The following is a 61,678-nucleotide window of genomic DNA, read 5'->3' as shown; positions in this document are numbered from 1 at the left end:
CCCTATTTACATTATGTTAAAGGAGTTTTCAAGTCAATGGGCAGTTACCAAGTCAATTTAATGGTCTTTTCGTCCACAGAAATAGTTGTACCTCCATTCACACTCGTCCAAGGCAAATATTGTATCTGTCTGTTTAGAGAGAGAGAGAGAGAGATGGGGGAGGCTGCGTTGGGGTTCCTGTTGGAGATAGTGAAGGATGTGATATCCGGAGCAGAAAACGAGTTCCAGCAGCTCAACAACGAACTCAAACAACTCAAGGGTTTCCTCAGCGAAGGAGCCAAGAAGTACTCCAAGGAGGATGGCCTCTTCAAGGAGCTGGAGAGGCAGATAAGAGACGCGGTCTACGAGATCGAAGATGCCATCGATACTTGCTTCACTAAAGCCATCGAAGCCGAAGTCAAAGCCAAAGCCAAAGCCAAAGCCAAAGCCAAAGCCAAAGCCAAAGCCAGACCCAAAAAAATCCCCAAGTTTACGAGCTCAACGGGTTTCAGCCTTGCCAAAGAGATCAGTTCGCTTAGAGTTGATAAAGTCAAGCCCTTGCTTGATGGAGCCAAGCACAAGTTTGGTACCATGCAGAATACCGATCGATCCCCACCCCTCCAAGATCAACGGACTATATTGAAAAGGGTAAGGGTAATATCTTCGTAAAACCTTTTGTTTACTGATTAAGAAAGATGCATGTGCATATTCTTGTTGCTTACGTTCAAGTATTCCTATTTTTCTGTGTAAACGTACTAGCAAATTTAGCATTTAAAAAAAAAACTTCTATAAGGAAATTACAAATAAACTCACTTCATACAATAATGTCTAAGCTCGCTCTAGACTACTAGCAAATTTAGCTTATACTATAAACTACTGAGAAAACGTTCTTATACTTTGGCAAAATAGGATAAGCCGATCAGGGAACACAGAGCAATAGGTTTCGATGAGGAGGAGGCAAGTATTATTGGGTATCTCAGGGAAGAAAAGCAGAGCCTTGAAGTGATCCCAATCATAGGCATACCTGGTCAGGGAAAGACAACGTTGGCATGGAAGGTTTATCAGAACGAGGCCGTACGTTACGATTTCCCAATTCGAATTTGGGTTAACATCTCTCAGAAGTTCAACAGCAGGGATGTGTTCCTCCACATCCTCAAAACATTCGCCCCCAGTACAGACACATCTAAAATGGAGTACGATGATTTAGTTCAAGCAGTTCGATCTTGTCTGGAGAAAGACAAGTTCTTCCTCGTCCTTGATGATGTTTGGAGCGTCGTCGCATGGGAAGAGATCAAAGGAGCTTTGCCACTTAACAACGGGAAGGGCAAAGTCCTCATCACCAGTCGAGAAGACAAAGTGGGCTTTCGTTCTGCTATTGTTAAACCGCACAAGCTCAAGTTTCTAGACAAGGCTGAAAGCTGGATGCTGCTTCAGTTGGAGGTATATGGAAATAAGGAAGAATGCCCCGACGATTTTAGGGGCATAGGCCAGCATATAGCCGACAAATGTGATGGAGTGCCACTGAAACTAATTGTCATCGGAGGTGTTCTGGTCGACCAACTCGCATCCAACAATGGTGGCGAGAAAGAAATGGGAGACAATGGCTGATAACTTGAGCAACGCCTTGGAGAATGAGAAGCAGATAACAAATGTTGTGGCGTTGAGTTACGAGAGGTTGTCGAATGACCTGAGAGACTGTTTTGTTTGTATAGGTGTGTTTCCTGAAGATTATGAGATTCCAGTTAAATTGTTGTCAGGGCTGTTGATAGGGACCCCGAGATAGCAGACATGCAGACCAACGAACCATTGCCGAGCCATGCTGCGAATGACGTAGAAGACAAGGGACGTAAGAGCAGAGGAAGGACGCGCGAAACGGCAAGGAAGGAGAGGCCACAAAGAGTGAGGTCCAGACCCGCGAAATTCAGAGATTTCATATCTCTGTGAAGATGGGAGTGAATCTTTTATTTTAGTCATTTAGTTACGTTTTTTCCATATTATAACATTCTATTGTTTAGAGTTATTTTATGTAATCTTTTCGGGTTTTCTTCTTGATTCTTTCCCGAATCGTAGAGTCGAATCAAGCAGGGTTGCGATCCTATATATTATAGGATCCATTAGAGAGTCAAAATCATCATTGAGAATAAGAAATAAAAACTCTTTTCTCGTGAGAAAAAACCTACTTCTTCCGCAGCTTTCATCCCATTCAATACTTTCATTCTCAAAACAGGTGCTCGAGCGTTTAAGATAGGATTCGAAGCCTATCATCTGGTGCTTCATTGAGCTCTCTTCCTCCACCAACCCTCGCCCATCACCATCATGCCGGAGATCGCCGCAGAGACGTCGGGCGAGACCGAATCCCCCACAACCGTGTACTCCAACGCGGAACTGACTCAATTGCTCTTTGATTTGAAGATTCATTATGCGGGGTACGATAAGAAGTTACATCACAACCAGTTCAACCTCGAGTCGTTCACACGCCGACAAGAAGTAACGAACAAGAAACTCGAGGAGGGTATAGCTCTCTTGCTGGACGCCAACCACCGGCACAAACCGGTTGTGCCCGACGACCTGGGGCCTGGTCCACCGAGATGGAAACTCCCTCCGTCAATTCTTGCTCCCCCGGAAGGAATGCAAGCAGAGCAACTCCCTAGAGTTAAACCAGAGGCACCCCGGTTCGACGGCACCAACGCCTCGGAATGGATCCGAAAAATTCAGCGGTACTACAATCATTATTACACTCCGTTAGGTGATCGGGTTTATCTGACATCCTATTTGTTTGACCACCCGGCATCTAGTTGGTTAACCTTCTGGGAGGACAACTGCAGCCACAAATCTTGGGATCAGTTTTTGATTGCAGTTAAGAACCGATTCGATCCCGAATTATATGTTGATCATGTGGGATGCCTTGCTGCACTTCATCAGACCACCACCGTCGAGGCTTACCAATCAGAGTTCGAAGAGGTGATGCAGAAAACGGCGAACGTAGGCGAGGAAAACCTTATTTCCTTGTTTATCGCCGGGCTGCAGGAACCTATGAAGCATGAATTATTGACTCGTCGTCCCCCCACGCTCGCAGACACATTTATCTTGGCTCAGAGATCAGCAGCTTGCCACAAGCTCACCATGGCTGCGAAACCGACTACACGTCCACCATGGACTGGTCGCGACAACCGTCCTCGGCCATCATCCTCTCCTATTTCACAGGCAGCGACAGGTCCGCCTGTGTCGGGTTCACAGCAGCGGCAGCCTACACATGGGCAACCCCGAGAGGGCGTGCCTCTTCTTCGTATATCTAAAGCAGAACGTGATGAACGGACCCGCAGGGGGTTATGTTGGCATTGCCCAGAGAAGTATACGCGTGAGCATGTGTGTACTACGAAATACTATGCCCTCTTTGCAGACGAGGATGTGGATGACATATTGGACGAGGAGGATCTGAATGCCTCACCCGAAGCTGAAACATTGGTGATTTCGGGCGATGTCTCCAGCATACATGTTATTGGACCACGCCTTAAGCCTCGCTCACTTCGCTTGACAGGATTGATCAATGGTTCCGAGGTAGCAGTACTGATTGATGGTGGCAGTACACACAACTTCATCAAGCCAACCATCGCTGAACAGCTAAGTCTCCCTGTGCATTCTGTTAATCCGTTTCGGGTTTTTGTCGGTAACGGCGCTTCATTACGTTGTGATTACGTCTGCCTGCACACACCTATTTCTCTGCACGCCACTATCTTCTACATTGATCTCTTCATATTACAGGTTGAGGGACCAGATATCATCCTCGGTGTTCAATGGCTGCAGGATCTTGGGGATGTTACCCAAAATTTTCGTAACAGGACGATGAAGTTCGACTGGGCTGATCAGACAGTATTCCTCAAGGGGGAGGACGCCCAACCACGCCGGATTTCTTATAACAACCTGTTCGCTCTCGTGGATCAAGAACCGGATTGCGAGATTTTTAAGCTCATCACTGCTCATGCTGAGACCGCGACCTCCCCCATCGACGTCGATCGGCCGCGGCCTGACCCTGCTATTTCCACGGTCATCGATTCCTTTGATTCGGTCTTCTCTGTACCGACGACGCTGCCCCCACCACGCAAATGGGATCATCGAATTCATCTGCCGGAAGGTACACGTCCCATTAATGTTAAACCTTATAGGTATCCATATTTTCAGAAGGCAGAGATAGAGCGTCAGGTCAAGGAAATGCTCGCTCAGGGTGTTATTCAGACTAGTACCAGCCCCTTCTCTTCACCGGTACTGCTTGTCAGAAAGAAGGATGGGACGTTTCGATTTTGTGTTGATTACAGGGCACTGAACGCTGCCACTACCCCGGATCACTTCCCGATCCCTACTGCTGATGAATTGTTCGATTAATTGAACAAAGCCAGGGTCTTCTCTAAGTTGGATTTGAGATCCGGTTATCATCAGATCCGAATGCAAATAGCGGACATCCACAAAACAGCATTCCGGACACATGAAGGGCACTATGAATTTTTGGTGATGCCTTTCGGGTTGACGAATGCCCCGTCGACGTTCCAGGCGGCAATGAACAGTATTTTCCAGCCCTTCCTTCGTCGATTCGTGATTGTTTTTTTTGATGATATTCTTGTGTACAGTGCTTCGTTGACTGATCACGTCTCACATCTCGAACAAGTCCTTCATATTCTCCAAATTAATTGTTTCTATGTCAAGCCCTCGAAGTGCTCGTTCGGGGTAGAAACTATTGATTATTTGGGGCATATTATATCGGCGGGTGAGCTTCGTGCAGACCCCTCTAAGATAGAGGCAATGACGGCATGGCCGACACCGACTACGGTGAAACAATTGCGCGGCTTCCTTGGCTTGACCGGGTATTATCGGAGATTTGTGAAGAATTACTCTATCATCGCAGCACCCCTCACCGATCTACTGAAAAAGGAGTCCTTTATTTGGACGCCTTCGGCTGACACCAGTTTCGCGGAGTTGAAACAAGCAATGACGGAGGCACCAGTACTTCACCTGCCAGATTTTGATAGTTCGTTCACCATTGAGACAGACGCGTCGGACTTTGGGATTGGGGCTGTGTTGCTTCAGAATGGTCACCCCCTGGCCTTCTTTAGCAAGAAACTCGGTCCTAAGCGACGAGTGGCGTCCACTTATCATAAGGAGCTTTATGCCATCGTTGAGGCGGTGCAAAAGTGGCGCCAGTATTTGTTGGGACGAGAGTTTATTATTCACAGTGATCAACGCAGTTTGAAGGATTTACTGTCGCAAATAGTTCAGACTCCTGACCAACAATTCTACATCAGAAAACTCATGGGATTCAAGTTCAAGATCGAGTACAAGTCGGGGGCCTCGAACCGAGTTGCTGATGCCCTTTCACGAATTGAGCATGGAGCGTGCGATGAGGCACCGCAGCTTCTGGCTCTTTTCGCTCGCCCGGTTCCGGCTATATTAGAGATAATCCGCGACGACAATCGAGAGTTGCCTGACTTAATCTCACTGCACAGGGAGGTCACGGCTGGGACTGCCCCAGCTCATGTCTCCGTCGCCGACGATCTGTTGTTCTTTAAACATAGACTATATCTCAGCCGAGACTCCTCCGCGATTCCAGATATCCTTGCAGATGCTCACAACTCCAAGATGGCAGGTCATCCGGGCGACAAGAGGACATTCGCCCGTGTATCTGCCTCCTTCTTCTGGCCGGGTATGAAGACAGATATACGCCGGTTCGTCGCGGCATGTTCAGTGTGTCAAGCAACAAAGTATGTGACAGATAGACCTTCTGGGCTTCTTCAACCGCTACCCATTCCGGATTCTGTATGGTCGGCAGCCTCCATGGATTTCATTGTTGGGCTTCCTCCGTCGCATGGGTACACCGCAATTATGGTGGTCGTGGATCGCCTCTCCAAATACGCCCACTTTGGGGCTCTGAAACCAGGCTTCGATGCGAAGAAAGTTGCTACTCTATTTGTTAACACCGTTGTTAAGCTCCATGGCTTTCCGGATAAATTGCTTTCTGACCGGGATGCTATATTTATGAGCGAATTTTGGAGTGAATTGATGGCCTTGAGTGGGACGAAGCTGCAATTTACGACAGCTTATCATCCGCAGACGGATGGCCAATCGGAGGTGACGAATAGAGGACTCGAGCAATACTTGCGGGCCTTTACGTATGAGCAGCCGGGTAGGTGGTTCGAATTTCTCCCATGGGCTGAATTAGCGATGAATTGCAGTGTCAACGTGAGTATTGGGATGTCCCCTTTCCGTGCTCTTTATGGCAGAGACCCACCAAACATATTTCGTACGCCAGCCGCCCCGGCGAATAACGCAGCTGTCGCTGCCCACTTGGGTGACCGAACCGCCTTGCTTCGGGTTTTGAAAATCAATCTTGCGACTGCTCAGCGGAGAATGGCAGATGCAGCTAATAAACGGCGCCGTCATGTCGAGTTTGCAGTTGGCGATAAGGTGTTACTCCGTCTCCAACCTTACCGCCAGGTATCGGTCGACCGCCCGATTTCGACGAAATTAGGCAAGAGATACTATGGTCCTTATGAAATTATTGAGAGGATCGGAGCAGTTGCTTATAGGCTGCGATTACCGATTGGAAGCCGCATACACAATGTATTTCACGTCTCATTGTTGAAACCATTTGTTCAGCCGCTGTCAGAGTCCACATCCCAGCAACTGTCGTCAGATTTTGTACGGAGTCGACCTATTGACGTTCCGGTCAGTGCATTGGAGGAACGTGTAGTGATTGTTGAGGGCCTTCCTCAGTGCCAATGGCTCGTCAGTTGGGCATCTGATCCGGCCAACCGGACTTGGGAGTCGAAGGATAAGCTGCTACAGCATTTTCCTACTTTGGACCTTGAGGGCAAGGTCGTTCTTAACGGGGAGGGAGTTGATAGGGACCCCGAGATAGCAGACATGCAGACCAACGAACCATTGCCGAGCCATGCTGCGAATGACGTAGAAGACAAGGGACGTAAGAGCAGAGGAAGGACGCGCGAAACGGCAAGGAAGGAGAGGCCACAAAGAGTGAGGTCCAGACCCGCGAAATTCAGAGATTTCATATCTCTGTGAAGATGGGAGTGAATCTTTTATTTTAGTCATTTAGTTACGTTTTTTCCATATTATAACATTCTATTGTTTAGAGTTATTTTATGTAATCTTTTCGGGTTTTCTTCTTGATTCTTTCCCGAATCGTAGAGTCGAATCAAGCAGGGTTGCGATCCTATATATTATAGGATCCATTAGAGAGTCAAAATCATCATTGAGAATAAGAAATAAAAACTCTTTTCTCGTGAGAAAAAACCTACTTCTTCCGCAGCTTTCATCCCATTCAATACTTTCATTCTCAAAACAGGTGCTCGAGCGTTTAAGATAGGATTCGAAGCCTATCAGCTGTGGATCGCAGAAGGATTCATACATCCCAAGGAGGGAAAAAGCTTGGAGCAAATCGCAGAAGAGAATGTGGATGATCTAATATGCAGGAATTTGTTGAAAGTTGACAAAACGAATCACATGGGCGAAGTTAAAACATGCCGCCGTGTTCATGATATGATACGTGCATTCTGCATAAGCAAATCCAAAGAGCATAACTTATTTCAGCAGATCAAGGTCAACTTGAACCTCCAGTTTCTGATGTAGAAAAATTACGCCGTCTTTGTTTCCAGTCTGATCTCTCCAAGTTCCTGTCTGAAAACCCGAGTGGTGCACACGTCCGTTCGTTTTTATGTTTCTACGAAAAATCTGTGGAGTTAGAAGACAAGCATCTAACAATTATACCTGAGGGCTTCCCTAAGCTTAGAATCCTAGAATCCAAGTCTGTAAAATTCCTACAGTTTCCTGGGAAAGTACCCAAACTCATTCATCTGAGGTACCTCAGTTTGCACGTTGACAACCTCGAAAAACTTCCAAAGCCAATCTATGGAACATCTTATCACAATGGAAGCAAATATGTGGAAGATGATTTGGTTGAGGCACGTCAAGACAAAGGCAGCTATCAAACTTGGGAGTAATTGGGAAGGTGAAGCAGGGGAAAACCTTCAAACCCTGGAGAGATTGTCGCCTGAATCTTGGGAGTATATGGTTTATTTCTTAGTGAATTAGGGGTATTTTTTTAGGCCGAAGATGGATGTAAATTAAATTAAAGAGTATTAACACAAGCAACATAGTGTGCAACACACCGGTACTGCAGACCTGCGTAACACCCCGTGTTACACGCTAAGGCGTGCTTTTGCACAACGCGTCACGACACGCACCCAGCCGTGTCGCCCGATTATAAATAAAGTTTGATAGTTCATTCAATTAAAGATTTGATAGTTTATATGCCAAAAATATGCATTGTAGACTAGTAGTTAAAGCACGCCCAAATATGAATAGAATAGTAGTACTAATTTTAATACTGCGAGAATATAGTAAAATTGACGACATGTTATAAATTTGATTCATATATACTAAGTAGTGCAGTTCAAGAATCAATTCCTTTCGTGCCTTATATGTTAAAAATTATTATCAGCATCAACATAAATCACGCACAAATATGAATAGAATCATACCTTAATTTTTTTAGTGCGAGAATAATAATATTGACCACATGTTACAGATAATATAATGCATATATCTATACTAATGTCTAATACTGCAGTCCAAGAATCAATTCGTTTCAATCCTTTTATGTTAAAAATCATCATCAACATTAATCATGCACAAATTATATAATGAGAAAAATGCAAGGCTCTAGCTTTCTCAAGTGAATAATATCCACTATGTGGAATTTCTTTATTTTATGTAGTATTTTATAGATAGTTCGTCAATCATGATTAATAAATAGATTGCATTCCTTTCTGAGACCTTCTAAGTTATATGAGTTTGTTTTTTACCACATATACCGAACCCGTCTTTAGCGGAATCCGACTAATCCTGCTCGATCGAGTTTGCGGATTAAGGCCGAAAGTTTATACCTTGATCATAATAATTTTTCTTCTACTTTGTTTTCTTATATTTTATACTATTTTTTTACTTATTTATTTTATTCTTTCTCATAATTTACTTTATATATATTTAACTTATTAAACATCATTAAATTAAATGGGCTGATAAGAATTGGATTCCAACAAGCAAGGCTGTTACAATCCCATATTCTCATTTAAGTGTTAAGACTAAAACGAAAAAAGAAATATTCTTCATAATTAGACCGAAACAAATTGTATTCGAAACGTATTTTAAAATATTGATCGCATACAACTATTGTAAAATTAAATTTCAGGACCTTATCTTGGCAATCAAAGTCGATGTTGTCTAATAAACTATGATAACCCAATGTATTTATCCAAAAAATTCCAAACCTAGTTAAGCTATAAAACATCGGCGAAGTAAAAACTACTATAATTAATTAATTTAAATGGATATAATTGTCAGTTGACAACCGTTTTTTTCGAGAAAACATGTCATCATCAGTTCGGCCATTACCAAGCCAATATAATACTGTACTAACTAATTACTCATTATCCATAAAATATATGATTAACAAACAGAATATTACATCAATGATTTTCTACCTTTGTTTTGTTTGTATGATTTGGAATTTACAAGAGAGTCCAAAAAGTAAAAGTTTGCGAATTGTATGTCATTCCAACGAAAGTAGTGCTATTTATGGTGTCAGTGATAACTTCTCCAAGTAAATAAGGAAACATATCAATTATAAAAAAATATTTAATTCAAATATATTTGCATATGAGAAATAAGTAGGTAGGAAAGACAACTACCAAGTAGATTAGGTGAGGCATATAAAATGAGACACTAAACAATTAATTCCATTAACTAACATAATATCTACACAGAAAAACAGTTAAAATATCACATTCTAAACAAAAGTTTATTTAATTTTTCAGAAATAGACCATATTTGTATACCAATAAACACGTTTATTGGTCTGAGAAGTTATATTTTTTTCAGCAAATTATTAAAATGAAGTTTCATTATCCCTTGCTGATGGGGTACGTACTAAACAAGCCCAATAGCAGTGACGGCCCATCAGCCCAAAGCCCAAGGAAGAGTATCAGTTCGGCATTACCAAAGAGTTCGGCCCCAGCCTACAGCTCGGTAAAAACCGACCAATCAAGCTCTACTCTCAGATCGGCAAAAGCTGCTCGGCAATAGTTCAGCAGTTCGGTCTCAGTATTCGACCGAACTGGGAGATAGTGGACTCATGCAGAACCTCCACGATAGTGGACTCATGCAGAACCTCCACGACCTCCACTACACGATCTATTTAGTGGTGTCAACTCATGCAGGATCTCATGCAGGATAGCGGACCAAACAAAGAGATAGTGGACCCATGCAGGATCTCATGACCTCCACGACATCCACGACCTAGTTAGTGGTGATGCAAGCCACGATCTTAGTTCAATGTATAAATAGAACTTAGATCAGACAGACTAAGGGGGAAAAAAGCTCTCTAGACATCAAATATCATATAGCAAGTCTGTATTTGTAAGCTGTAAACCAGATCAAGCAATACAATCTTGCCCTCCTTTCTTCCCGTGGACGTAGATTTACCTCAGTAAATCGAACCACGTAATTCCTTGTGTCGTGATCTATATTTTTTACCTGCATTTATTACCATCAAAAATTCGTCCAACCATCACTGGCGCCGTCTGTGGGAAACAGAGAACCAAATTTGTGATAAAGCGAATTTTTGACCCTTTTTTCCACCCCAAAAAAAAAAAAAAAAATGCATACCAGATCACGTAACACCCATAATACCGTTCGTGATAACCATGAGGAAGCTAGTCCAGCCCGCAGGTCTGGAAAACAGCCTCGGGAGAAATCTACTTCCAGTTCTCACGGAGAAGGAACAAGCCGCTCAAAGACTCATCGCACCGAGTCTTCCCAGCAGCCCGATTTGAACGAGGCTGTCAAGTTGTTTTTGGCCGAGAAGCAGGAAGAGTTCTTAATTTTCCTGCAAAAGGGCCAAAAGCCGGAGACGAAAACGGTAGATTCTCCCTCCTCATCCAGACATGAAAGTCACTACCGCAGTAGTGCCGTGTCTTCCAGGAAGAAGAATCCTCAACCCCGACATGTTCCTGTTCCTCCTCGGTACCGGAATCACAGGAGAACTCCATCTCCTCCATACCGAAGAGATGTCGGGTTCGCCATGTACGGAGCATTGAAGACTCCGTTCTCGGACGATATCACCCGAACTCCCTTGCCACAGAACTACCGAACTCCGTCGATGACTTATGACGGGTTAGTGAATCCTCATGACTTCCTGGGACGCTATCAGTATAACATGGCGAACCAGGGTCTCAATGAGGTCCATATGTGCAAGCTGTTTCCCGAGCTGCTTATCGGGAACGCAAGAAGGTGGTTCGATAGCCTCCCCCAAGGCAGCATTAGATCTTACCGAGATCTAATGGATGCTTTCCACAGGAGGTTCTTTCAGAAAGCGGAAGCCCGAATCACTTCGGCTCAGCTGCTTTCTATACGTCAAGGTCGCGACGAAAAGATCAGCGACTTTATGACGAGATTCCACAAGGAATGCCTACAAGTAGATGATCTCAATGATCTACTTGTCATTTCGGCATTCCAAAATGGAATCCTGCCCGGAGCTCTCTACAGAAAGCTCGTGGAATGCAGTCCGCAAACAGCTCAAGAGATGTGGGACATTGCGGACCAGTTCTCCCGTGCCGATGAGGCAGACCGTCGCAAACGGTCTTTAGACAGCTCATCCCGAGGAGACACGAGGAAGCCCGATCATAGCGATCAGGGACATCCTCGCCGAACTCCTTTTGGCGATCAGGGACATCCTCGCCGAACTCCTTTTGAAAGGATTCAAAGGACTCCGGTGCAAGACCGATTGGGGCCACGTCTCAATCCTGAGAAGCCGCCCGCTTAGTTCGTACCATTGAACAAGTCGAGAGCGGAAATTTTCGAACTGCATTCCGATATGTTCGAAAAGCCAAAGCGGATGACGAAATCGGCCGCGCGCCGAAGTCAGGATAATTATTGCTCCTTCCATCAAGACCACGGTCACGATACCGAGGAGTGCCGACATTTGGCTGCAGGTATTGATGTTCTTGTGAAAGCAGGGACGTTAAAAAAAATACCAAAGCAAGCAGCCGAAAAAGAACAAGAAGCAGAGAGGTGCGAACTGCGCTCCTCAGGATCCGAAAAGGCAACAGGATCCCGAAGACGATGACGAGCCGCAATATGATGGAGTAATCCAGACTATTGACGCTCTCCCAGCCGGGAAGACTAAATCGTCCCTGAAGTCAGAACGCAGAGGCTTCAATCGAGAGGAGCCAACGCATAAAAGGCTGAAGCAGGACGAAGTGATTACATTTTCAGATGCCGATCCCGTCCCGGCCATCTCTCCTCATCAAGACGCCATTGTCATTCAAGCCGGAGTGGCAAACAAACTGATCCACAGAGTGTTCGTGGATACAGGAGCGTCAGTTAGCATTCTTTTTAAAGAATGTTTCGATAAACTGGAAGTGAATCCAGCTCGGCTCAGTCCGGCTCCGCTTCCTCTGAAAAGTTTCGCCCAGGAGGACACCCGCCCTGAAGGTATTATCAGCCTTCCGATTACGGTGGGAAGAGCGCCTACAAGCTCCAGTACGATGATCGAGTTCTTTGTGGTAAAAGCTCGGTCCCCGTACAACATTATACTGGGAAGAGACTGGCTCAACACAGTTCGGGCCATTTGCTCTACTTATCACCTCACCATCAAGATCCCCACTAAAGGAGGGATAGCGGTCATCCGAGGTGATCAAAAGAGAGCAAAAGAGTGTTTGTAGATTGCGCTTAAAAGTGCCGAGCAATCAGATCGGCACCATCAAGCATAGCAATCACAGCAGCCGGAGTCAGAGGCAGGCGAAATGACCGAAGTCACACCGGAGCCGAACTCGATGGTGTACGGCACTGAAACCGTGATTCCGGTTGAGATCGGCGTACCCAGTCCCCGAACTCTTAATTTCTCAGCAGAACTGAATGAGGACGGACTGAGAGCCGAACTAGATCTTGCCGAAGAAAGAAGAGAATTGGCCTGCATAAAAGCAGCCAAGTACAAGGAGCAAGTAGCCCGGTATTATAACCAAAGGGTGAAAAAGCTGCAATTTCAAGTGGGAGATCTCGTCTTGAGAAACAATGAAGTAAGCCGAGCAGAAAAGCTGGGCAAACTCGAACCCACATGGGAAGGTCCATATCGGGTGTCAGAAGCCCTCGGCAAAGGGTCTTATAAATTGACCCACATGTCAGGAGAACAAGTACCCCGAACATGGCACATTTCCAACCTCAAGAAGTTCCATTTGTAAGAGACAGTCCGGTCAGTCAGTCTTGTGTCTAGTTCGGTCCTAGGGGTATGTGTTTTCTTTGTTTTTTACTTGTTTTTCGTCTTTTTTATTTGTCTTTATGTGCGTTGTCCCTCTATGTGCGTGTCGTCTCTTACAAATGTTACTGAGGTATCTTGTTCTTTAAAGGCTGATCCCCTTTTTAGAACATGTATTAAAGACAATTGTGAGTCCAAGCTTCTCAGGAAGATACAAGACTCCACAATTCAGCTTAAGAAACAAGCAGTTCGTCTGAAACGAACTGCAAAAAGGGAAAGTCCGATCCGAGCGATAAAACTCGCCAAATTAGGACAAAGGGAAAGTCCGATCCGAGCGATAAAACTCGCCAAATTAGGACAAAGGGAAAGTCCGATCCGAGCGATAAAACTCGCCAAATTAGGACACAAACCAAGTCCGGTCAAAGAAGTTTACTTCATAAGACCAAAGACGAGTCCGGTCAAAGAAGTTTATTTCATAAGACCGAGGACTAAGTCCGGTCAAAGAAGTTTACTTCATAAGACCAAAGACGAGTCCGGTCAAAGAAGTTTACTTCATAAGACCGAGGACGAGTCCGGTCAAAGAAGTTTACTTCATAAGACCGAGGACGAGCACGATGAAATTTTTTCGCTGAGCTGTAAATACGCAGTGATAGAAGCGAAATGAAGATTTCATTTATTAAATCTTGTTCGGCATATAATTCTGCTGCCCTACGAGAAGGCGTTACGCCATTACAAAGGACTATTCTACTGTCCATGGTTGTTAAAGTTGAGCCATCTATTCACAAAATCCTCGTGAAGCCGAGTTCGGCCATTCCGGGCAGCTGAAGAATAAGCAGGTCGACGAGATGCTCTAATCGACCTACCGCCTCTTCCCTGAGCCCGGGAAGCTCTAGCACCTCGGCGGCGAAGAGCCTCTTCACGAATCATTTGCCGATCTTGCTCACTCATAGTCACCGCTCCTCTGCGAACTTCAGTCCGTCCTCGTCTTGACGTCTCCGGTTGTTCCTGAGTTCGTTGCTGACTTGAAGTAGGGTTTTGAGCAAGTGAATCAGAGGTTTGAGCTGGAGTGCGAGCATCTGTTGGCGGGAAATGCCTAAGGAATCTCTCGATTGAGGGACGCCGGGAAAGAATGATGTCGTACCGAGAAGCCCAGCGCCGCAATGATTTCACGACTTGTTGGCAAGCCGAGCTCTCCAGCGCATTGTTCCTCCGGAGTACATGATATTCCTCCCACAGTTCGTCAACTCGTTCCTGAACTTCAGAGATGGTCATTCCCCCGCGCCTGCAGATGAAATCCTCATACGCAGTCCTCTCAGCGACGGCAGTATTCAGCTCGGCCTCCAGATCTTTCTTTTCGGACTCTAAGTCCTTATTGTCGGCCCCCAGCTTCACTAAACAAGCCAAGAGTTCGTCATTCTTCATCTGGTCAGCTATGGCTTTTTTCTCAGCTTCGTCTAAAGCGGAAGAGTACAGCCGCTTCCAGTGAAGTACCTCCAGCTCCTTAAGAGTTAAGAATGCAAAGCAGCTATGTCAGTTCGGCATTTCAGTTTACTGAGCAGGTAGTAAACCACAACAGGAGTAAAAGAGAGTACGAAAAGCTATACGAAGACACAAGTGTACAAAGAAGAATTTTTTCATTCATAAGAAAAAAAATTTTTACACAAGGAGGGCTTCAAGGCCATTTTACAACAAGGAAGAAACTAAACTAAGAGAAGGGAGACGAAATCATACTCCGCCAGCTTCGTCTCCGGCTCCTCGGTGAGGTTCAGCTTCCTTCTCCTTGTCTGCCTCAGCTTCAGCCTCGGCCTCCCTGCTCCCCCCAGCCTGCTCGGTGCCCCCATCACCGATCAGCAGCACCTCTTGCTCGGCCTGCCCGTCTCCGGTCTGCTGATCAAGCTGCTCGGTCTCACCCTCTCCGTGGAAAATTGGAGCGGGTGAAACTGGCCCTAAGGAGGCAAAGATAGCCTCCATATTCTCGTCCCGGTCAGCTCGGCAACTACGAACTCGGTCAGCAGAAAGCAGGACCGAGGACGAAGCAAGCTCCTCAAGGAGCGGCAGACTCTGGAGACGAGCTGCTATCTCTCGGCCGTACAGCGGCAGGACGACTTCGGGCCCCTGCTCGGCATTATCGGTCATCAGTTTCAGCAGATCATCGACAAAGGCCGAAAATTGATTGCTCAGAAAGAGTTTCTCCGCGAAAGCACGGAGAACCTCCCCTTGGGCAACCACGGCGGCAGCATCCCTCCGTTTCGTCTGCTCTCGCTGGATGATGAGCTGGTTTTTGGCAAACTGGGCTTCATCCTGGGCCGAGATCCTAGCAGCTCTGGCCTTCTCAAAGTCTGCCTTAGCCTGTTCGGCCTGGTGACGAGCAGCCGCCAACTTCCTCTGCATCTCAGCATAGTCGCTGGACGCTTTAGAGAGTTCGACTGCGACGAGCTTGCTGAGCATGCTATTCCTCTGAAAATGGAAAAAGGAAAGAGTCAACAGAGGGGTCACCAAAAAAACATAGGAAAGAAGCAAAGCCAAAGAATCAAGAAGAGAAGTTACCTCGGCAAAATCCGTTGGCCATGCAAAAGGCTCACAGACATGCTCCGAAGGGGGCGCCAAGACGATGTCTCTCTCCGGCGCTCTTGGGGGCTTCTGGGTCTTCCCCTTCCCCTTTGCCGAAGTGGACTCCGGCTTTTTTGGATCCGAAGAAGAGGTCTTCTGCCTCTTCGGATTCTTCTCGGTATCAGGCGCCGAGCTGGTAGCCTTCTGTTTCTCCGGCTCCTTAAGCTCGGAGGATTTGCGGCTAATCTTATTTAGCAAGTTCACTGCCAAAAAGCAAGAAAGCAAGGTTAGTTTTCGCCACAAAAGCAGTAAGGCACAAAAAAGAATTCCTCACCCTCAGTCTCTTCGTCCGAAGACGAGGAGTCGAACACGAAGTCGCCCTTGACGAGCTCAGACTCCAGGTACTGCTTCCTAATCATAGGAATCTTATTGAGCTCGCCCTCGAGCTCGTCCAACGGTTCTAACCGAGGATGAGGAATCACGGACTTCGGCCCTCTCCAGGGAAAGCCCGGAGCCGCTGTCCTATTATAAAAAAAGAAGCGATGTTGCCACTTTGGCCACTTGGTTTTGCAGAAGGCCCTAAAAGGCTGTAAAGGGATCAAGTAAAACCAAGATCCTTTTCTCTTAAACTGGAAAAAATTAAGGATTGCCCTCAGAGACAGATCCTTATCTAGCCTACGCAGTTCGGTAGCAAAGGCCGATAAGTGCCTCCAAGAGTTCGGAGTCACCTGACCTAAAGGGAGTTGAAAAAAATCAAGCAGCTCTACAAAGGCAGGGGGAAGAGGGAAACGAAGCCCGCATTCCAAGCCGGCTTCATAAACGGTGGCGTAACCCTCCGGCGGCGAGTCAGCCCTATGAAGGTCGTCGGGAATCGCAACCTTCCCCCCAGGAAAAAAATATTTTTCGTGTAGGGATATCACAGTATCCTTACTCAAGATGCTGTGAAAATACTCTACGGTCTTCTCCCCGGATTCTTTCCGGCTAGAAGACCCCTTACCCCCTTTCCTACCACTACCTGACTCAGAAGAAGAAGAAGAAGACATGGTTCTTACTCTTTGAAAGTCTGAAGAAATTCTGAAGAAATTCTTGAAAGCGGAAGGAAATTTTTACGCAAAAGAGAGAGAATGCAGAAGAAGCAATAGCAAAAGTGTTCAAATGATGAAGAAAGGACGTATTTATCAGATTCGGAGAAGATTTCAAAATCATCGCACCGTTTCGAATCCCACCTTTTCAGGATTCAACGGCCGGATTTTACTGTCGCATTTAATGCAGTCACGCGCAAGGCACGTCCCCTGACGTCAGCCTCCCCCGTACCTTTATCCAGAATGCCGAAGTGACTCGCTTCGCCGAAGTGATTCACTTCGCTTTTCGGGGGGGTAGTGATGGGGTACGTACTAAACAAGCCCAATAGCAGTGACGACCCATCAGCCCAAAGCCCAAGGAAGAGTATCAGTTCGGCATTACCAAAGAGTTCGGCCCCAGCCTACAGCTCGGTAAAAACCGACCAATCAAGCTCTACTCTCAGATCGGCAAAAGCTGCTCGGCAATAGTTCAGCAGTTCGGTCTCAGTATTCGACCGAACTGGGAGATAGTGGACTCATGCAGAACCTCCACGATAGTGGACTCATGCAGAACCTCCACGACCTCCACTACACGATCTATTTAGTGGTGTCAACTCATGCAGGATCTCATGCAGGATAGCGGACCAAACAAAGAGATAGTGGACCCATGCAGGATCTCATGACCTCCACGACATCCACGACCTAGTTAGTGGTGATGCAAGCCACGATCTTAGTTCAATGTATAAATAGAACTTAGATCAGACAGACTAAGGGGGAAAAAAGCTCTCTAGACATCAAATATCATATAGCAAGTCTGTATTTGTAAGCTGTAAACCAGATCAAGCAATACAATCTTGCCCTCCTTTCTTCCCGTGGACGTAGATTTACCTCAGTAAATCGAACCACGTAATTCCTTGTGTCGTGATCTATATTTTTTACCTGCATTTATTACCATCAAAAATTCGTCCAACCATCACTTGCAAACTACTAGTAGCTAGTACTAAAATAATTCCACCAAATTACATATACTCCATTAGTGCAATGATAAAATACAAACTATAAATATTGTACAAATTTCAAATTATGATCTGGACCGTTAAAAAATGTCAACAGATGACAAAATAACAGCAACAGGAAATATCAACGCAGTGTCAACACAATATCAACACAACATCAACCGTTGACACTGTGTTGACATTTTCTGTTGCTATTATTTTGTCATTTATTGACAATTTCCAATTGTCCAGATTATAATTTGAAGTTTGTACAATATTTACTATTTGCATTTGATTACATTCCTACTCCGTTATTCGGTATTTCAAAGCTCATTCAATAATTTTAAAATACATTGATTTTATCAAAGTTTATCGCACAGACATCATTTCCCACGAGCGATGCATTAATGACTGGACTTTAAGTCAGAACTAACAATTGACGCAATAACAATAATAATTAGGGTTAAGCATGTGATTAATGACCACATCTTGTTGGCTAGTCAACTTTATAATTTTCCGATTATGACCCCACGCAACCAATAGTATATTTGTCATTTTACTAAAATTAAAAGACATGTTTTATGTATTTTTTGAATAATAGACACCTATGGCACCAATAAAAATAACGTTGATGTGACTTTTTTTTTCCGTTATAGCATTCAAATTTACATCAGTTTTTTTTGTATGCAAGGAAGAAATTTCATGACACGGAATTCTATCGAAACCAAAAAATATTGGTTTAAATATGTCTAAAATCAAATTTTAGGTGAAAGTTGGTGATTTTTTAAACAATTTTAACCAAAAAATAAATGTATACAGTAAAAGTATTAATCACAAATGGGGTCTAGATTTGTTCTTAGGTAGAACTAGCTATTAGATGAACTCATGGGGTGAAAATTTCATGTTTTGCTAGTAGATTTGTTCAAGTTCAAATTGCATAAACATTGTATGTTGAACTAGATATTATTACTGTAAAATTTTCAAATCTAGAAATTATTTTTGGTCGTATATATGACCAAAACAAAAATATAATATTAGAAAAAGAAAATATACAACCACAAAATTTTGACATAAAGTTTCAATATCTAACCATAATTTATAATGATACGACGACTTCACTAAAACTTAGTCAAATGAAATATAAAATGTAGCTTTCAGAACCCCAAAACTATAACTGGTAGGTACGTAATTAAATACCTTGTGATTAAATGTTTCAAAAAGAAAAACATGGCACATATATATAACCATTTTCAGTGTTTCTACTGCTTTTATAGCTTATCTAATTTTATTTATTTATTCTGATTTGGTAAGATGCCATTGATCCAGGACGACCAATTGTTTCAAAGAATCTTGTAAAATCAACTTGATGGATCCGCGAATTTCTGATGTTCGTAAATGCTGGTAGAGAATGAAGATTATGACACAAAGAATTTACGTGGTTCGATTTACTGAAGTAAATCTACGTCCACGGGAAAAAGGGAGGGCAAGATTGTATTGCTTGATCTGTTTTCTACAGCTTGCAAATACAAACTTGCTATTTGCTATATGGTGTTTTATCTCTAGAGAGCTTCCCCTTCTCATATCAGATCTAAGTTCTATTTATATCTTGGACTAAGATCGTGGCTTGCATCACCACCCTAAGTCGTGGATGTCGTGTAGGTCATGGCCTAAGATCGTGGATGTAGCGTAGGTCATGGCCTACGATCGTGGCCTGAGTTGACACCACGTGGTAGTGGGTGTGTTGGACATCCTGTATGGGTCCACTAACTCCTTGTTCGGTCGAATACTGAGACCGAACTGCTTTGGTTGCTGATCTGAGAGTAGAGCTTGATGCCGACCTGAGAGCAGAGCTTGATTGGTTGGCTTTTACCGAGCTGTAGGCTGAGGCCGAACTCTTTGGTAATGCCGAACTCATACTCCTGCTTGGGCTTTGGGCTGATGGGCCGTCATTGCTGTTGGGCTTGTTTAGTACGCACCCCATCACTACCCCCCCCGAAAAGCGAAGTGAATCACTTCGGCGAAGCGAGTCACTTCGGCATTCTGGAAAAGGGTACGGGGGAGGCTGAAGTCAGGGGACGTGCCCTGCGCGTGACCGCATTAAATGCGGCATTAAATGCGACAGTAAAATCCGGCCGTCGAATCCTGAAAAGGTGGGATATGAAACGGTGCGATGATTTGAAATCTTTTCCAAATCTGATAAATACCGCCTTTCTTCATCATTTGAACACCTTTGCTATTGGCTTCTTCTGCACTCTCTATCTTTTGCGTGAAAAATTTCCTTCCGCTTTCAAAAATTTCCTCAGGATTTCTTCAAACTTTCAAAGAGTAAGAACCATGTCTGCTTCTTCTTCGTCTGAGTCTGGTAGCGGTAGAAAAGGGGGTAAGGGGTCTTCTAGCCGGAAAGAATCCGGGGAGAAGACCGTAGAGTATTTTCACAGTATCTTGAGTAAGGATACTGTGATATCCCTTTACGAAAAATACTCTTTTCCTGGGGGGAAGGCGGTGGTTCCCGACGATGATCATAGGGCTAACGACCCGCCGGAGGGTTATGCCACCGTTTACGAAGCCTGCTTAGAATGCGGGCTTCGTTTCCCTCTTCCCCCACCTTTTGTAGAGCTTCTTGATTTTTTTCAACTCCCTTTAGGTCAGGTGACTCCGAATTCTTGGAGGCACTTGTCGGCTTTTGCTGCCGAACTCCGTAGGTTAGATAAGGATCTGTCTCTGCGGGCAATCCTTAATTTTTTCCAATTTAAAAGGAAGGGATCTTGGTTTTACTTGATCCCCTTACAGCCTTTTAGGGCATTCTGCAAAACCAAGTGGCCGAAATGGCAAAACCGCTTCTTTTTTTATAATAGGACAGCGGCTCCGGGCTTCCCCTGGAGAGGGCCGAAGTCCGTGATTCCTCACCCTCGGTTAGAACCATTGGCCGAGCTCGATGACGAGCTCAACAAGATTCCCATAGTTAGGAAACAATACACGGAGTCTGAGCTCGTCAAGGGCGACGTCGTGTTCGACATCTCGTCTTCGGACGAAGAGGCCGAGGGTGAGGATTTCTCTTTACCTTTATGTTCTACTGCTTTAACGAAGAAAACTAACCTTGCTTCCTTGCTTTTTGGCAGTGTTCATGCTGAACAAGGCTACCCGAAAATCTTCGGAGTCCAAGGAGCCGGAGAGGCCGAAAACCACCAGCTCGGCGTCTGATGCCGAGAGGACTCCGAAAAGGCAAAAAACCTCTTCGGATCCGAAGAAGCCGGAGTCAACTTCGGCAAAGGGGAGGGGGAAGGCCCAGAAGCCCCCGAGAGCGCCAGAGAAAGACGTGGTCTTGGCGCCTCCTTCGGAACATATCTGTGAGCCGTTTTTATGGCCCACGGACTTCGCCGAGGTGAATTCTCTTCTTGATTTTCTGGCCTTGCTTTTTTTCTGTATTTTTTGTGGTCCCTTTGTTGACTTTTTTCTTTATTCATTTTCAGAGGAACGATATGCTCTCCAAGCTCGTCGCCGTCGAACTCTCCAAAGCGTCCAATGACTATGCCGAGATGCAGAGGAAGTTGGCGGCTGCTTGTTATCGGGCCGAACAGGCTGAGGCTAACTTTGAGAAGGCCAGAGCTGCTAGGATTTCGGCCCAGGATGAAGCTCAGTTTGCCAAAAACCAGCTCGTCATCCAGCGAGAGCAGGCGAAGCGGAGCGATGCTGCCGCCGTGGTTGCCCAAGGAGAGGGTCTCCGTGTTTACACGGAGAAACTCTTTTTGAGCAGCCAGTTCTCAGCCTTTGTCGGTAGCCTGGTAAGGCTAATTGCCGATAAGGGCGAGCAGGGGGCCGACGTCGTGCTGCCTCTGTACAGCCGAGAGATAGCAGCTCGGCTTCAGAATCTGCCGCTCCTTGAGGAGCTCGCTTCATCTTCGGTCCTGCTTTCTGCAGACCGAGTCCGGAGTTGTCGAGCTGATCGGGACGAGAACCTGGAGGCTATCTTTGCCTCCGTGGGACCCGTTTCACCCGCTTCGACTTACAACGGAGAGGGTGAGGCCGAGCCGCTGGAGCGGGAGGCCGAAGTCGATCAGGCCGGGCATCCGGAGAAGGAGGCCGATCAGGAGGCGGAGGCGAGGCCGGCAGGAGGCGAGGCCGAGGCTGAGGTAGCCCAGGAGAAGGAAGCTGTACCAGACCGAGGAGCCGGAGACGAAGCAGGCGGAGTATGATTTCGTCTCCCTTCTCTTAGTCTAGTTTCTTCCTTGTAAAATGGCCTTGAAGCCCTAGTGTAAAAAATTTTCCTTGTGAATGAAAAATTCTCTACCTTTGTCTTCGTATAGCTTTTCGTACTCGCCTTTATTCCTGTTGTATTTTACTATCTGCTCGGTACAGCTGCCGAACTAATATAGCTGCTTTGTACCCAAGGAGATGGAGATACTTCACTGGAAACGGCTGTGCTCTTCGGCTTTGGACGAAGCTGAGAGAAGAGCTATAGCCGATCAGACGAAGAATGACGAGCTTCTGGCTCGTTTAGTGAAGCTGGAGGCCGATATCAAGGACTTAGAGTCCGATAAGAAAGATCTGGAGGCCGAGCTGAATACGGCCATTGCTGAGAGGACTGCGTATGAGGATTACATCCGTGTGCGCGGGGGAATGACCATATCAGATGTTCAGAGTCGAGTTGACGAACTGTGGGAGGAATATCATGTACTCCGTATGAACAATGTGCTGGAGAGCCCGGCTTGCCAACAAGTTGTGACATCACTGCGGCGTTGGGCTTCTCGGTACAACATTGTTCTTTCTCGGCGCCCCTCCATAGAAAGATTCCTTCGGCATATCGCGCCAACAGATGCTCGCACTCCAGATCAAACCTCTGGTTCCCTTGTTCAAAATCCTACTCCCAGCCAACAACGAACTCCGGAACAGCCGGAAACGTCAAGACGAGAACGGGCTCAGGAGCAACCGGAATCGTCAAGACAGGGACGGACTGAAATTCGCCGAGGAGTTGTGACTATGAGCGAGCAAGATCAGCAGATGCTTATTGCAGAGACTCTTCATCGCCGAGGTGTTAGGACTTCTCGGGCTCGGGGAAGAGGCGTTGGGTCGAGGATAGCATCTCGTCGACCTGCTTATTCTTCATCTGCTCGGAACAACCGAACTCGGCTTCCAGAGGATTTTGCGGATAGGTGGCTTAACTTCAGCAACCCTGGATAGTAGAATAGTCCTTTGTAATAGCGTAACGCCATTTTGTAGGGTAGCGGAGTTGTATGCCGAACAAGATTTGAAAAATGAAATTTTGTTTTCGCCTCTAACACTGTATTTACAGCTTAGCGAAAAAACTTCATCGTACTTGTCCTCGGTCTTATGAAGTAAACTTCTTTGACCGGACTCGTCTTTGGTCTGATGAAATAAACATCTTTGACCGGACTCGTCTTTGGTCTGATGAAACAAACATCTTTGACCGGACTCGTCTTTGGTCTGATGAAATAAACATCTTTGACCGGACTCGTCTTTGGTCCGATGAAATAAACATCTTTGACCGGACTCGTCTTTGGTCTGATGAAATAAACATCTTTGACCGGACTTGGTTTGTGTTCTAATTTGGCGATTTTTGTCGCCGGGATCGAACTTTCCCTTGTCCTAATTCGGCGAGTTTTATCGCGTGGATCGGACTTTCCCAGTTAACCGAAGTGGTCTTATGCAGTAAACCTCTTTGACTAGACGTGGTCGTCCCCGGTCTTATGAGGTAAACTTCTTTGACCGAACTTGGTCGTCCTAATTCGGCGAGGTTTATCGCGTGGATCGGACTTTCCCTTATTGCAGTTCGTTTCAGACGAAGTGCTTATTAAGCTGAATTGTGGTCTTGTATCCTCCTTGGAAGCTTGGACTCACAATCGTTGGCTTATTGCAGTTCGTTTCAGACGGACTGCTTGTTAAGCTGAATTGTGGTCTTATATCCTCCTTAGAAGCTTGGACTCACAATAGTCTTTAATAATCGATCTAAAAAGGGGATCAGTCTTTAAAGAACGATATACCTTGGTACCATTTGTAAGAGACGACAAGCACATAGAGACAAAACACATAGGGAAAAAATGAAAAAGACGAAGGAAAAAAACTTTAAACCTTTTTTTAAAACGACAAGTAAAAGGTACAAGTAAAAAACAAACAAATAAAAACACATACCCCTATGACCGAACTAGACACGAGACGGACTGACCGGACTTTGTCTCTTACAAGTGGAACTTCTTGAGGTTGGAGACGTGCCATGTTCGGGGTACTTGTTCTCCTGACATGTGAGTCAATTTATAAGACCCTTTGCCGAGGACTTCGGACACCCGATATGGACCCTCCCATGTGGGTTCGAGTTTGCCCAGCTTTTCTGCTCGGCTTACTTCGTTGTTTCTCAAGACGAGATCTCCCACTTGAAATTGAAGCTTTTTCACCCTTTGGTTATAATACCGGGCTACTTGCTCCTTATACTTGGCTGCTTTTATGCACGCCAATTCTCTTCTTTCTTCGGCGAGATCTAGTTCTGCTCTCAGTCCGTCGTCATTCATTTCTGAGGAGAAATTTAGAGTTCGGGGACTGGGTACGCCGATCTCCACCGGAATTACGGCTTCAGTGCCGTACACCAGGCTATACGGAGTTTCACCGTTGGAGGTTTTGGGTGTAGTTCGGTAGGACCATAGGACTTGAGGGAGATTTTCTACCCATTGTCCTTTGGCTTGTTCTAACCGAGCTTTTAACCCTTTCACCAGAATCCGGTTCGTTACTTCCGTTTGTCCGTTTGCTTGGGGATGGGAGACCGAAGTGAACCGCTGTTGAATGTTCAGCTCTTGGCACCAATTCTTGAACGTCTTGTCGGTGAACTGAGTCCCATTATCCGAGATGAGGATGTGGGGTATGCCAAATCGGCACACTATGTTCTTCCAGACGAAGTCCAATGCCTTTGAGCTCGTTATCGTAGCTAATGGTTCAGCCTCCACCCACTTCGTGAAGTAGTCCACGGCAACGATAAGGAATTTCATTTGCCGAGGAGCTTGAGGAAGTGGTCCCACTATGTCTATGCCCCATTGCATGAAAGGCCAAGGGCTTTGCATAGTGTATAGATCGGTCTGCGGCATCCTTGGGACATTTGCATGAATTTGGCACTTCGTACACTTCTTGACGAGCTGCACTGCCTCTTGTACCATGGTTGGCCAATAATATCCCCATCTCAGAACTTTTTTAGCTAAAGCTCTGGCTCCGATGTGGCTACCGCACGATCCTTCATGAACTTCTCTGAGGATGTAGTCCGTCTCTTCTGGTCCTACGCACCGCAATAACGGCTGGAGGTAAGACTTTCTAAAGAGGACTCCTTCATGAAGTTCGTACCGAAGTGCTCGACACGTGATCTTCCGAGCTTCTCTCTTATCCTCGGGCAATTGTCCTTGATCCAGATACTGCAAGATCGGCGTCATCCAGTTCGGCGAGCTGGATACTGAATGTACCTCGGCTTCATCAATGCTTCGATGCATTAATTCTTCCGCCTTTGAGCTCGGATCTGAGGCCAACTTACTTAAGGTATCTGCTCGGCTATTTTCCGCTCTAGGAATGCGGATTATCCGAAAATAGGAGAAACTTCGGCTGATGCTTCGCGCTTTGTCCAAATACTTCTTCATTCTCTCGTCACGAGCTTCACTTGTACCCAACATGTGATTTACTATGACTTGTGAATCACAATGGACTTTGAGAGATTTGACGAGCAGACTTTGCGCTAACAGGAGTCCGGCCAGGAGGGCTTCGTACTCGGCTTCATTATTAGTAGTGGGGAATAGGAAACGAAGTGAGTAGGTTACCTCGTGTCCGTCGGGAGCGACAAGTAAAATACCAGCTCCACTTCCCATCTTGTTTGAAGCTCCATCTACGAATCCGCTCCAGCAGTCCGGCGGCTCTACTTCGGATTCCAAGGGCTGTGCTAGTTCGGCATTGGCAGAATTCTTCTGTTCGGCAATAATAGGAATTGCTTGATCGAACTTCGCTTCTGCAAGAAAATCTGCCAAGGCTTGTCCCTTGATGGCTTTCCGAGGTAGATATTCAATTGTGTGCTCTCCCAACTCTATAGCCCACTTGGCGATTCTGCCTGATGCTCCTGGTTTGGTCAACACTTGCCGAAGTGGCAGATCAGTTAAGACGCATACCTTGTGAGCATAGAAGTATGGCCGCAGTCTCCTTGCTGCATTTACTAATGCCAGAGCAATCTTTTCCAGTGGTTGATACCTGGTTTCTGGACCTCTTAATGCTCGGCTTGTAAAGTAGATGGGAAGCTGCTTTAGGCCTTCTTCTCGAACAAGTACCGCGCTGATGGTTTGATCCGATGCCGCTAAGTATAAGAATATTACTTCGGCTTCGGTTGGAGCAGAGAGAATAGGAAGCTCGGCTAGATAACTTTTGAGCTCGTCAAAGGCCTTTTTCTGCTCGGCTCCCCACTCGAACTTTGGTGCCTTTTTCAACACCTTGAAGAACGGTAGTTGCTTTTCGGCTGCTTGGGAAAGGAATCGACTCAGTGCGGCTAGACATCCGGTTAGCCTTTGCACGTCATGTATGGACTTCGGCATTGCCATGTTCTGAACGACTTGAACTTTTGAGGGGTTTGCCTTGAGTCCGTCTTTTGAAACCCAACAACCCAGAAACTTTCCCGAATCTACCAAAAAGGTACACTTTTGGGGATTAAGTTTGAGGTTGGCTTTCTTGAGCACGTTGAGAGTGGACTTGAGGTTGTGCTCGTACTCCGAGGTGCTTTTGCTCTTGACGACTATATCGTCAACATATACTTCGACTTCCTTTCCAATCAGGTGCCGAAAAAGCTTGTCTACCATCCTTTGATAAGTGGCTCCGGCATTCTTTAAACCGAATGGCATCTTTTTATAAGCGAAAATGCCGAAATCAGTAATGAAGGCCGTTTTTGAAGCGTCAATCTCATCCATTAAAACCTGATGGTATCCTTTGTATAGATCAAGAAAACAAAAAATTTCAAAGCCTATCAGAGCTTCTACTTTTTTATCTATGTTCGGAAGGGGATAGCAATCTTTGGGACAGTGCTTATTTAGATCGGTGAAATCTATGCACATCCGCCATCCTCCTTCCTTTTTCTTGATCATGACAGGATTGGCCACCCACGAAGGATACTTCACTTCGAATAACACATCCGCCTTCAATAATTAACGGACTTCGTCATGGATGACTTGACTTCGTTCTGCCGCAAAGAGTCTTTGCTTCTGTTTTATCGGCCGGACCGAAGGATCAATATTTAAACGATGAGTGATTACCTCGGGGGGCACTCCGGTCATGTCCAACGGAGACCATGCAAAGACGTCTTTGTACTCCTTGAGGAGCTGGATGGTTTTTTCCCGAAGTAGAGGCGTTCCCGCGAAGCCGATCTTAACCGTTCTGGATGGATCGTCTTCGTACAGCTGAACTGTCATCGAGTTCGGCTCATGTATGACTTCGGTCATCGCCTCTGACTCCGGCTGCTGTGATTGCTATGCTTGGTGGTGCCGATATGACTGCTCGGCACTTCTAAGCGCAATTTGCAGACATTCCTTTGCTCTCTTTTGGTCACCTCGGATGACCGCTATCCCTCCTTTAGTAGGGATCTTGATGGTGAGGTGATAAGTGGAGCAAATGGCCCGAACTGTGTTGAGCCAGTCTCTTCCCAGGATGACGTTGTACGGGGACCGAGCTTTCACCATGAAAAACTCAATCATCGTACTGGAGCTAGTAGGCGCTTTCCCCACCGTGATCGGAAGGCTGATAATACCTTCAGGGCGGGTGTCCTCCTGGGCGAAGCTCTTCAGGGGAAGCGGAGCCGGGCTGAGCCGAGCTGGGTCCACTTCTAGTTTGTCGAAGCACTCTTTAAAAAGAATGCTGACTGACGCTCCTGTATCCACAAACACCCTGTGGATCAGTTTGTTTGCCACTCCGGCTTGGATGACAATGGCGTCTTGGTGAGGAGAGATGGCCGGGACGGGATCAGCATCCGAGAACGTAATCACTTCGTCCTGCTTCAGCCTTTTATGCGTTGGCTCCTCTCGATTGGAGCCTCTGCGCTCTGACTTCAGGGACGACTTGGTCTTCCCGGCAGGGAGAGCGTCAATAGTCAGGATTACTCCATCATATTGCGGCTCGTCATCGTCCTCGGGATCCGGCTGCTTTTTCGGATCCTGAGGGGCGCAGTTCGCACCTCTCTGCTTCTTATTCTTCTTTGACTGCTTGCTTTGGTATTTTTTCAATGTCCCTGCCCTCACAAGAACATCGATACCTGCAGCCAAGTTTCTGCACTCCTCGGTATCGTGACCGTGGTCTTGATGGTAGGAGCAGTAGTTATCCTGGGGTCGGCGCGCGGCTGATTTCGTCATCCGCTTTGGCTTTTCGAACAGGTCAGAGTGCAGTTCGAAAATTTCCGCTCTTGGCTTGTTCAGCGGTACGAACTGAGCGGGCGGCTTCTCGGGATTGAGACGGGGTCCCAATCTGTCTTGCACCGGAGTCCTTTGAATCCTTTCAAAAGGAGTTCGGCGAGGATGTCCCTGATCGCCAAAAGGAGTTCGGCGAGGATGTCCCTGATCGCTATGATCGGGCTTCCTCCTGTCTCCTCGGGACGATGAGCTGTCTAACGACCGTTTGCGACGGTCTGCCTCATCGGCCCGGGAGTACTGGTCCGCAATGTCCCACATTTCCTGAGTTGTCTGCGGACCGCACTCGACGAGCTTCCTGTAGAGCGCTCCGGGCAGGATTCCATTTTGGAATGCCGAGATGACAAGCAGATCGTTGAGATCGTCTACTTGCAAGCATTCCTTGTGGAATCTTGTCATAAAGTCGCTGATTTTTTCGTCGCGACCTTGACGAATGGAAAGCAGCTGAGCCGAAGTGATTCGGGCTTCCGCTTTCTGAAAGAACCTCCTGTGGAAGGCATCCATTAGATCTCGGTAAGATCTGATGCTGCCCTGGGGGAGGCTATCGAACCACCTTCTCGCGTTCCCGATGAGCAGCTCGGGAAACAGCTTGCACATGTGGACCTCGTTGAGACCCTGGTTCGCCATGTTATACTGATAGCGCCCCAAGAAATCGTGAGGGTCCACGAGCCCGTCGTAAGTCATCGACGGAGTTCGGTAGTTCTGTGGTAGGGGAGTTCGGGTGATGTCGTCCGAGAACGGAGTCTTCAGTGCTCCGTACACGGCGAATCCGATATCTCGTCGGTATGGAGGAGATTGAGTTCTCCTGTGATTCCGGTACCGAGGAAGAGCAGGAATATGTCGGGGTTGAGGATTCTTCTTCCTGGAAGACACGGCACTACTGCGGTAGTGACTTTCATGTCTGGATGAGGAAGGAGAATCCTCCGCTTTCGTCTTCGGCTCTTGGCTCTTTTGCAGGAAGGCTAAGAACTCATCCTGCTTCTCAGCCAAGAACAGCTTGACAGCCTCATTCAAATCAGGCTGCTGGGAAGACTCAGTGGGACGATTTTTGGAGCGGCCTGTTCCTTCGCCATGAGAACTGGTGGTGGATTTATCCCTAGGCTGTTTTCCAGACCTATGGGATGGATTGGCTTCCTCCTGGTTCTCACGAGCAGGAATACGGGTACTCTGCGATCTGGTATGCATTTTTTGGGTGGAAAAAATGGATCAAAAATTCGCTTTATCACAAATTTTGTTCTTCGTTTCCCACAGACGGCGCCAGTGATGGATCCGCGAATTTCTGATGTTCGTAAATGCTGGTAGAGAATGAAGATTATGACACAAAGAATTTACGTGGTTCGATTTACTGAAGTAAATCTACGTCCACGGGAAAAAGGGAGGGCAAGATTGTATTGCTTGATCTGTTTTCTACAGCTTGCAAATACAAACTTGCTATTTGCTATATGGTGTTTTATCTCTAGAGAGCTTCCCCTTCTCATATCAGATCTAAGTTCTATTTATATCTTGGACTAAGATCGTGGCTTGCATCACCACCCTAAGTCGTGGATGTCGTGTAGGTCATGGCCTAAGATCGTGGATGTAGCGTAGGTCATGGCCTACGATCGTGGCCTGAGTTGACACCACGTGGTAGTGGGTGTGTTGGACATCCTGTATGGGTCCACTAACTCCTTGTTCGGTCGAATACTGAGACCGAACTGCTTTGGTTGCCGATCTGAGAGTAGAGCTTGATGCCGACCTGAGAGCAGAGCTTGATTGGTTGGCTTTTACCGAGCTGTAGGCTGAGGCCGAACTCTTTGGTAATGCCGAACTCATACTCCTGCTTGGGCTTTGGGCTGATGGGCCGTCATTGCTGTTGGGCTTGTTTAGTACGCACCCCATCACAACTTATTCGGAGACATAAGCTCGTATTTACTTTTTCTCTATCTCTCTCATTTTTGTTCATGAGATGGCTGTTTCAAAATGAGACTAGTGAAGTATGGAGTCAACTGTGGAAAGGTTGAACTTGGCTTATAAATATGCTTTATTAATATGAAATAAACATATAACAAATGCTGACTCATTTCCATGTCAGTTATGCTTGGACTGGCCCCAGGCATCATCAACAAAAATCTTATTCATTTCAACACTTCCACATTACAACAAATTCCAATCTCTTAAAATAATTTCTATTGGTCGTCGATGCCTATGGTATTCCTTAAGTATGTTTTGGATGCTTATGCCTAGATTTTACTATAAAACCACCCCATTTGGGTCTTTCTCTCTCACTTCTCTTACATTTTGTAAGTTTGTTACAAAAGTTAGGTAACATTTTGACATCCCATTGACTTATTTTCATGCATTGTGTTATGCGTGTGTACATTTTCATGGCGATTTTCTTGTTTTCTTGCAGTTAGAAGAGAGAAACAACGTAGAATCCTTTGTGAAAAATGACGATAACAGCAGTTCCAGTCGTTAAGAATGGCTGCCTCATGGTGAGAGGCAAGGTTGTCCTCACTGGAGTGCCAGACAGCGTTGTCGTCTCACCAGCAAGCTCGGGTGCAGCCTTTGTGGGGGCCAAGGCCCCCATCTCAAGCTCTTGCCATGTCATCAATCTTGGGATTCTTGAGTGAGTTTCATGATCTTATAGTTTCATGCTATGATCGACATTTCTAGGATATGATGGGGATTAACTTCTTGTTCTTTTCTTGTTGTTTTTTCATCAATAGGGATTGCAAGTTTATGTGCTTGTTTATAGCCAAGATTTGGTGGATGATACCGCGAGTTGGGAGATCAGCGAGTGAGATTCCACTGGAGACTCAGATGCTTCTGTTGGAGGTGGGGGAGGATTCAGTGCTAGGCGTGGTGGAGGACGAAGCTCCTGCAACGGGGCAGAGATTCTACGTGCTCGTGTTGGCTGTGTTGGACGGAGCCTTTAGGACTACTTTGCAGGGGACTGCATTGAATGAGCTTCAGTTCTGCTACCAAAGTGGTTGGTTTCGTCTCAAGAAAGTGCATTATTTATTCTGTTCCATTCGAGTAGTGGCTGATGTTTTGTTCTGATTTTTTTTCCGATTTTCTATTGCTCTTTCAAAGGTGATGCTGGTGTTGAAACTGCACAAGCAATGGAAGGAGTGTTTGTTAACTCAGGGGATAATCCTTTTGAATTGATCAAGGATTCAATCAAGTATGTTTTGCTTCTTCATCAAGATTTTGGTATTAGACATCAGGCATCAGATTCCTTGACTTTGTGAAACTATTCATCTCTTTTTAGGATTCTGTCCAAACACAAGGGTACATTCACTCATCTAGAAAACAAGAAGGTATGTTATATATTAGTCCATCTAGACAAACACACACACAGTATGATCTGAGATTGAACTGGCATTCGAATTTAGGTTCCCGCACATTTGGATTGGTTTGGCTGGTGCACTTGGGATGCATTCTATACAGAAGTCAGCCCAAAAGGCATCAAAGATGGCCTTGAGAGGTTCGATCACTTAAACACGAGGCCTTTTTCACACTTGATGTATGAATGGGATCCTATTTTACTGAATAAACTGTATGAAACTTTTGTGTTTTTCACAGCTTCAAAGAAGGAGGGATTTCTCCGAAGTTCTTGATCATAGATGACGGGTGGCAGGAAACAGTCAACGAGTTCCACAAAGAAGGAGAACCTCGGATTGAAGGAACACAGTAAGTCCCATGACCATAACTTAGTTAACTTGGATGAGATTATAGCTCAAATGTGGTGTGTTTGTTTGTGTAGGTTTGCAACAAGATTGGCAGATATAAAAGAGAACAACAAATTCTGTTCAGAAGCAGATGGTTCGAGCACGAACTTGAAAGAACTGATTCATTACATCAAAGAGAATTATGGACTAAAGTAAGCTCCAATATCATCAAATTCTTTTCTGAAACAAGCCAAAAGAACAACCTCAAAATCCTTAAATAGTTATGTTGTATATTTTTTTTGTTCTTGATTTAGGTATGTGTACATGTGGCATGCCTTAGCCGGTTACTGGGGTGGAGTTCTTGAATCATCTGAGGCTCTGAAAAAGTACAACCCTAAGCTCGAATACCCAGTTCTGTCTCAGGGAAACATCGGTAACATAAGAGACATAGCCCTCGACAGCTTGGAGAAGTACGGTGTGGGAGTGATCGATCCCCACAAGGTTTTCGACTTCTACAATGATATGCACAGCTACCTTGCCAGTAGTGGTGTGGATGGTGTCAAGGTTGATGTTCAGAATTTGTTGGAGACATTAGGATCTGGATATGGTGGCCGTGTCTCAATCACTAAACGGTATCATGAAGCTCTCGATGAGTCCATAGACAGAAACTTCACAGAGAATAATCTGATCTGCTGCATGTGCCACAATTCAGACTCCATTTTCAGGTATATTTCTTGATTGCACCCTATTTGGCCCTACATTGTCTTTGTCATGTCTAGAAGTAACGACCACGGTGTGCTTGGATCGATGTTTCAGCTCTAAGAGGAGTGCCACAGCTAGAGCATCTGAGGATTTCATGCCTAATGAGCCAACTTTTCAGACATTACACATTGCATCAGTCTCTTTCAACAGCCTTCTACTTGGAGAGATTGTAGTTCCTGATTGGGATATGTTTCATGTGAGCATTTCTTGCATCATTTTAGGCTAACACATTTCAACAAATCAATCTTGTTAAGATGTAAAATTTGTCTAAATATGATGGATGCAGAGCAACCATAGCACAGCTGAGTTCCACGGTGCAGCAAGGGCGATAGGGGGCTGCCCGGTGTATGTTAGGTAAGAACCTCGTCTCACGTGATCAATAAACTCATGAAAACCATTAGAAACTCGATGTTTTTAAAGTCACTGATTTTATCGAATGATGCAGTGATAAGCCGGGAAAGCACAATTTCAAGATCCTGAGGAAGCTCGTTCTGCCTGATGGATCCGTGCTTCGGGCTAGATATGCAGGCAGGCCTACCCGGGACTGCCTGTTTGTGGACCCTGTCATGGATGGGAAGAGGTAATAAATTTTTTTTTGTGTTTTTGTAACTTAGATGAACAATACTAATGATATTCCCAAACTCATCACAGCCTTCTCAAGATATGGAACTTGAACAAGGTGACTGGAGTTGTAGGTGCTTTCAACTGCCAAGGAGCCGGGTCTTGGCCTATGAAAGCGTCTGAATCGGTCGAGACATCTGCCCCCACGGCCACTTCTATCTCCGGCCGTGTGAGTCCAAGCGATGTAGAGTTTCTTGAAGAAATTGCTGGGGAAAACTGGATAGGAGACTCAGTTGTGTATGCATTTAACTCAGGAACAATTTCTAGAGTGGCAAAGGGTGAAACTATTGAAGTGTCATTAGGCCTATTACAATGTGAAATCTTCACCACCTCACCAATAAAGGTCAGTAATAAAATAAGCTTGTTTAGGCTCACCTAAGTTAAATTTTGTACATTCAAAAGCACTAACACAGACATTATATTGTATACAGACACTCAAAGGTAGCATTGAGTTTGCTCCCATTGGCTTGATCAACATGTACAACTCCGGTGGAGCAATCGAAGAATGTGCGGTCGTTGGTGACCGAGAAAGAATAATGATCAAAGCAAGAGGATGTGGAGTATTTGGAGGGTATTGCAGCATCAAACCAAGTTCTTGCAAGGTTAACAAGAATGAGGAGGAGTTCACATACAACTCTGAGAATGGACTATTCACGGTCTATCTTCATAGTGATGGCAGTTTCAAGGAGATTGAAATTGTATTTTAACACCATCATATGTGATCCAATTTGTTACGAATTTAGTGACATTTTTATACAAGTATCAACAAGGCTTCTTTTTTCTTTTCTAAATAACAAATTAGAAACAATGTTTCGAAGTGCCAATGAGTTACTACCAAGCAATTAAGATAACCTAGAAAGTCTCAAACTTTCTTGTGTACTCAACAAGGATATGGGTCCAATAAAATATGACCCAAACTTATTCATTTCTGACATTTATTTCGTCAACGTAAACATTTCGTCTGATACTACTTTTATTTTAGTAGTAACTCAGAAATTTTTTATTGGGCCATCAAATTTACAAATTCCATGAAAATGCAAAATAAATAAGGCACAAAACTAAGGATTATTATTTCTAGAAAAGAATATTTTGGGCCTCTCTTTATTTCGTTTACTGCTGTGACGACACAGGTGAATCCAAATTCTAACTAATTAAACATAGCCTCAAATAGATTCTTTTACTAAAAATAAAATCGAAGGCATACTTAATCAAATCTACTCAAGTTGTAATAATCTACTCAGTTAAGTTAGTTAAAATTGTTTTATTTTCATCTGTTTGATTGTAATAAAAGAAAGAAGCAAGAAGATAATTAAATATCTACATTATATAAATAGAAAGAATGGCACCTTATCCTCGTATTGAAAGCAATACTTGTGCAACCATTTTCACCACAAACCCTTCTAAACCCCTTCCCTTCACCACTCTATCCCTAGAAATTCTGCAAATACAATGGCTTTTGCAGCTACTACAGCGTTGATATCAAGCCCTACGCCCTTCACTCCATCCAAAATCTCATGCTGTCGCCCCTGTCTCTCAATTCCGTACAAACCCGCGAATTCCCAGCTATGCTCCAAGCCCTTATCCTCGCTTTCACTCACTTCTTTATTCTGTCTCACAAGGAAGGAGAAAAGCTTTTTGTCAGCTCTAGGTGAGGATGTTCCGGCAGTTCTTGAAGAAATTGATGGGAAGTTGGACTGGGATGAGGCTGCCGATGATGAAAGTGTGGCCGAAGGAGAAGGGGGCGAGGGGGTTTTCTTCGTCCAGCCGCCGGAGGGGGCGAAAGTGTATGTAGGGAATTTGCCTTTTGATGTTGATGGTGAGAGATTGGGTGAGCTCTTTGAGCAGGCTGGAGTTGTTGAGGTTTCTGAGGTATAATTGGTTTTATTTTTTTTTATCTGCGAGTTTGATGGAATCGACTGTAATGAATAAAGGTTGAATCTTGATTGGTCGAGTTTGTTGTTTTTTCTATATGAAGATTTTTTTTATTCCATAATTTTGTTGGGTGTGGATTGTGATGCAGAATGGATGAATTTGATACATGGGATGTGTTTTTTATGTGAAATAGGATGAGTTTGTTATGTTTAGATTTCGTTGATTGTTTGTTGTGATGCAGAAATGGATTAATTTCAAGCGTTTATTATGTGAAATGGCGGGATGAGTTTACTCTGTTTGATATGCTTGGATGATTTTGTTTAATGTTTGAGTGGGGAAATTGGATTTGTTTTAGCATGGGATGTGATTGAGATGATAAATTTGATGAGTTTTCTATGTATAACGATGAGGTGAGTAAGTTTGTTGTGTTAATTTTGTAGTTTCTTTGTGCAGGTTATCTGCGATAGGATATCTGGTAACAGCCGCGGGTTTGGTTTCGTGACAATGAGCACTGTGGAAGAGGCCGAAAAGGCCGTGGAGTTGTTCAGCCGTTATGTAAGTTTCATAGACTGCATTACATTACGCCGGTGGCATAGATTTTGTGAATCAGTATCTCTGTTTCTTTATACCAGTTTCTTGATTAATTGGTCGTTTCAAAGTTTCTAGACTTGCAATTAGCGATCAATATCATTCACGCGTCTACTACGTGTATCTTTAAACGTGCAACTCATGTAAATATCCTTGATGGTTTTCCGGTAGGGTTTACCTTTCGTTCTTTCCCCCTTCTTGAACAGGATTTGGACGGCCGATTCTTGACTGTCAACATTGCTGCTCCCAAAGGATCACGGCCAGAGCGTGCTCCTAGAGAGGCCGGTCATAGAATATATGTTGGCAACCTTCCATGGAGTGTGGATAGCGGCCGCCTTGAGGAGATTTTCAGTGAGCACGGTGCGGTTGTTAGTGCCCAGGTAGTGTCCGACAGGGAAACTGGAAGGTCGCGTGGTTTTGGCTTTGTAGAGATGTCAACCGAGTCTGAGATGAACGATGCCATTTCCAGCCTTGATGGAGAGGTAAATCCCTTTGCTCCCTCCCAATTAATATAGTCTGTCTGTGTATCCAAATTGGAAATAATGTATTTATTGGTGCAGACTTTGGATGGGAGACCGATCAGAGTGAATGCTGCCTTAGAAAGACAAACCCGCGGCCGATTTTGATTGCTAAGCAACTACTAGTTATTATTGTATTATTACATGTCTTGTTTTGTGATGGGATTTTGAGTTCATTATATTCGTCTAATAGGTTCCAACTTCCAATCTTGAATATTAACAATAGAGTCCCCCATCTATGATAATATTGTCATGCATTGTTCAACACATTTATTGGACTAAATTTCAATGACTCAATGCTCATATACCAAATCAAATCTACGATGAAATAAACACTTTACTATTAAAAAATCGGAAGCTAGTCCTCTTAATTCATAGAATATACAAGACATCAACATTACGCGGAGTCTCTAGAAAATAACGATGCGTTACTTACAGTGCAACATAACTCTTATACCTAATATTGTGGACCTCGGATCTGAGCTTCTCGGCTTGTCAATGGAACGTAACGCACAGAGGTTTCGCTCCGGACACTTAGGCTGCCATCCTCATTCTTGTCCACGACTTGCAGATCCTGGAAGACATTCCCCACGGGGATCACCAATCTGCCACCTGGCTTCAGTTGCTCGATGAGCGCTGGAGGGATTTCCAATGCAGCTGCTCCAACGTGAATAGCATCATAGGGCGCATGCTCCGGCCAGCCCTGCCTTCCATCTGTTATTACGCAGTGGCGCGAGTGATTATTGTAGATGAATGTGGTGATGATTTGAAAATGTACAAAGAAACGAAGAAATACCTGCAGCATGGATTGAGAGGGACCCTTCTTTGAGTAGGGGAGCTGCAGCACTCTTTTGGATACTTTTGATAGAAGACTCGACTAGCTCTGGAATATGTTCGACTCCAACTGCATGCCCTTCTGGTCCAACCATGACGGCAAGGCAAGCGGTCAAATACCCAGTCCCTACAATATGAGGCTCGACGAATTTGTAAATTTCGAAATAAATAAGTAAAAGCTTACATCAAAGATACAAGCTTCTCACCAACATTGAGTTACCATAACTAAAAAAGTGGCCAAAATGACCTCTACTGTAGTATAAGAAACCTCATATAATTTAAGCAAATGCAACAATATATATTTACCCGAACCAACATCCAGTGCGCACATGCCAGGCTTCAAATGGTTCTCCAACAACTCAAGGCACATTGCATGCATATGAGGAGCAGAAATCGTAGCATTGTGGCCTATTGGCAAAGGACTATCAAGATAGGGTTGTGCACCCGGCGGCACAAACAAAGCCCTGTCAATTGTTTCCATTACTTCTGCTACTTTCTTCGATCTTATCACTCCTGAGCTCTGCAAATCAGACACCATATCTTGGTTCCTACCAATACCACTTCCAGCCCAGAACCGCTGTTGGGAAACATAAAACAGTATGGATGTAAGACTTAACACACAGATCTGTCTCATAACCTGTCACAAAATCATGAAAAGAGAAAGAACAAAAAGAGCAATATCAATGTATCAAATAAAGTAAATTTGATTTTCTAGTAAATCTACATTGTTCTGCAGCTACTTTCTTATCGGGAAGGTTTACGCATAAACATCTCAAACGTGTCGGCTTATTGCAGAACAGGCATCTTTACCTACCAAGTACCAAGTACCAACAGCAACACAAAGCACTTCTTTTAAATGCATTTATATCATCTAAATCTTCGCGGATTGAACAGATTATCTCTTAGTCTGGGGTAAACTAGCAGCACAATCTAAATCAACACAGTGAAAATCATAAGTTCATAGCCTTTAATAAATGCCTTATTTCATAGCTTCTACGAGCCCGAACAATAATCAAACAACATGATCCCTATCATATTCAGCTACTCCAGCACAACTAGAGTGCTGGAGTGCCAACGAAGTTTCATTCTTCAACTAAACATGCTCCAAATCGAACGCTAAAGAGCTTCAAATTGTATTTTATCCAAAACAATCACATGTTTTAGCATCATATTGTATTCATACAGAACTTAGACATCTTCACAACCATAGAAACCTCAATACACACATTTATCAGATGCCTGATACAATCATTTCAAGATAACGACTTACAAGTCAATCCACAGCCCATTTATAACTAATTCTGCCACTTCGTTACATAACTCGATAAAAAAACACAATTCTCAAATTTCATCCATCAGAATCCAATAGGAACACGCAGAGAGAATGAAGAGAGTGCGTGTTGGTTGGCGTACCTCCATGCGGGAAAAGAGAGCGTTTCCCGTGAGGAGATACGGGTAGGCGCGGCAGCGGCGGTAGGAGAAGGCGGTGATGGCGGCGGCCAGCTTCGGCGGGGGGCGGTGGCGGAAGCGGATCAGAGTGAGATGTAAATAGGATGAGTGAAGAGGAATACGATGTCCCAAGCGGGTGGCGATTGCAGAAAGTGAAGAATAATTGGAGGAGGAATGCATTTTTTTAATATAATCCTCGAAATTTCTGCATTTTTCTGTACCTCTGCTCTCTTCCCCCTTGTCGACACCTCCATCACCATTCTCCCTATCCAACCACTTTGGACTGGGCTTTTTAATACTTTTAAGCCTATTTGAGGTCCGGCCCATATATTTGTTGTAGACTAATTTGCTTGGGCCTAGTTTCAATTACACTACGATTTCATATGGGTACACCGGTTGAGGCCTTCGCGATTGTAGATGACCGTAGAATTGGAGTAGAGTTGTCAATTGGGTCAGACAGACCCAGCCCAACACAGCTCATGCCCTATGGGCCGACCAGGAAGATTCTATCGCGAAATGGAGCAGGCCTAAGGCGACTCATTGGTTGAAATAGGCTCAAATTGGGCCATTTTCAAACTTAGACCCAGCCCACTTTTAACGCTAGGCTGAGCCCCAAGTTGCATGGCCTATGGTAGGTCTGGGCTTGGCTGGCCAGACCCATTAATTTGAATACGACTTTTCTCGAATCAATTTGTTATTCCAGTACTTTTGTATTTAAAGTTAACTTTCATTTTTGTTATATTTAAGTTTAATCTTTAATTGATAATTTGGTTCATCGTCTCCACTTAGAGACTAAGACTATCTAATACTACCTCCGTCCCACTAAAGATAACTCTTTTTTTTTTTCCAACCAAGATAACTCATTACTAAATTTGAAAATCTTTTTATCTCTACTTTATTCTCTCTTACTTTACTTTCTCTACTTAATACCCAAAATAAAGTTGCATAAAATTCCGTGCCGCCCAAGGAAGGGGTCATCTTCCTTTGGAGGGAGTATAATCTTTAATTAATTTCTCAATTTGTGTTTAATAAATCATTATTACGGTTTACTATTTCATACTTATGATGTGTATATATGGTTTTTAGTAGTATGTTTTTTATGTTATTACCATTGATGATAAATTTTAAATTTATGCATCGGCAATTCGTCCTCCTCGTCCAATTCGGATTCGGGTTTGGGGCTAAGGTTTTGGAGATATCACGCCAGAGATCGAGGAAGTAATCGCCAATCAAATCTTTCTTCGGAATTTCGATCTGCAAAGTAGCTTCATCGCTCGGAATTGGGTAAACAAGATCGCATTTATTATAAATGGGTCACTCACCCCTTAAAAAGGGGTTATAAGGGGGAGGATTATCTACACTTATATAGAGATGCTAGGATCATCACCAAGTCGATGTGAGACAAGATTTAAGAGTTTTAACATCATTGAATGACCAAATTTGGGGATTTACTTAACTGGACATTGTCGTTTTATTTTATTCAATAAATTGTACTCCCTTCGTCCCATCACAAGTGATGAATTTCTTTTGGGCATGAGATTTAAGAAAATTATATATATTCAGTTAAAGTGGAAAGACTAAAGTATGAGAGGGGAAAAAGTAAGCGAGATAAAGAGGGAATAAAGTAAGGAGGGGAGAAAGTAAAAGAGAAGGATTAAAGTAACATAGAGTTAAAGTTTTGTCTTTTGTTGAAAAAGGAAATTAATCACTTGTGGTGGGACAACCTAAAATGGAAAGTTGATCACTTGTGATGGGACAAATAAAAAATATCTCATTTTCATGTATGGAAAGTTTTTCCAAACTCATTGCCCATATACAATCAATTTATTTCCAATTTATTTTTTTTATAAATTACTAGTATTATTTTATACTATAACTGTGTTATCATTATAACAATTATACTACTCCCTCCGTCCCGCACTACTCGCACTTATTTCCTTTTTGGGCGTCACAAGTTACTTGCACTCTTTCCATTTTTAGTAAAAAATTTCACCTACAGCCATCATTTTTTACTTTCCTATACACTCATTTCTTAATCTCCGAGCCGAAAAGGAAATGAGCGAGTAGCCCGGGACGGAGGGAGTATTATTTACAAAATAAAAAAGATTAAGTAGTTCAATTACATTATTATGTAAAATAGTGGAAATAAATTCTAAGTTTTAATTAAACAAAAATTGGAACCAGGTATTATTGAACAAACTTCCTAAAATCGAACTTAATTGGAACAAAGTATTGTTGAATAAACTTCTTATGATCGAACTTAATTGGAAGTTGTCGTTTTATTTTTTTCAATAAATTGTACAAAGTCTCCTCTCCGTGGTCCCCGCATTCCTCGCCTCCCAAACAATACACGTTTTATATGTATAGTTTTAGTTTATTTATATCCAACTTTGATTCCCACTATTCTAGACTTTTTCTTCGTTACAACTCTATAATATCCACGAAGAATCCCATCGCAAGCCATTGTACTTTTTTAAATAAATAAATTACTAAGTAGTAGTAGTATTGAATATGCATTTTAAGCACTCATCTCACGCGGGTTGGCAATTGAAACATAAAAATAAATATAATAATATCTCGCATCGGTGTACACAAAGAGCTTAATTCACTATATAAGTCACATGGGCCGCTCCTCCTATCACCAATTGATTTTAGGATGGAACCCATGAATTTCTATCATGGTATCAGAGCGGGTCGCCGACTGTGGGTCATATTTAACTGACCCAGCAGTATGTCTGGACTAAAATCGAAAAAAAATGACTGACCTAATATCCCACATCGGTGTACACAAAGAGCTTAATCCACTATATGAGTCTCATGGGTCTCTCCTCTGTTGGCAATTGAAACATAATATCCCACATCGGTGTACACAAAGAGCTTAATCCATTATATAAGTCTCATGGGCCTCTCCTCCTATCACCAATTGGTTTTAGATGTACACAAAGAGTTTAATCCACTATATAAGTCTCATGGGCCTCTCCTCCTATCACCAATTGGCACTATATAAGTCTCATGGGGTTTTAGGTGTACACATCCTCCTATCACCAATTGGTTTTAGGTGTACACAAAGAGCTTAATACACTGATTTTAGGTGTACACAAAGAGCTTAATACACTCTATAAGTCTCATGGGTCTCTCCTCCTATCATCTCATGGGGTTTTAGGTGTACACATCCTCCTATCACCAATTGGTTTTAGGTGTACACAAAGAGCTTAATACACTGGTTTTAGGTGTACACAAAGAGCTTAATACACTCTATAAGTCTCATGGGTCTCTCCTCCTATCATCTCATGGGGTATCATCTCATGGGGTCCAATTGGCACTATATAAATCTCATGGGGTTTTAGGTGTACACATCCTCTTATCACTAATTGGTTTTAAGTGTACACAAAGAGCTTAATCCACTCTATAAGTCTCATGGGTCTCTCCTCCTATCACCAATTGCACTATATAAGTCTCATGGGGTTTTAGGTGTACACAAAGAGCTTAATCCGCTATATGATTTTAGGATGGAACCCATGAATTTCCATGTGAACTTAATATATAATATATAATTTAATGATTGTTATTTTAAAGCATGCATACCACGCTATTCAACTTACTTGCCTTTTTTTTATTTAAAAAAAACATTTCGTTTTGCATAGGTGTTGGAGTGTTTCAAGAACGAGAAGGGTGAGTTCAAGGCGAACCTTGTGGACAGACACCAGAGGATTGTTGCAGCTCTATGAAGCCTCTTTCCTGTTGACAGAAGGTGAAAGCACACTCGAGTCAGCTAGAGAATTCGCTGCCAAATATTTGCAGGAAAAAGTCGATGGTGAAATTGATGAGAGCCTCTCGACATGGATACAATATTCTTTGGACTTCCCAATTCACTGGAGGATCCAAAGGGCAAACGCGGGCATGTGGATTGACGCGTATAAGAAGAGACCTGACATGAATCCAATAGTGTTGGAGCTTGCCATGTTGGACCTAAATGTTGTCGAAGCACAATTCCAAGATGAACTCAAACAAGACTTAAGAGCATCCACAACGGTGGCGTCCGTCGCCACGGCGGTCCGCGCCGCTGGCACGGACGCCACCCGCCGCCGCTGCGCTCGCGCCGCTGGCAAGGCGCTGCTCGATGCATCGAGCAGCGCCGTGCCAGCGAGCAGCTGACGTGGCGCGCCCTCATTCGTCAACGGCATAGCCGTTGTGTTTAAAAAAAAAATTTTTTAAATCGGTTTTTAATTAAAAAAACCGATAAAAAATTTTTAAAAAAAATCACTTCCCAAAAAAATTATATCCGTTTATAACCGTTTTTTCTCACTTTTTAATTTTTTTTACCCCAAAAATACACACTTTCATCTATAAATACCCTCAATTTCACTCCCAAAAATTCACATCAAACTACACAATTCTCATCATCATTCTCTCATCTCCATTCTCATCTTCAATCTACCATATCCATTTTCATCTTCATTCTCTCACACCCTACAACACCACTATGTCCGGTCACGACGATAACCCAAGCGGCTCCCACGGTTGGAACCCCGAATGGTTCGGTTCACAACCGTTTCCTAGTCCGGAAACGGACTATTCGGCCCCTCCTCTCACCCAAGATTCGGGCGTTCCGGGTGGCTACCTTCCATACCCGGTCGACGACCAAGGTGGCTCCGATGGGCGATATGGGTGGACACCGGAGCCTAGGCCTCCCGTCCCTTCCCAAACTCCGACTCCTCCATCTCGCGCCGGTGTCCGCACACCGTACTCACCGGCGGAGATGGATAGATTGTTCAAGGCGTACTTGGAAATATCCGAATATGCGGTGGTTGGCACGAACCAATCCGGCGATCACTTTTGGTGGCGCGTCTCTCGGCGGTACAATGCAAACCGGCCGCCGGGAACGATCGAGCGCAACGAGAGTATGGTGCGCAACTGCATCGGCCGAGCTAACGACGAAATTGGCAAGTTCAATGGCTATTTCCTCCAGGAGTCGCGGAATGCCGGGAGTGGCCGGAGCGAGGTCGACATCATCACTGCCGCGCTGAGCACCTACCAATCCATGAACGGTAAGTCGTTCAAGTACCTAAATGTTTGGCAGGAAACGAGGACGCACCCGAAGTATCTGGGAGGCGTAACATCCTCCTCTAGCGGCTCCTCCAAACGGTCACGGTCGGCATCCCTATCTGACGCCGCTGAAGAAGTGGCTAGCCAACTCGCCGAAGCTAACTTGGGTAGCCCCGACGCCAGACCAAGCGTTTCCCGACGCCTACCGCAAAGAAGGAAGAAGGCGGCGGCCGAACGCCGTCGCGCCGCGACTTCATCTGCCCCCGCTCCCGAACCCGCACCCTATGTTCCACCTCCACCCCCGAACAACTCGTTGTGGGCCCTTTTGGCCCAACTCAATATGGCTGATAGGTCATCTATGACCCCCACGCAACTTCAAACGCACGAGACCATGATATTGGGTCTCCAAAAACAATTGGGGTTGGTGCCGCCGGATGCGTAGTCTTCCTCGGGTAATATTAGCCAATAATTGTGTAATTTTTAATTTTTAGGATTTTAATTATGTAATTTTTAATTTTTAGTATTTTAATTATGTAATTTTTAATTTTTAGTATTTTAATTATGTAATTTTTAATTTTTAGGATTTTAATTATGTCTTTTTTATTTTATTTGTAATTTGTAATAATTATTATGGTTTTTTAATGAATTTTAGTATTATGGAAATGTTTTTGTGTAATTGAATTTTAAATTAATTGTGCTCGTCCTCGCGGAAGAGCACAGCTGTGGGTGTTGTGCTCTTGCCAGAGAGCAGGCAGAAAAAGTGGGGTCGGGCCCACAACCGTGCCGCTGGCAAGTGCACGGTTGTGGATGCTCTAAGGTAAACTATATTGATTTTGCAATTCAATAATTATACTTATCTTGAGCTAATTCCAAATTTGATACAAATATAGGTGGTGGAGGAATACAAGCATGGTTGAAAAGCTTCCATTCGCGAGGGACAGGCTCATGGAATGCTACTTTTGGAAGACTGGGATCGTGCAGCCGCGTCAACATGCGGATGCAAGGGTCACAGTCGGTAAAGTCAATGCTCTTATTGTTAGAAAAGGAAATATTGCGATTAGAATCAATTACTCCAATTAGATGATTGACATAATATTTTGTAATTAAGGATCTTACCATGTACATTGCTTCCTACACCCTATTTAAAGGGTCCTCTATACAATGGAAAAAATCATCTCATTCAATACAATCAATAGTGTTCTATAATGTTCTCTCCTCCCCAATATGTCGATAGAACACTATTGATTGTATTAAATGAGATGATTTTTCCATTGTATAGAGGACCCTTTAAATAGGGTGTAGGAAGAAATGTACATGGTAAGATCCTTAATTACAAAATATTCTGTCAATCATCTAATTGGAGTAATATCTATCATCTAATTGGAGTAATTGATTCTAATCACAATCTTTCTTTTTCTAACACTTATAACAACCATAGATGATGTTTATGATGTCTATGGCACCTTAGAAGAACTCGAGCAGTTCACAGAGGCCATTCGAAGGTTCGTATATTGTACCTAGTAAATATTAGAATTACTTTTTCTTTCTGTCTCTCACAAAATCAATGACACGGTATATGTTGCAAAATCACAGATGGGATATTAGTGCAATCAACCAACTTCCTAGCTATATGCAACTGTGCTTTCTTGCACTCGACAACTTTGTCAACGACACTGCCTACGACATTCTCAAGGAGCAAGGCTTCAACGCCATCCCTTATTTGCGCAAATCGGTAATTTTACCCTTAATTTTTTCAATTTACTTTAGGTTTGAGGTTGTGGTAGAAGTCTATATACAAGGTCTCATACTAAAACCAATTACTCCCTCCGTCCCAACTAAGTTGAGTCGTATTCCTTTTTGGGATGTCTCAACTAAGTTGAGTCATTTCTTTTTTTAACAAAAAACAAAATATCCAATCACTCTTACTTTATTCCACCATCTACTTTACTCTCTCTTTATCTTTCATACTATATTCCTCTCTCCTATTTTTCAACACAATTTCTTAATCTTCGTGTCCAAAAGTTATGTCTCAACTTAGTTGGGACGGAGGGAGTACTAATTAAAGAAGTGACACGTGAGACTTAATTAATACTATATCAGTTGCAGTTGTCTCTATACTGACGTGTGATATTAATACTATTATTATTGTTTCATTTGCTAATGGCTCTAATACACATTTTTTTCAACCAGTGGAGGGATTTGGTAGAGGCATATCTGATAGAGGCAAAATGGTACCACAGTGGACACAAACCAAATTTAGAAGAATATCTCAACACCTCATGGATCTCCATCGGGGCCGCGGTCATACTGACGCACGCATTCTTCCGAGCAACGCCTACTCTCACGAAAGAGGCTTGCGACAGTTTGTACGGATACCACGAACATAGTCCGTTGGTGGTCGTCCATCATTCTGCAGCTTGCAGACGACCTAGGGACCTCGGTGGACGAGGTGAACAGAGGGGACGTGCCGAAGTCAATCCAGTGCTACATGAACGACAACAATGCCTCGGAAGAGGAGGCGCGGGAGCACGTGGAAGAAGATGAATGAGGACAGAGTGGCGAAGGATTCTCTGTTTTGCAAGGATTTTGTGGGATGTGCGGTGGATTTGGGGAGAATGGCGCAGTATATGTATCACTATGGGGATGGGCATGGCACACAACATCCCATCATACATCAACAGATGACAGACTGTTTGTTCAACCATTTTCTCTGATATCTCCATAGAAACCTAAGTGAAGTTCATGTTTGAACCAATTCAGAAAGTTATACTCCTCAGTTGTAATTTTTGTACGAGTTTATTCGTAATTAAGTTTGATTATCTTTTAGAGTAGTAGGCTAGTAGTAGGGAAAATCGGGTTTATGGGGGAGTTTACACTAAATATTACGTAAATGTACCCATTTTGTTATCTATTCCACAAATGGGAAAAACGCCAACCACATTGGCGTTTTTATTAGTAAATACGCCAACGTCATTGGCGTGTTTTAAGGTAAATACGCCAACGATGATGGCGTTTTATACTTGTGCCGTATTTTGGGTGTATGCTCTCGGATTGTAATTACGATTAAACACGCCAACTTGGTTGGCGTGTATAAATAAAAAAACGCATTTGTAAATGGCGTGTTTTCTTTGTTGAAACGCCGAACATATTGACGTTTTGTAAAAGACGCCAACCGGAGTGGCGTATTTACTTAATCATGAAAAACGCCATTCTGAGTGGCGTGTTTAATCAGACTGATATACCAGGCGTTCCTCCCCCAAATCGCGAAAACCTCACAACACACAGCCTTCGCGATTTCTCCAGCTGCGCGCCTTCTCTCCGTGATTTCGGCCTACATTCATCAATCGGTGCTATTCTCCCCCAAATTCATCTATTTTATTCGGTTAGTATGCTTACCTTTTACATAATTATAGTAATTGGTGGATAGCTAGGGTTTGTAATGGGTTGTGAATTGAGTAGAAATATTATGCATTTTGGATTGGTTGAATGATATTATTGTTGATTATTATGTTGGATTGTGTTGGGTTTAAGTTAATTTGTGTATAAATTTGATTATAAGCCTAAACCCTAGGGTTTTTATAGCTAAAAAATTGGGCAAATTGTTTTGATTTATGTGGGTTTTGGTTGATTAGTTTAGATTGTTAAATTTGTTTAGGTTAGGCAAAATTGAAATTGGTAGGTTGGGCGAATTGTTAATTGAAATTGTTAATTTTGTGTAGGTGAATTGGTTTATGATTTTGAATGTGCAATGTTGTGTAACTTGCTTATTTGATGTTGGTGTTCAATTTTGTGATATTGGATTAAATTGTATCTAATTATTGAAATGGTTTATGGTTGGTTATTGTTGAATTTGGTTTATGAAATTGGATTAAATGTTATGGTTGGTTATTGTTGAATTTGAATTATGTAGGTAAATTATGGCATCATCTTCAACCTCTCGTCGTCGGCTTGCATGTGGTCCTGCGGATCCATCTGTATTATATTTTCAGAGACAACACGTCTCTAACAACATATGGGCAGGAGTTCCATCCGAAGATGTACGCTGCCGACGATTTGAAGGAAAAATTTGGGATGTTCCCATCCAGCAACATGTCTTGACAATAGTGGACCAGATGGGGTTTGGGGGTATGTTAAGGTATGGTAAACCAAAAGAAATTGACCACCATCTTATCACAGCTCTGATTGAACGTTGGAGGCCAGAGACTCACACGTTTCACTTTCCAGTCGGTGAAGCGATTGTGACACTGGAAGACGTGGAGGTCTTATGGGGCCTGAAAGTTGATGGAGAGGCTCTGACAACTTACATCCCCCCGACGGACGCGGGATATTGGACGGACAGGTGTATGGATTTTCTAGGATTCATACCGGAAGCATCCGAGTTGAAGGAAATGGCTTTTAAGCAGACGAGCGTATCGCGCCAATTGAGGATTGAGCTGTCTAATGACCACGAACACTACATATATGCTCAGCGGGCTCGTATCTATTGTCTGCTATTACTTGGTGGTCTGATGATCCCCAACGCCACCGGAAATAAAATTCCGTTCTTCTACCTACACTTTTTCATGGATATAGAACGGTGTTCTACATATAGCTGGGGTGGGGCGACGCTTGCTTGCTTGTACCACAATTTGTGTGAAGCGGCCGTTGGTCAGAGGACGGATGTAGGGGGAGCCTTAACTCTATTACAACTTTGGGCTTGGGAGAGAATCCCAAATATTAGACCGAGGATGCTAGATCCCGTGCATACAGACTATCTACCATGTGCAAGCGCGTAAGTTGTTCATTAATTGCGTTTTTAAACTTAATGTTCATCAATTTTCGTGTTCTTCGCTCATAATTTAAATTTTTTAGATGGAATGGCCCGGCGTCATATGTAAAAGCACCCGGACATTGTGTTGAAAATTTCCGAGATCAGTTCTCCATGATGCATCCTAATCAGGTACTTCATATATTTATAAAATGTTTTTGGTTTTTTGTTTTTTGTTTTTATGGAAATTATTTTGAAAAATTTGTATCACATGTAGTTTATTTGGAGGCCTTATCTCCACCGGGAGTTGCCGGAAAGTTGTGATGCCGGTCGTCCTATATGGATGTCGATCACAACGCTTATTTGTTGGAATCTGGCTGAGCCACACCTGCCACACCGAGTGTTGCGCCAATTCGGGATTGTCCAACCGTATATCCCGGATCTCCCCCGGTTCCACGGTTCTGATTTTTTGAAACAGGATCGCCGTGGAAAAGCTGGTCGGAATTGGGTTCAATGGCACGCCAATTATATACAGGAGTGGGACAACAGACACTTTACGATATGGACTGATCTGGAGGACAGTACTGAGCCTGTTGCAACGGAAGAATATATGAATTGGTTTCGCCAGATCACTGTGGTGTATTTAACCAAACCCGGCGTGCATGCTGAAGAGGGATTCCACGAAACCGCATCTTCTCATAACTTTACGGTACATTATTTATACTTAACTAAACCCTGATTACTTATTCAAATTCATATTATGATATGTACTTAACTTTGAAAAATTGTAGGTGGAGACGCTTCACAAAATACGTCACTATCTAAGTGGCCGAGCTGCGACAGGACATTTCTGTCCGGATATGGAAACCATTTCGAGGATGGTTGAAGAAGGACTGCAGATATCCGGGGAGCCTCAGCTGATGGACTACCCTCCTTCGCAGCGCTCTGCAATGGACGTGGACGTACCCATAAGGCAAAAGGCAAAACGACGAACCAAGCAGAAAACCGTCCGCGGAGAGTCGTCATCTCAGTTCGTACACGACTCCGATGACGATTTTGAGGACCCACCTCCACCGAGCTCTGCACTTCGAGGCCGTCATTCTATTAGCCATACCGGTGGCACCGGAGAAGATATTGGCCTCAGTGATGTCCCCGCTCCTCCACCGCGGTCGTCTGTGCAAGAGGATCTTGAGAACGCTGTTGTTCAAGATACTCCTCCCTCAAGGATCCCTAGATCTACATCTACTATTGGGAAGGGGATACGGCGTCTGTTTATGCGGAAACGTCGTGACGATTGAACTAATTTGAACTCTTGATATTACTGTAATTTGATATTGATGTTTTTTCATTTGATTTGAACTCATTGATTTTAAGTCTTTATGATTAAGTATTTGGATGTCTGAATTATTATTTCCTAGTAGAAATGAAAATGAAAACAGGCAAATAAAGAGATATTGGCATTTTTGTGAATGTAAGTCTTTGTGAAAAACGCCAATGCTATTGGCGTTTTTAAGTTAGTTTATATTTTGCCCGTTTTTTCTACAACGAATGCGGACATTCTGAACAAACACGCCATTCCCGTTGGCGTTTTTAATAAGACGCCATTCCCGTTGGCGTGTTATTTAAAAACGCCAACGCTATTGGCGTTTTTAAGTTAGTTTATATTTTGCCCGTTTTTTCTACGACGAATGCGGACATTCTGAACAAACACGCCATTCCCGTTGGCGTGTTATTTAAAAACGCCAACGCCATTGGCGTTTTTAAGTTAGTTTTTTCGTTGCTCGTTTTTTCTACGCCGAAAGCGGACATTCTGAACAAACACGCCAGTCCCGTTGGCGTGTTTCAGCAATAACACGCCATTCACGTTGGCGTTTTAAAGTGAAAAGACGCCAATTAAGTAGGCGTCTCTTTAAACACGCCACTCACATCGGCGTGTCCTATAAAAAAACGCTCCCACAGTTAAGAGTTTTTAATCATTTCATCATTATTCAATATATAAGTACATACAAATATTACCCTATACATTAGTCCAAATCTTGCTAAATACAGAAATCCAATATTACACAATGCATACGTTCAATTGTCTCGCCTTTTCCGCGTAAAAAAGCTACGGATCCCCTTCCCGATTCTGGCGGTTGAGAGTCTAGACGGAGGAGTCTCTCGCACAACGACATTCTCTAAATCAACCCCAAAATATTCGTCTCGCACAGAAGACCGAGGTGGAGAATGTGGGACATCACTGAGACCGATGTGTTCGCCTGTACCACCAGTGTGGCTGACAGAGTGACGACCTCGAACTGCAGATCTTGGTGGAGGTGGAGGCATAAAATCGTGATCGACATCATCAGTGTGACTGACAGAATGACGACCTCGAACTGCATATCTTGGTGGAGGTGGAGGCAAAGAATCGTCAGCGGCATCATCTATCAACTGAGTATCCATCCTTGGTGGAGGTGGATGCAAAAAATCGTCAGCGGCATCATCTACCAACTGAGTATCCATCCTTGAATGAGCATTCGGGCAGTTGCGCCTGTCGTGACCTGGTTGACGGCAATGTTTACATCGGCGTCGGGCTCGTGGCTGGTCAGCTTCACGGACATCCATCTGATTAGGAATCCTAGTAGTACGGTATCGACCGCGACTTTTAGGCATTAACTGAGCTCGTGAACATTGCAAAGTCCATTCAGGCACGGCCCAATAATCTTGGTGTCTGGGTGGATTGAACACCGTAGAATATTGGTGTACCCAAACACTTGTGCGGTATACGGGATCAACAAGCGACAGCATGTTGTCGTTTCTAAAACGCGCAACTGCCGCTGCATGTGAACATGGAAGTCTCCACATCTGCCACTTTTGACATTTGCAGTGCGAGTCCAAGTACTTTACCTTCCACTTATTAGCGCCCTTTCCACCAATTCGACGCTTTGTTCGAACCACATAATGCCCTGCAATTGTGTTGGGTGCTCTCACATTATGCAATTGACCTTTTGCATCATTTTTGCACACCTTTTCATGCGCCCACGGGGTAAGTGGTGTGGCACACTGTGTTGATGCAATTGACCGGTCATTGAACCATTCTATTGTCCTCCAGAATATCATATCAATGCAAGCTTTAATTGGGAGTTGTCTTGCGCCTCTCAACACATTGTTGTAAGATTCCACCATATTAGTGGAAACCTCACCCCATCTTTTGTGTTTGTCATACGCCAGATTCCATTTTTCTAACTCCACGGCATCAAGGTACTGCAAAGCCTCGTTGTTGACGTTTCGAAGTAAACGACGTCTGATCTTAAACTTGCGCTTCTTGGTAGCAATACCAATTTTCCAAACAAGTCTTTTGACCATGATACCTTTGTGATTCTGCAAAACATTCTTTCTAACATGTACCAAGCAAAATCTGTGATGACCCACATTGGGTTCTTCTTTCCATATGGGAGAATTCATTGCATCTATGATTCCCACATGCCTATCAGATATGACACATATTTCATGCTTTGCTACATGAAGTCTAATGCGTTCCATAAACCAATTCCAACTTTCTTTGGTTTCCTCATCAACAATGGCATATGCAACAGGCAAACATTTCTTATTAGCATCAAATCCAACGGCAATAAGAATTTTACCTCGACATCGTCCACGTAGATGAGTTCCATCAACCGTTAAAACTGGTTTGCATAGTTGAAAAGCCTCCACAGCTGGTCCAAAAGCCCAGAATACGTACTTGAATACCTTGTTCATACCATTGCTTAATATGTCATCGTGCATCCATTCCACAATTGTGCCAGGATTTTGTCTTTGCACTTCATTCAAATAAGCTGGTAAAACTTTGAACGACCACTCCCATCCACCGTATACAAGCTCAATCGCTGTCCTCCGAGCATACCATGCTTTCTTGTAACTAACTTTGACATGAAATCTATTTTCAATATCCGCCACAATTGCTTTTACCTTGTAGCAAGGATCGTTTTCTATCTGATGGCGATCACTCAACGCTATCATACCCGACGAAAGATTAGCGTGGCCATTATAGTTACGATCCCTCATGCAAGTATGAGCAGTGCTGAACACTCTAATTTGCCAGTGTTCATCATGCTTCCTCAGTGTTGCTCGGCACTCCCACAAACATTTAGGTAAGGACGTATCTTTCGGATTTCCCTGTGGCCACTTACAAACTGCATGCCATCTCTTTCCTTTACTTTCAACAACTGTATATTGTCGGATTTTTTCCAAATGCCAATGAGTCACAGCTGCCTTCAATTCCAACTTCGTTCTAAATTTAGTATGCAAACCGACATTGGTAGGATCCTTTTCACTCCAATAATGCACACTGGGATCATCACGCTCAAAGTTTCTGGGATCAAAACTATCATATGGACCTGGTAAGGTGCGAAAGTAGTTGATTCCAGGCTGTGGGAACTGTGGAACTACTCTTCCTCCAACTGCCCTTCCACCAACTGATGTTACTCCAACTGCTGTTTCTCCAAGTGGAATGGATGGTCTTGAAGCAACAAATTGTTCATCATCCGACGGATCACCATCTGAGTCTGTACTAACCGTGTCGGAATCTTCAGAATTATAAGGTGATTGTGGATCAAGAAAGTCGGCTTTATCAGGACCTATTATGTCCTCCACCACATCACAATTGTCACGATCCCCTAAATGCACGCCTCCAGCTTCAAAATCTTGTGTTGCAGCTAAATATGGTTCTTCGGCTCTCGTAGACGTACCAACATCAAAATCTTGTGTTGCAGCAAAATATGGTTCTTGGGCTCTCGTTGACGTACCAGCATCATAACTTATGACATGATGACTATGATGTTGAGTAATTGCCGAATACTCAACATATAATTCAATTACACCTCCAATAACCATACTCTCACTAAACATTAGTTGCATGCATACTTCTTCTAGTTGAACACCTATAAACGTGACTCCGGATCCAAAGCATATAGTACGTTTCCATATTATTTGAATATTGTTTTCATATATGCTTATCCCCATCCTTTCACAAATTTTTTCCACAAGGTCATCGTACGAAATTGTTTCATCCAACATAATGAATCCTTTAGCAAAAGGAGGATCATACGAAATAACTGCTCCGGGAATTATCTTTCCACCCCAATATAAATTGACACACCACGTCATACTATCTGCAATAATGTAAAACACAAATAAATATGTATTATTTTTACATTCATCATTATGTAGAGTCAGCCAAAAAATTGACAAAATAATTCTATTAAATACACTACAATATGTATTATCATAACAATCCATAAAATATACTATAACATATAATAGCATAACAATTGGTCAAAATATTTCCATTAAAATATATACTATCATAATAATCCATCAAAATATTAGTGTACCCATAATAATTGGTCAAACTATTATATTAATTACACTACAATATATATTATCACAACAATCAATCAAATATTGGAAGACTAATGTTTAGAAGAATGAGTCTAAAATTTGATATACTAACCGATTAGAAGGACTAATGGTTGAAAGAATTAGCCAAATTCAAAATATCCACGCTTAAATCCACCACCGGGTCGACCCGAGCGAAAGGTTTTTATGCGTTTGGGAAGGGTTTTCGCGTTTTGGGGAGGGAAAGTGTTTAGGGTCGCGATGTTGGGGGAGATCTGATAAGGATATGGTTCAACAGAAACACGCCGCTCAAATTGGCGTTTTTAAGCATAACACGCCAACCTCAGTGGCGTTTTTATTAATTAAACACGCCAACTACATTGGCGTTTTACCTTAAAACACGCTAACTTCATTGGCGTTTTTTCCCGCCGCTGTATTTGGCGAAAATACACCTCCAATACGACGCGAAGATAAACGCCAATGAGGTTGGCGTTTTTACTAATAGAAACGCCAATGTGGTTGGCGTTTTTCCCATTTTTGGAATAGATAACAAAATGGGTACATTTACGTAATCTTTAGTGTAAAGTGCCCCATAAACCCGATTTTCCCGCTAGTAGTAGTTGTAGTTTAAAAGGTGAGTCAAGCGGGACAACTGTTAATACGTTATAAATTCTATTTATTGTAAGTTTGTCAGTCATCCACCCAATCACTAATCTCAGATTCTTAATCAAGAAATTGACTGACTTTGTTGTCATTAAATGTTGACTTGGACAAATCACAAAATTAGAAGGGAAGACTTGTGTGGGCCAACTTATTAACTAAGTTGGAAAATAGTGGTAAATTCTCAAGAATAAAATAGTCAAGTGTAATTAAAATTATTAACGTAAAACCTATACTCGGAATTAATCTTAATTTCTAGTCATAAAATACACTAATAAACAGTCGGCCACTAATTAAAAACTAAATTGCAGTTCGGTTGGCATGATTAGTTTTGATTAAAGACCATAATAAATTTATTTCTTGTTCGATTGTAATTTTTGAAAAGCTCTAACTCATGACAATGTAACTTGGCCCGCCTTCATAATGCCAAGATTATATTGTACTCCCTCCGTCTCTGAAATTGTGTCACATTTCATTTTCTGCACCCGTTTTAGAAAAATGATAATAAATAACTAAAGTGGAGAGGCGATAAAGAAAGAGAGAGAATAACGTAGATGAGAATCTTATCTACATTATTCTCTCTATTATTTTACCCCTTTCTCCACTTTAACTATTTATTATCATTTTTCTAAAACGAGTGCAGAAAAAGAAATGTGACAAAATTTCAGGGACGAAGGGAGTATCTCATAATTCAATTATATGATTAATTTAATCTTTAGGTGTCATTTGATTATTATGACTCATTATTATATGATTATTCATCTATGATTAAGATGTGAGATTGTTTTAGTAGAAGAGGATACATATAACTTACTATTGTTAAATGGTATAGACAACATATTTAGAGAAGAAAGCAATGAGAGAAGATTATTGTATTTTGATTGAATGATGAAATGGTACTCAACACCCATATATTTATAGGGATGTTGGTGACTTTTGAGATCCTACAATAAATATATATTCATAGAACTACACTACTATTGGAACAATGCATGCACATCTTCAATGCTTCTTGGAACTCTATTCTTCTTTAATGCTTGTTGATACTTCCCCTTTTCTCAACACTCCCCCTCAAATTGAGTGGTGGGATCTCCAAAACTCAATTTGGAAAGCACATCTTCAAAGCTCCTTGAGTTGACTGCTTTAGTTAGGATGTCGGCAAGTTGATCCTCAGAGCGAACAAAAGGGAGTTCGACAATCCCATTCTCAATGTTTTCTTTGATGAAGTGTCTGTCAACCTCCACATGCTTCGTTCGATCATGTTGTACTGGATTTTATGAGATGCTTATAGCGGCTTTGTTATCACAATACAACTGGCACTTGCTTGGAGGGAGATTAATCTCTTTCATCAATCTCCTTAACCATAAAATCTCGGTCAACCCACTTTTAATCCCACGAAATTCTGCTTCGGCACTCGAAAGAGCCACCACCTTCTGCTTCTTACTTCTCCATGTTACCAAATTACCTCCAACAAAGGTAAAGTAGCCTGCTGTAGACTTCCTATCGTTTGGGTTCCCTGCCCAGTCAGCATCTGTATAACCATGAATCTCAAGATGCCCATTTTTAGCGAACAACACTCCATGCCCTGGAGTTCCCTTGAAATACCGACAAATCCTAAGTGCTGCCTCCATGTGATCTGTCTGCGGCTTATGCATGAACTGACTTACGACCCCAACTGCATAGGCAATATCTGGCCTAGTGTGCGAGAGATATATGAGTTTTCCGACTAGTCGCTGATATCGACTACGGTCAGCCAACTTGGCTCCTTCTCTGATTTGTAATCCGTGATTAACCGCCAGAGGAGTGTCTGCTGGTTTACATTCCAGTAGGCCAGTCTCTGCTAGGATGTCCAAGATATACTTCCTTTGTCGCAGAAAAATTCCTTTGGTTGACCTTAGCACTTCAATCCCAAGAAAGTACTTGAGATTCCCCAAGTCCTTCATCTCAAATTCCTGAAAAAGATTTTTCTTTAATTCCTCAATCTCTTCTAGGTCGTCACCTGTAATAATCATGTCATCAACATATATGATTAAACATGTGATCTTGTCACCCTGCTTCTTAAAAAATAGCGTATGGTCTGAATTGCTCTGTGTATATCCATAGCTAATCATTGCCCCAGCAAACTTCCCAAACCATACTCTTGGAGATTGCTTCAATCCATACAAGGTCTTCCTCAATCGGCACCCTTCACCTGCTTTAAAATCTGTTGCAAAACCTGGGGGTGCCTCCATGTAAACTTCTTCTTCCTTCTTCAACTCTCCATGTAGGAAGGCATTCGTTACATCAAACTGGTGTAATGGCCAGTCCCTATTAGCAGCAATGGATAACAACACCCGAATTGTGTTCATCTTAGCTACTGGAGAGAAGGTCTCAGAATAGTCAACTCCATATGTCTGAGTATAGCCTTTTGCGACAAGTCGTGCCTTGTACCTTTCTATCGAGCCATCAGGTCTTCTTTTGATAGTGAAGACCCATCGACAACCCACTGGTCGTTTCCCTTCTGGTAGAGCACATTTCTCCCATGTGTGGTTTCGAATCAGTGCATCAATCTCTTTCTTCATTGCTTCCCTCCAATGCTTGAATTTCATAGCTTCTTCCCATGTCTGTGGTATTTCTTCTTCCTCATATAGTGCATTCTCGAAAGCCCGAGCCATCTCTGATAAATGGCCTTTGGCTAGGTTCACAACAGAGTACCGCTTTTTCTTGTCAATCCTCTCTGGCGTATACCTTTTGGGTGGAACTCCTCTGTTTGACCTTGGTGGAAGTATGTACCTCCCAGTGTCAGGGTCAACTCCTTCGACCTCGACTTCCTCAATTTCCCTTTCTTCGGCCTCAATTGAATTTTCTTCTGCACTCACAGTGTTAGCCAAACAATTATCTGTATCCACAGGATTACTTACATTGGATAACCTTAACGGAGAAATATTTGAGGCGATGCCACTTTCTACGATGGACTCTACCACATCAGAGACTTGCTCAGCGGAATTGCTTACTGTTTTCTCTGATAGATCCGCATCAGGATTGCTTGGCGTTGGCAGTGGCATTGAGATCCAACTTAGCGGGTCCGTATCATTGTTATCCCTAACATTACTCTCCCCCTGACCGCTAAGATGGGTAAAGAAGTACTCAGTTTCAAGAAAGTTGCAGTTCATTGTAACAAACATCCGATTGGACTTTGGATCGAAACACCTATACCCCTTTTGATTTACCCCATATCCTACAAAAACGCATTTGATAGCGCAAGGGGATAGTTTAGTTCTTTCATGTTTAGGAATGTGGACAAAAACGGAGCATCCGAAGACGCGAGGTTCAAGAGTCAAGGGCGGAGGAATTTTTGTGAAGGTGGACAAGACTTGTAGAGGAGTTTTGTGTTTGAGAATACTTGTGGGCAATCGGTTTAAGAGATAGGCTGAGGTGGCAATGGCTTCTGGCCAGAAGTGTTTCGGGGCTTTTGACTCTATAAGCATAGAACGAGTCATTTCGAGGAGAGATCGATTTTTCCTTTCAGCCACACCGTTTTGTTCGGGAGTATGAGCACATGTGGTTTGGTGTATAAGACCTTTGTTTTGGAAGAGTTGTTTCATGGTAGAATTAACGAACTCCCCCCCATTATCTGACCGAAGGACCTGAATGGTTTTGTGAAACTGAGTTTGGATAAGGTTATAGAAATGGGTAAAGTGTGACAAAACTTCAGATTTTTGTTTCATGAAATATATCCAGGTCATGCGAGTGCAATCATCCACAAAAACTAAGAAATATCGAAAACCTTGCCCCCCAATAACTGGTGCGGGCCCCCAAACATCAGAGTGTACTAAGGCAAATGGGGTTTCAACACGAGTATTACTTAATGGGTAAGAGTTCCGATGACTTTTGGATAAAAGACAAGTTTCACAGTACATGTCATGCTTAGGAATAATACTAGGAAATAACAATTTTAAGTAACCGATAGATGGATGACCCAAGCGCCGATGCCAAAGCCAAGCTTTCCGGTCAGCTGATCCGTGAGTTAACATGGCAGTCCCTTTTTGAGCTATCTCATCCACATAGTAAAGCCCATCACGTTCAGTGCCACGTCCAATTATCTCTCCGGTTCGGATATCCTGCAACAGACAAAATTGTGGCTGCATTAGTAACGTACAATTCAATTCCTTTGTGACATGACTAATGGATAATAACTTATGAGACATCGAAGGAATATATAGACAATTTGATAACTGCAAAGTTGGGGAAATGTTAACGGTTCCAGCCCCCTCAACCACCGTAAATTCCCCATTGGCAGTTTGGATATGAGATTTTAGAGGTTTCTGAAGGTTGGTAAGGTCTGAGGCATCATATGTTATGGTATCGGTTGCCCCACAGTCAAAAATCCATTTATCATTTTTCTCATGGCCATTAGATACTGCACACACAACTCCAAGCTTCTCGAGAGGCTGAAATCGATTTTGGCAAGTGGTTTGGGAAATTATGGAATTTTCAGGAGATTTGGGGGCTAATTGTGACTGAGAATTTTGGTGGGGTAAAACCTGCAATTTTCCAAAGATTTGGGGGCTTCCAATAAAAGAGCCCCCTAACCCTAATCTACCTGAATCAGGCGCCGCCTCTCCCCTCATCAATTCTTCACTCCAATCGTGAATTACACTCCCACTTCCGCTGGCAACGAAGTTTGCTGCCCCGGTTGTGTTCGCCGGCCGAGCAGCTTCATTTCTGGTCCTTCCTCCTGGCTGGACAGCACCGGCGGTTTGCACGACCCCCTGCACGGCGTTGCCTCCGTCGCCTCCAACTGCTGCGGCGGCGTGCCCGCCACGGTTCCAGGGTGTTTGCGGTTGCGGCGGCTTGCCGTGCTTCTCTTCCCACCAATCTGGATATCCAACTAGTTCAAAGCATGAATCTTTTGTGTGTCTTTTCCGTTTGCAGTAGGAACACACCAATTTTGACTTGTCTTCTTCATCACTTCGCCGATTTCTATCATTGCCACTGCCGCGACCACCACTGTTGCTTGCCGCGACCACCACCGTTGCTGCCGCGACCGCCACCCCGAGAGCCGCCGGTAGGGTTCTGCCACCCTCGGATGGCGAGGCCAGTTCCAATTCCATCCATGGCAGCTGCTCCGCCGGTGTTTGCCTGTTGTAGCACTCGGAGTCGTGTCTCCTCCTGCTGAATCAGGTTGTACGCATAGTCGACGGAGGGAAGCGGGTCCATTTTCAGTATCTCCCTCTTAGTTGTTTCATATTTGCTATCAATTGCATAGAGAAACTGACATACTCTCTGATCTTGTATGAATTTGTTATGAATCTCCATATCCTCTGGACATTTCATTGGGTTCGTCTGTTTTTGGTCGATTGAAATCCAGATCTCTCCCAACCGGCTCCATATTTCTTCTAATGAACTGCTTCCTTGTCTCAGTGTGGTTGCTTTGAACTGAAGATCATACACCTGGATTTTATCTCTTCCGCTCCCATATGTGACGGCCAACGCATCCCATATATGCTTTGCCGTCGGATGTTGTGAAACTCGACTGACCAGTCGAGGCTCAATGTTTTGTACTAACCAAGTGATCACACAGTGATCGGCTTGTTCCCATTGTATGAAGGCTGGATCGGTTCGCGGTGGGGAATGAGGCACTCCGGTGACGTGAGATACCATTCCCCGACCGCTTATTGCCGTCTTCATCAATACGGACCAAAGGGCGTAATTTTCTCCATTCAACTTATTCCCACCAATGTGGAGGGGCTGCGTGTCAATTCTGAATGGCATGGCAGCTGTTTCTGGTGGATTTGATTGGTTCATCGCAAAACTATTGCGCATAAAGTTGGCAAATTGCCGGGCAAATTCATCTGCCATAGATGAATCTGAGGTTTCGGTTACTATATAGTTGTCATTTGACATTTTGGCTTATGGTTATAGGTACAGCGGAAAAAGGAAAAACAAAAAAAACGGGAAGGGGCCGAGAAAGGTATCAAGGACGATGATGATACCTTATCTGAGTCCAAACCCGCTCTGATACCATGTTAAATGGTATAGACAACATATTTAGAGAAGAAAGCAATGGGAGAAGATTATTGTATTTTGATTGAATGATGAAATGGTACTCAACACCCATATATTTATAGGGATGTTGGTGACTTTTGAGATCCTACAATAAATATATATTCATGGAACTACACTACTATTGGAACAATGCATGCACATCTTCAATGCTTCTTGGAACTCTATTCTTCTTTAATGCTTGTTGATACTTCCCCTTTTCTCAACAACTATCATAGTATATGATTATCTATCTAGAATTAAGTTATTAGATTCAAACGCATTAATTCATATAATCTTTCAAATCAAACAAATTTTAATTAGACAAATAATATTATATATTTTACTACTATTAACTTAGAACCCCACCTAAAGGGATATAATAAATCAAAGTAAAGATGGTACTATAAACAATTTTGATAGAAAACAAAAGAAAAAATTAAATACTACTACTTGTAAATGACAGTCAAGGATAAATATATAGTGAGTGAAACAACTATATATTCCTAGACTCGTGAATGTCAGTCTAACATGTGTATCGTTTTTTCAATCATTTTCTTCTCGTTTTTGTTCTTTTGTTTATTTTGATCTTTGGCTCGTCATGTGATCATGTATAGAGTAGGCATGCACACACGTCGGAAACCGCCGGTTCCGGTTCATGAACCGACGGTTCACGGTTCATCATTACCATAAACCGAAACCGGCCAGCCAAGGGTCCCGGTGGTTCCGGTTCCGGTTCAAAAAACGACGGTTCACAAGGAGGTTCAAAACCGCCGGTTCCGGACCGGTTCGGCGGTTCGTAAATTTTTTTTTTTTGCATTTTTTATTTGTTTATCCATGAAATGTGCGTAAATAAAATTTAAAAAAACACGATGAAAATTGCAATTTTATTGAGATTACAAGTTACAACAATTACAAATCACAAAAAACTTGAAGTCTTGAAGTCTTAAACAAAAATTTAAATACAACGAGACTACTAATCTACAACTACAACGAAGCTAATTACAAATTGTTGGTTTCTGGGATTACAAGATAACAAAACCGGGCGTAATACAACCCAAAAGAAGGAATACAAAAAAGAACTGAAGTTACAACGAAAATGAAACAACTAAACCAGTATGCTATGACAGCCGAGTCGAGGAGGCCTCTTCCCGCAAGACGAGATACGCCCCGGTAGTGCTCTCGGTTTGGCGTGTCGTCCCCAAAGGTAAAA

General features: G+C 43.5%; 4 protein-coding genes and 1 pseudogene across 5 annotated transcripts; 4 read left to right on the top strand and 1 right to left on the bottom strand.

Annotated features, from left to right (window-relative positions):
• The first annotated feature begins 106 nt into the window (after nt 1-106).
• LOC121757999 (putative disease resistance RPP13-like protein 3) lies at nt 107-2,093 on the top strand. The gene is made up of 2 exons (XM_042153443.1): nt 107-627; nt 889-2,093. The coding sequence occupies exons 1-2, from the start codon at nt 154-156 to the stop codon at nt 1,585-1,587; spliced, it is 1,173 nt and encodes a 390-aa protein (XP_042009377.1). The 5' UTR covers nt 107-153; the 3' UTR covers nt 1,588-2,093.
• Nucleotides 2,094-30,461: 28,368 nt separating this feature from the next.
• Nucleotides 30,462-34,117, top strand: LOC121758622 (probable galactinol--sucrose galactosyltransferase 2). The gene is made up of 14 exons (XM_042153996.1): nt 30,462-30,619; nt 30,708-30,923; nt 31,024-31,286; nt 31,391-31,481; nt 31,569-31,617; nt 31,693-31,784; nt 31,883-31,990; nt 32,064-32,180; nt 32,283-32,693; nt 32,785-32,926; nt 33,017-33,084; nt 33,176-33,310; nt 33,382-33,694; nt 33,783-34,117. The coding sequence occupies exons 2-14, from the start codon at nt 30,745-30,747 to the stop codon at nt 34,056-34,058; spliced, it is 2,244 nt and encodes a 747-aa protein (XP_042009930.1). The 5' UTR covers nt 30,462-30,619; nt 30,708-30,744; the 3' UTR covers nt 34,059-34,117.
• A 587-nt stretch (nt 34,118-34,704) lies between these two features.
• On the top strand, nt 34,705-36,549 carry LOC121758625 (28 kDa ribonucleoprotein, chloroplastic-like). Its single transcript, XM_042153999.1, has 4 exons — nt 34,705-35,220; nt 35,677-35,778; nt 36,018-36,293; nt 36,372-36,549. Exons 1-4 carry the CDS (start codon nt 34,801-34,803, stop codon nt 36,435-36,437), a joined length of 864 nt encoding a protein of 287 aa, XP_042009933.1. The 5' UTR covers nt 34,705-34,800; the 3' UTR covers nt 36,438-36,549.
• Nucleotides 36,550-36,648: 99 nt separating this feature from the next.
• Nucleotides 36,649-38,864, bottom strand: LOC121758624 (protein-L-isoaspartate O-methyltransferase 1-like). 2 transcript variants are annotated; one of them, XM_042153997.1, is made up of 4 exons: nt 38,577-38,864; nt 37,470-37,800; nt 37,126-37,290; nt 36,649-37,043 (listed from the first exon to the last, which is right to left on the bottom strand). In XM_042153997.1, the coding sequence occupies exons 1-4, from the start codon at nt 38,790-38,792 to the stop codon at nt 36,787-36,789; spliced, it is 969 nt and encodes a 322-aa protein (XP_042009931.1). In that variant the 5' UTR covers nt 38,793-38,864; the 3' UTR covers nt 36,649-36,786. The 2 variants fall into 2 exon arrangements, with proteins under 2 accessions (XP_042009931.1, XP_042009932.1); XM_042153998.1 differs by having other exon boundaries at nt 37,470-37,740.
• A 3,266-nt stretch (nt 38,865-42,130) lies between these two features.
• On the top strand, nt 42,131-46,372 carry LOC121757842 (annotated as a pseudogene).
• The last annotated feature ends 15,306 nt before the right edge of the window (nt 46,373-61,678 follow it).

Source organism: Salvia splendens, chromosome 12 (assembly GCF_004379255.2).
Source record: "Salvia splendens isolate huo1 chromosome 12, SspV2, whole genome shotgun sequence".
Classification (NCBI taxonomy): domain Eukaryota; kingdom Viridiplantae; phylum Streptophyta; class Magnoliopsida; order Lamiales; family Lamiaceae; genus Salvia; species Salvia splendens.
Note: the sequence above shows the minus strand (reverse complement) of the source record. Positions and strands in the feature narration are given on the sequence as shown.

What these genes read in the sequence shown, in the direction of transcription:
- LOC121757999 (XM_042153443.1), top strand. Translation starts at nt 154, where the DNA reads ATGGGGGAGGCTGCGTTGGGGTTCCTGTTGGAGATAGTGAAGGATGTG. An exon ending in AACGGACTATATTGAAAAGG is followed by an intron (nt 628 to 888) that starts GTAAGGGTAATA and finishes TTGGCAAAATAG; the next exon opens with GATAAGCCGATCAGGGAACA.
- LOC121758622 (XM_042153996.1), top strand. Translation starts at nt 30,745, where the DNA reads ATGACGATAACAGCAGTTCCAGTCGTTAAGAATGGCTGCCTCATGGTG. An exon ending in TTGATCAAGGATTCAATCAA is followed by an intron (nt 31,482 to 31,568) that starts GTATGTTTTGCT and finishes ATCTCTTTTTAG; the next exon opens with GATTCTGTCCAAACACAAGG. An exon ending in AATTCAGACTCCATTTTCAG is followed by an intron (nt 32,694 to 32,784) that starts GTATATTTCTTG and finishes TCGATGTTTCAG; the next exon opens with CTCTAAGAGGAGTGCCACAG.
- LOC121758625 (XM_042153999.1), top strand. Translation starts at nt 34,801, where the DNA reads ATGGCTTTTGCAGCTACTACAGCGTTGATATCAAGCCCTACGCCCTTC. An exon ending in GAGTTGTTGAGGTTTCTGAG is followed by an intron (nt 35,221 to 35,676) that starts GTATAATTGGTT and finishes TTCTTTGTGCAG; the next exon opens with GTTATCTGCGATAGGATATC. An exon ending in TGGAGTTGTTCAGCCGTTAT is followed by an intron (nt 35,779 to 36,017) that starts GTAAGTTTCATA and finishes CTTCTTGAACAG; the next exon opens with GATTTGGACGGCCGATTCTT.
- LOC121758624 (XM_042153997.1), bottom strand. Translation starts at nt 38,792, where the DNA reads ATGCATTCCTCCTCCAATTATTCTTCACTTTCTGCAATCGCCACCCGC. An exon ending in CTCTCTTTTCCCGCATGGAG is followed by an intron (nt 37,801 to 38,576) that starts GTACGCCAACCA and finishes ATTTTGTGACAG; the next exon opens with GTTATGAGACAGATCTGTGT. An exon ending in CGCACTGGATGTTGGTTCGG is followed by an intron (nt 37,291 to 37,469) that starts GTAAATATATAT and finishes CTCATATTGTAG; the next exon opens with GGACTGGGTATTTGACCGCT.